Source organism: Ranitomeya variabilis, chromosome 1, assembly GCF_051348905.1.
Source record: "Ranitomeya variabilis isolate aRanVar5 chromosome 1, aRanVar5.hap1, whole genome shotgun sequence".
NCBI classification, from domain to species: domain Eukaryota; kingdom Metazoa; phylum Chordata; class Amphibia; order Anura; family Dendrobatidae; genus Ranitomeya; species Ranitomeya variabilis.
This window is the reverse complement of record NC_135232.1, coordinates 600,220,702-600,292,790: the sequence shown is the minus strand read 5'-3', so window position 1 is coordinate 600,292,790 and position 72,089 is coordinate 600,220,702. Positions and strand designations below refer to the sequence as shown.

The 72,089-nt window shown below is 47.0% G+C and overlaps 1 protein-coding gene across 2 annotated transcripts; it reads right to left on the bottom strand.

The window, feature by feature from the left end:
• Positions 1-23,531: 23,531 nt before the first annotated feature.
• ANP32E (acidic nuclear phosphoprotein 32 family member E) lies at positions 23,532-63,331 on the bottom strand. Of its 2 annotated transcripts, XM_077258950.1 has the most exons (8): positions 63,039-63,331; positions 44,399-44,548; positions 43,370-43,492; positions 42,436-42,601; positions 36,335-36,483; positions 26,706-26,775; positions 25,967-26,158; positions 24,284-25,888 (listed from the first exon to the last, which is right to left on the bottom strand). In XM_077258950.1, exons 1-8 carry the CDS (start codon positions 63,090-63,092, stop codon positions 25,815-25,817), a joined length of 978 nt encoding a protein of 325 aa, XP_077115065.1. In that variant the 5' UTR covers positions 63,093-63,331; the 3' UTR covers positions 24,284-25,814. The 2 variants fall into 2 exon arrangements, with proteins under 2 accessions (XP_077115057.1, XP_077115065.1); XM_077258942.1 differs by lacking the exon at positions 25,967-26,158 and having other exon boundaries at positions 23,532-25,888.
• Positions 63,332-72,089: the final 8,758 nt, after the last annotated feature.

The following is a 72,089-nucleotide window of genomic DNA, read 5'->3' as shown; positions in this document are numbered from 1 at the left end:
GCTTTAAGGACCAAATTTAAATCCCATTGAGGGGTAACTTTTACTGGAAGTGGTCTCGATCTACCGCTGCCCTGATGAACCCACCGATTCCCTGCAAAATCATAGTTAAATAGGGCTCCCAATGCTGCCACATGGATTTTCAGTGTACTCATGGCTAGACCGATCTCCAACCGGTTTTGTAGAAATTCTAATTTGGTTTAAGAGGGACCTCTTCCCCTATTTTAGCGTCCGATGATGAAAGGAATTTTTTCCGTATCTTCCCATACTGCTTTGTTGTAATCAGTTTCCTACTTTGTAAGAGTAGATACCAGCCCTGGAGAGAAAGCTCTGCTTTCTAGTAGCTTCCTCTCAAATGCCAGGCTGTCAAGTGTAAGCTCGTAACTTGTGGATGATGAACTGGGCCCTGGGAGAGTTGGTTTGGGAGGTCTGGAAGTACCCACGGGTCGGATATCGACATTCTCATCATCCAAGAGAACCAAGGCCTCTTCGGCCAGAACGGGGCTATTAAGATCACGTGAGTCCAGAGGCATAGCTAGGGGTTCAGCCCAGGGGAGGGCGAGACATCTGAGTGGGCCCCTAACCTTTGATTACAACTATGGTGATGCACCCTAATAGTGGACGTAGGAGAACCTCATCAGATGATCCTGCTTCAACAAAAAAAAAACATCTCCACAAGACCAATACTGATATTACCACCATATTGTGACCATATAGGGGTAGATACCAGTCCTATAAAGCATACAAGTGATTACAGCACAGTTACAGATGGTGTCTTACCACTGACGTTCTTTCTGATGGAATCGTTCACTTTTCCCGTCTTTTCCATCTGGCTTAGACCGACATGGCGACTTCTTCCACCCAGGACTCAGCTGCAGAGAATACAACAAAGACATATTTCACTTCTCATATTCCAGCCATCACTATCTATCCCCAACCTGCACAACCTCCTCATCCTGCTGATACCCCAATACTGAGCTGCTGCCGTATATGTCCCTATTATTGCTCCTGCTGTGTGATACAAATGCAATGCTCCTCATACTGCATCACATAGTAATGCCACCACTGTGCCCTTACATAGTACAATGTCTCCTTTGTGCTCTCACGGTAGCCCCAAACTCTTTACAGGCCCCCACACTGTATGATGGCCCTACACTGTATGATGGCCCCACAGCAGCCTTCAAACTGTATAGTGACCCCTGCGTTAGCTTCCACATTGTATAATGACTCCTGCCTTAGGTCCCACGCTGTGTAACGGCCCCCACATTATCTACCACACTTTATAAAGACCCCTCCATTAGCTTCCACACTGTATAATGACCCCCGCATTAGTGTCCACGCTGTATAATGACCTCCGCATTAGCTTCCACGCTGTATAATGGAACCCGCTGTAGCTCCCACTCCTTGGATTCTGGTCACTGTCTGTCCCTCTCTGTGGGCTGATACTTGCACAGCCCTGAAATATATGACAAAGACCTAAATAGAAGAAACTGCCAGTGGGTGTGTATAGAGGCCATCATATGGGTATAGCTCCCTGAATGTGTCCATGTAACCCTAAAGGAATACTCTTGTCTGGACAAGACCGCAAAGAGGGAAACGGAAATGAGGGAACCAGAAAAAAGAGGGGGAGGTAGAATATTACCAATCTAAAGAAAAAAAGTACACCCCCTGGCTCTTCTGTTCCTCTTTCCTCTTCTCCCCCTTGGGGATCATGTGGTCTAGACTGAGTATATGTAAATGGACCCGCACCCATTTACCCATACACACACTGTATACGCCGTACGCACCACACACCCACTGTATACACCGTACGCACCACGCACACTGTATACACCGTACGCACCACACACACCGTACGCACCACACCCACTGTATAAACCGTACGCACCACACATCCCACACACACTGTATACGCCGTACACAACACACATCCACACACTGTATACGCCGTACGCACCACACACACAAACACACTGTATACATCGTACACACCACACACACAGTATACGCCATACGCAACACACACACACTGTATACACCGTACGCACCACACACACAGGCACACTTTATACACCGTACACACCACACACACAGTATACGCCATACGCAACACACACTGTATACACCGTACGCACTACACACACAAACACACACAGTATACGCCATACGCAACACACACACACTGTATACACCGTACGCACCACACACAGACACTTTATACACCGTACACACCACACACACAGTATACGCCATACGCACCACACACACTGTATACGCCGTTCGCACTACACACACACTGTAAACGCCGTACACACCACACACACACACACAGTATACGCCATATGCACCACACCCACACACACTGTATACGCCGTAGGCAGCACACACACACACACTTTATACTCATCCTCTTGCGCGGTACCACCAGCGGAACACTGTTGCAAACATGCCACTGCCGGGATCAGCCGAATGACTCACTGACCGCCGCCATCTTTGTACAAGAGGAGCTCATAGCACATGGGGTAGACAGGTCAAAGAAGAGAGCACAGACGGGGGAAAGAGTGGATAGGTGGGTGAGCACATAGGGGGGAGATTCTCAACACTACAAAGCCTGCCCCCATTGTGACATTACTGCCCTCCCGAAGCGATAGCATCGGGTCTCCATATAGTAAATATATATTCATCCTCAACTTTTTTAATAAAAGGTTTTACCTTTTATTTTTCATATTTTTTATTTTTCATGTTTACCACCTTAGATTTACTGATATGAAATCCTGCAGACACTGGTCTGATGGGATCCCGACCCAGGATACAGGATAGAACATATAAATGGGTTGGGGTCTTATCAGACCAGTGTCTTTGTGTATGTGTATATACAGTATATATATATATGTGTGTGTGTGTGTGTGTGTGTGTGTGTGTGTGTGTATGTGTGTATGTATATATATATATATATATATATATATATATATATATATACACTGACAAGACTGGTCAGTAATGTGCACTCATGGACGTGAACCTAGCTGCAGGACCCCACACATGAGGATATTTGACCCTTTCCCATATATGGTATAGGAAAGAGACATACCGTATATCCTCCTCTGTGGGGTCCTGCAGCCAGGGTGAGTGCACATCACATTACTGACCAGCCCCCATAAATCTGCAGTGCCTTAAAAACTGCAGATACAGCACAGGAATCCTGCTGGGTCTTATCAGGAGAGCAGCAGAGTAGAGTAGTAGTGGGAGCTGTACTTACACCACTGTGTCCTGCTCCTCTCTCACTGGAAAAAGATGCTCCTTCTTCCTGTCTGCTCTGCAGCACTCAGCGTGCAGTGTGGGCGTGTCCTCAGTATACTGGAGGCAGGCAGCTGTCAGGTCAGGTACAGTGCTGGCACTGCATGGAGGGGCTTTGGGGAATTTGTTCCTCTCTCTTCAGCCACTGCCCGCGGTAGTGCAGGGAGATCATGTCTCCCTCTTCTCTACCACGGAGCTTACGGTAACTATATCGGCGGGCTGTGCACGCTGATATAATTAAGTGTAGCATAGCTCCGGGTGGTGGGCCCCGGTGAGTGGTGGGCGCGGGGCGACCGCACCCTCTGCCCCCCTGCTAGCTACGCTACTGCGTGAGCCCCGTCCTCCCGAATCTTCCTCAGCACTGCCGGAATCAGAGCAAATGGGGGAAACGCATAAGCCAGCTGATATAGCCATGGAATCAGGAATGCATCCAACGCCACTGGATTCCCCAGTGGCGTTATGGAGCAAAAAGAGTTTTTGTTTCAGTTGTTTGCAAAGAGGTCTATGTTGGGTACCCCCCATTTTTCTGTAATCTGGGTGAATATTGCCTGATTTATCTCCCATTCCCCCTTGCTTTAGACAGGAACGACTCAGCAAGTCCGCTCTGTAGTTGTCCACCCCCTTTATATGCAGACTTGTCAGGGATAGGTTGCTTTCGGCTATGTGAAACATTGACTCGGTTACTTCCATCAGTGTTTGAGAGCGAGTACCCCCTTGGTGATTCAGGTACGCTACTACTACCCTGTTGTCTGACATAACTGACATGGTGAGATTGAAGGGCCCCCAAGAATTCCAGCAGAGCGAACTTGACCGCTAGAAGTTCTTTCATATTGGAAGATTCTTTTGCTAGAGACGGTGACCAAATGCCTTGGGCTAATAGGTCGTTCAGATGAGCCCCCCACCCACTGGGGCTTGCGTCTGTGGTTACGATTTTTGAAATTGGAGTTACCCACGGGACTCCCTGGGAAAGATTTTTTTGCGATGTCCAACTGATTAGTGACCGAGTTGTGCGTGGAGATAACCTGAACCGACCTTCTAAATGCCCCCTTAGAGAGACTTCCTCTGACAAAATTTGCCATTGAAGGTCTCTCGAATGGAGCTGAGCCCATTGGACCGCAGGGATGCATGAAGGCATGGATCCCAAGAGGGACATAGCGTGGCGGAGAGTTATGGAGGGGAGAGCTTGTATCTCGCACACCAGCCCTGTCATTTTTTGTATTTTTCCCCCGGGAAGGCGGGCGGCATTCCTCCTTTACGGAGTCTTTAGTGTGTCCTAGATATTCCTGTACCTGGGAAGGCAGCAACCAGGACTTTTTTAAGTTTATCAGCCAGCCCAGCTTCTCTAGAGAACGTATTATTGCTTCTAGCGGTTTGTTGCAGTGTTGGGGAGAGGAGCCTATTACCAAAAGGTCGTCTAGGTATGGCACGATCAGGGTGTCCTGTTCTCTCAGATGAGCCATTACCTCTGCGATTAGCTTTGTGAATATTCTTGGAGCTATGGCTAGCCCGAAGGGTAGGGATGAAAACTGAAAGTGGTGTAACACCCCCCTGATGTGAACCGCTATCCTGAGAAACCTCTGGTGATCTCTGTGGATAGGGACATGATAGTAGGCATCCTTCAGGTCCAGGACTACCATGAAATACAGAGGAAACAGCATTTTTATAGATGTCTTTATTGTTTCCATCTTGAATGCTTGTACCTCTAGGTATTTGTTTAGGTTTTTCAAGTTTATGATAGTCCTGTATGATCCGTCCGTTTTTTTTCTTAGGAACAGAGGGGAATAGTATCCTTGCCCTCTTTCTTTTGGGGGAACTTCCAGAAGAACCCCCTTGTCCACTAATCCAATGACCTCGTTTTCCAATGCCAATTGCTCTTCCACTGAAGACCTTGGTGATGTTATCGTAAAGGAAGGGCGAGGGGTTTTGAGAAATGTCAGTTTCAGACCCGATTCCGTGGTGTCAGACCTACTCCGTGGTGTCACTTATTCGTCACGTGCCCGCTCTCACACATGACTTGGGGTTGTGCCTGCAAGGGTTAATCTTCCCACTCAGTCCAGCATTCAACCTCTGTCCTTTGCTGTAATGGGAGCATAAATCACACACTGACCCAGGCCACACACCCGCTCATGCACGCTGCCACCACTCATCGAATACACAGGCGATGAGTCCCAGAAATAATAATAATACTAATAAAAAATATGTCTATCACTCATAAGGCTCACACACCTTAGGCTATGGATTCTTTTAGAACATTCAAGGTTCAACTTGTTAAAGTTTTATACTTTAATAACAAAAGGTTCAATGCTTACAATAAGAAAAAGGTATAAAATTGATAATAAAAAGACATACAACTTATGCAAAACAGTATAAAATAACAGGAGAAAAACTTACAGAAATCATCTAACTGGTAGTTTGCTTTCTGCTCCCTGAGGAAGGGGGGGGGGGGTGAATGGAGTCTATGGAACACATCAGCTTCTCAGGCTGCCCTCACATGTGAACACAATTCTCTGTCTGCAGCCTAAATTTATAACTTTGGTCGGGAGGTCAGATTTCTAGACCGGCCCCTCAGATCAATATCATAACTGCTACCTGTTTGATTGGGCCACGGCTGCGCCCCCAATGAATACATTATTTTCTCTTACGATACTTGTGAAAAGGTTCTCAGGAATAGATGCCCTCCGGCCACAATTAGCATCTCTCCTCCAAGTCCTAGAAGGTGCCAAAGGTTCCCTTTCTTCTTGGCCCTAGCTAGACCTCCTGGCGAGATATGGAGACACAATGTCTACTAGTCCCAAGGAAGTACCTGTTAACACCTAGGTGCGACTTGCCTTCAGGACAGATGTTACATTATCACTAGGCACACATATAACCCTAGACATATGCCACTACACACATATAGATATACACTCACCGGCCACTTTATTAGGTACACCATGCTAGTAACGGGTTGGACCCCCTTTTGCCTTCAGAACTGCCTCAATTCTTCGTGGCATAGATTCAACAAGGTGCTGGAAGCATTCCTCAGAGATTTTGGTCCATATTGACATGATGGCATCACACAGTTGCCGCAGATTTGTCAGCTGCACATCCCAAAGATACTCCATACAAGGCAGGATGGATCCATGCTTTCATGTTGTTTACGCCAAATTCTGACCCTACCATCCGAATGTCGCAGCAGAAATCGAGACTCATCAGACCAAGCAACGTTTTTCCAATCTTCTACTGTCCAATTTCGATGAGCTTGTACAAATTGTAGCCTCAGTTTCCTGTTCTTAGCTGAAAGGAGTGGTACCCGGTGTGGTCTTCTGCTGCTGTAGCCCATCTGCCTCAAAGTTCGACGCACTGTGCGTTCAGAGATGCTCTTAGGCCTACCTTGGTTGTAACGGGTGGCGATTTGAGTCACTGTTGCCTTTCTATCAGCTCGAACCAGTCTGCCCATTCTCCTCTGACCTCTGGCATCAACAAGGCATTTCCGCCCACAGAACTGCCGCTCACTGGATTTTTTTTCTTTTTCGGACCATTCTCTGTAAACCCTAGAGATGGTTGTGCGTGAAAATCCCAGTAGATCAGCAGTTTCTGAAATACTCAGACCAGCCCTTCTGGCACCAACAACCATGCCACGTTCAAAGGCACTCAAATCACCTTTCTTCCCCATACTGATGCTCGGTTTGAACTGCAGGAGATTGTCTTGACCATGTCTACATGCCTAAATGCACTGAGTTGCCGCCATGTGATTGGCTGATTAGAAATTAAGTGTTAACAAGAAGTTGGACAGGTGTACCTAATAAAGTGGCCGGTGAGTGTATATACACATATTTCACCACACCTCCCTCCTTATGAACGTGTATGGGGGTTGACTTACAGGTCAGCTCCTGAGCACGTATCTGGTTCTGCCCCGTCTTGGCGAGACAGGCCATCAGCATTGCCATGATCAGCTCCCTTCTTGTGCTGAATTGTGAAATCATATTGCTGAAGTATCAAGCTCCATCTAAGCAATTTCCCATTGTCCCAAACTACTCTGTTGAGCCAACTCAATGGGTTATGATCTGTGATCATGGTGAAGTCGCGCCCATAGAGGTATGGTTGCAGCTTCTGCAGAGCCCACACAATTGCCAAACATTCCTTTTCAATGGTGGCATAAGCCACTTTTCTGGGCAGGAGTTTCCTGCTTAGGTAAAGAATTGGGTGTTCCTCCCCTTGATGGTTCACCTGGCTGAGAACTGCACCTTGCCCATAGGTGCTGGCATCTGTCTGCACTACAAACCGGCGAGTGAAATCTGGGGCCTGCAGGACGGGTGAACTAACCAATGCCGACTATAGGGCAGAAAATGATTCCTCACACTGAGGACTCCAGGAGACAATTTTAGGAAGCCTCTTCCTGGTCAGATCAGTTAACGGTTTGGCCAGAGCACTGTAGTTTGGTACAAACCTCCTATAGTAGCCAGCCGTACCCAGGAAGGACAGTACCTGCTTCTTGGTTCGTTGGGTGGCCCAGGCTGTAATGAATTCTACCTTCCCTGGCTCAGGTTTTAGCAGTCCTCCCCCCACCCGGTGTCCCAGGTATTGTACTTCCCGCATGGCTACCTGACACTTCCCTGGCTTAACAGTAAGGCCATGTTCACACGATCCTTTTTTTGATCCTTTTTTTGATCCTTTTTTTTTCAGGTTCTGATTTGGAAAACCCGCAGTGCAAAACTGCACTGCTGATTTTCCTGCAGTTTCTTCTGCAGATTCCTCTGCGGGTTTTCAACAGCACTTTCCTATTGGTGCCTGTTGAAAACAGGAGCTGAATCCGCAGAAAGAAGTGACATGGTACTTCTTTTTTTCTGCAGGCAAATCCTCGCGGATTTGCCTGAGAAAAAAAGGATAGTGGGCACAGCGGTTTTTGTTTTCCATAGAGTAACATTGGACTGTACCCTGCATGGAAAAAGGACCTGAAAAAAAAAGGATCAAAAAAAGGATCGTGTGAACATAGCCTAAGACCTGCAGTTTTAAGCTTTTGCAACACCTGCGAAAGATGTACGAGGTGTTCCTCCCAAAAATCACTAAAGATGGCTATATCATCAAGATAAGTGACGGTAAAACCATCACATCCTTCCAATAAGTGATTGACCAACCTCTGGAAGGTCACAGGGGCATTCTTCATACCAAAGGGCATCACCAAAAACTCAAACAGCCTGAATAGCGTTATAAAGGCAGACCTCTCCTGAGCTTCTCTGGTCAGGGGTATCTGCCAGTATCCCCTACTCAGGTCCATGATGGTAAGGTACGATGCTTTAGCTAGCTGCTCTAACAGCTCATCTATCCTCGGCATGGGGTAGACCTCACATGTAGTCAGTACATTTAATTTCCTGTAATCTACACAGAACAGGGTAGTACGGTCCTTTTTTGGGACAAGAACCACAGGCGAGGCCCAGGCACTCTGGGATTTTTGTATCACCTTGAGTTTCAGCATCTCCTCTACCTGTTTCCTCATGTGTGCCTTCACCTCTGCTGACACACGGTATGCAGACTGCCGTACTGGGGGATTAGTACCAGTGTCCACATGGTGAACAGCTAAGCGTGTCCTCCCAGGCTCCCCTGTGAAGACTTCGGTGAACTCGCTGAGCGCCCCCATCAGCTCAGACCTCTGACTGTGGGATAGCTCAGGGTTAAACTCTGCTGACTCCAGGGACTCCATGTACTGAGTCCTGGCCCCCACATTCAGTAACAGATCAGCCTCCCCCTCTTCAGGCAGGCTACAGACAGGTAAGACACAGTTCTCCCTGTCATGATGAGCCTTCAACATATTTGCATGAAACACTTTCTGACGCTTTGCATGCTCATCTAGTGTCACCACATGATTAACATCATTCAGTCGCTTATGTACAGTATATGGTCCCTCCCATGCGGCCTGCAATTAATTCTGTAACATAGGGACCAACACCCAAACCTTCTGCCCTTCCTCGTAGGCCCTCAGTCTGGCATTACGGTCGTACCAGACCTTCTGGTTGATTTGGGCCTTGGTCACGTTCTCATGGGCCAGGTTGCTCAGTTTTTGCATTCTCTCTCTGAGCCGCAGTACATATTCGACCACTGAGACGCCAGTAGTGCTGGGGTCATCCTCCAAACAGTCCTTAATCAAATCAAGTGGCCCCCTGACCCTCCTCCCATAAACCAGTTCAAAGGGGGAGAATCCAGTAGACGCCTGGGGTACCTCTCTGTAGGCAAAAAACAGATGGGGGAGGTACCGCTCCCAGTCTCTCCCTTCTGTCTCCACCAGCATTTTGAGCATTTGCTTTAATGTTCCATTAAAACGCTCGCAGAGTCCGTTGGTTTGGGGATGATAGGCGCTGGCCACAAAATGCTGTACTTGTATTCTGTCACAGAGGCTTTCCATCAGATCAGACATGAACTGGGTTCCCTGATCGGTCAATATTTCCCTGGGGAAACCCACACGAGAGAACACAGTCAGTAAAGCATCCGCCACTTTGTCTGCTTGGATGGAGGATAGTGCCACAGCTTCTGGGTATCGTGTAGCATAGTCCACCACTGTGAGGATGTACTTTTTGCCAGAGCTGCTAGGGATTGCAAGTGGCCGTATGGTATCCACAGCCACTCGCTGGAAAGGTTCATCGATCACAGGCTGCGGTATCAATGGAGCTTTCTGTATATTCCCAGACTTCCCAACTCTCTGACAAACTACACATGATCGGCAGTAATTGGCAATATCTGTCCCCATCTTGGGCCAATAGAAGTTGTGTCAGGCGAGCTTTAGTCTTTTGTATTCCAAGGTGTCCAGCCAAAGGAATTTCATGGGCAATTTTCAATAATTGTTCCCTAAACGGATAAGGGACGATCAGCCGCCGTTCATAGTCCCAAGATTCTGTAGTATCCGTGGGGATAGTCTCTGTATACAGTCTGCCCTCATCCCAGTATACTCTCTCTTTGTCAGAAGCAGCAGGGGGTCGGTCTGCAAGACATCTGAGCTCCTCCAGACTGACATCTGTCTGCAGGGCCTCCAGGAAGCTCTGGCGGTCAGCCTGCAGGCCCTGGCCTAGTGTGACTGCCAGGCCCTGGTCTGCAGCTGAGTTTTCAGTGTCTGTTATCAGGGACCTTGGTGGGTCTGCCATGTATGAAGGCTCTGGGATCACAGTATGGGCCTCCTGTCCTGGCAGTTCTGTCTGAGACTCATCCACTAATCTCTGGGCCTGAGTCTGAGCCGCAGCCTGACTCCGGGTCACAGCTGCCACATAATTACAGTCCTGTGCATTGGGACATTTTCCCTCCTCGCACGGGATCTCAGGTGGGTCTCTTTCTTCCACCTTCTCTGCATCATTTACTCACAAGGGAGGAACATAGTGGGACACCATCCTCCCCAGGTCCGTGCCTAGCAACACATTGGTGGGAATAGCCTCTGATACTCCCACTTCTCTCAGTCCTTTCCCTGCTCCACAGTCCAGGTACACACGGGCCATGGGCACGGCAGGGCTGACCCCTCCAATCCCGGTTATAGGCTACGTTCACATTTGCGTTGTGCGCCGCAGCGTTGGCGCCGCAACGCACAACGCAAACAAAAACGCAGCAAAACGCATGCACAACGCTGCGTTTTGCGCTGCATGCGTCCTTTTTTTCATTGATTTTTGACGCAGCAAAAATGCAACTTGCTGCGTCCTCTGCGCCCAGACGCGGGCGCCGCAGGGACGCATGCGGCGCAAAACGCAAGTGCGACGCATGTCCATGCGCCCCCATGTTAAATATAGGGGCGCATGACGCATGCGGTGACGCTGCGGCGCCCGACGCTGCGGCGCACACCGCAAATGTGAACGTAGCCATAGACAGTCTTCCTGGTATATCATCGGCAGGGGTTATCATGGCTGGACGCACCAGGGTCACCTCTGCCCCAGTGTCTCTGAGACCAATGGTGACTTTATTGCCAACAGTGACAGATTGACAGTTCTCATTAGCCCTTGCGTCAGAGCCAGCCACAAAGAGGACAGACGGTGGGGACACAGACGGCTTTGTGGTGGTAGTTGGGCGTTTCTCCCCATCAGGGCAGACAGCGCTAAGATGTCCCACTTTGTTGCAGGAGAAGCACCGGCGTGCATCACCTAGAGAATGTCTATTTCCCAGGGCCCCATAGAAGGTGGGCTTGGACAGCACTGGTGATCGGCCGGCAGAGGGTGAAGGGTCCCCGTTTGGCTTACCTCCCCTCCAGCTGAATCCCGATGGCTTCCGCACCTCAGGCATCCTGTTAGCCACCTAGCAGTCCACAATCCTTGCAGCCTGATCCGCAGTTTGTGGCTCCCGATCACACACAAATTGACGTACATCCGTGGGGCACATGTGAAGAAATTGATCCTTGACCATAAGATCCGTTAAGTCCTCAAAACTGTTAAAAGAAAGTCCCCTAATCCATTGGTGGAATGTGGTCCTCAAGGTGCTCACAACATCCGCATAGCTGTCCGTTGATCCACGTTGTAGGTTCCAGTACTTTCTACGATACACTTCAGGTGTCAGGTTGTATTTCCTGATCAGGGCCTCGTTTATGGCCTCATAGTTCGCATCTAGCTCTGGTGGGAGGCCAGCAAAAACTTCCAGGGCTTTGCCTCTCAACCCTGGGGTTAGAAACTGGGCCCACTGCTCACGGGGTAGATGGTACTGCCTGCAGGTTTTTCAAACCCCCAAATGAAAGTATCTAAGTCTGTATCCTTCGCCATCACAGGGCAGTTTTCAAGACGTGGTCTTGAATTTATGTCCTGGGAGGGGGTTATCTGAGGATTGATACCCCGCTCTATTTGAGCCATCTGAAGCTGGAACGCTCTCTCCCACCGGCGTTCTGCAGCAGCAGCCTGTCGGTACTGTAGAATCAGCTGCATGCGCAGATTGGGATCACTTGTTCCCAGCCGTTTTAAGTCCATTTGCAAAGTACAGTCCATAGGCTCCTCAGCGCTGTCATTGCTGCCATTTCCATCAGGCATCTCCGGTGCAAGAGCTGGCATTGCTGGGTCTCTCTGAGGTGGGCTCTCTCCTTGCCCAGATGTTCCAGCACTTTGCTCTATGTCCTGCTTGACCAAGGCACGTATCAGCAGCTCCCTGGATCTGTCGGCTGTCTATTCCCCTCTGCTCACAGAGGTCGGTCAGAGCTTCTTTGCTCTGCTTCTTGAACTGGGCTGCCCTATCGATGAACAGCCTTTGCCAAATATAAGATAGAAAAGAAAAACGGGGAGGGGAAACGGTTTGCAAGTATGTCTAAGTAAGCCCTGAGTTGAACCTTGAAGAACTGGTGCACTCCTCGCAAGGATACCAGTTCTTTAGTACAGGGAATAATTGCTTAACCCCTTCATGACCTTGGGATTTTCCGTTTTTCCGTGTTCGTTTTTCGCTCCCCTCCTTCCCAGAGCCATAACTTTTTTATTTTTCCATCAATTTTAGCCATATGAGGGCTTATTTTTTGCAGGACGAGTTGTACTTTTGAACAAAATCATTGGTTTTACCATGTCGTGTACTAGAAAACGGGAAAAAAAATTCCAAGTGCGGTGAAATTGCAAAAAAAGTGCAGTCCCACACTTGTTTTTTGTTTGGCTTTTTTGCTAGGTTAACTAAATGCTAAAACTGACTTACCATTATGATTTTCCAGGTCAGTACGAGTTCATAGACACCTAACATGACTAGGTTATTTTTTTATCTAAGTGGTGAAAAAAAAATCCAAACTTTGCTAAAAAAAAAAAATGCGCCATTTTCCGATACCCGTAGCGTCTCCATTTCTCATGATCTGGGGTCAGTTGAGGGCTTATTTTTTGCGTGCCGAGCTGGCATTTTTAATGATACCATTTCGGTGCAGATACGTTCTTTTGATAGCCCGTTATTGCATTTTAATGCAATGTCGCGGCGACCAAAAAAAGTAATTCTGGCGTTTCAATTGTTTTTTTCGTTACGCCGTTTAGCGATCAGGTTAATGCTTTTTTTTAATTGATAGATCGGGCAATTCTGAACGCGGCGATACCAAATATGTGTAGGTTTGATTATTTTTTTTATTGATTTATTTTGAATGGGGCGAAAGGGGGGTGATTTAAACTTTTATATTTGTTTTATTTTTCCCTCACATTTTTTTTTACTTTTTTTTTTTTACTTTTGCCATGCTTCAGTAGCCTGCATAGGAGGCTAGAAGCTGGCACAAAACGATCGGCTCTGCTACATAGCAGCGATCTGATGTTCGCTGCTATGTAGCAGAAATGCAGGTGTGCTGTGAGCGCCGACCACAGGGTGGCGCTCACAGCAGGCCGGCATCAGTAACCATAGAGGTCTCAAGGACCTCTATGGTTACTATACAGAAGCATCGCTGACCTCCGATCATGTGACAGGGGTCAGCGATGCACTCATTTCCGGCTGGAAGCGCCGGTTAAATGCCGCTGTCTGTGTTTGACATTTAACTAGTTAATAGCGGCGGGTGAATCGCGATTTCACCCGCCGCTATTGCGGGCACATGTCAGCTGTTCAAAACAGCTGGCATGTCCCGGCTTTGATGCGGGCTCACCGCGGAGCCGTGCATCAAAGCAGGGGATCTGACCTCGGACGTACTATCCCATCTGAGGTCAGAAAGGGGTTAAACCATGCACTAATGCTCTAATAGAAATAATTCTATCCCACCGCTCTGCCACCAATTGTCACGCTACCCTACTCCGTGGTGTCACTTATTCGTCACGTGCCCGCTCTCACACGTGATTTGGGGTTGTGCCTGCAAGGGTTAATCTCCCCACTCTCAGTCCAGCATTCAACCTCTGTCCTATGCTGTAATGGGAGCATAAATCACACACCCGCTCATGCACGCTGCCACCACTCATCGAATACACAGGCAATAAGTCCCAGAAATAATAATAATACTAATAAAAATATGTCTATCACTCATAAGGCTCACACACCTTAGGCTATGGATTCTTTTAGAACATTCAAGGTTCAACTTGTTAAAGTTTTATACTTTAATAACAAAAGGTTCAATGCTTACAATAAGAAAAAGGTATAAATATGATAATAAAAAGACATACAACTTATGCAAAACAGTATAAAATAACAGGAGAAAAACTTACAGAAATCATCTAACTGGTAGTTTGCTTTCTGCTCCCTGAGGGGGGGGGGGGTGAATGGAGTTGATGGAACACATCAGCTTCTCAGGCTGCCCTCACATGTGAACACAATTTTGTCTGCAGCCTAAATTTATAACTTTGGTCTAGAGGTCAGGTTTCTAGACCGGCCCCTCAGGTCAATATCATAACTGCTGCCTGTTTGATTGGGCCATGACCGCTCCCCCAATGAATACATTATTTTCTCTTATGATACTTGTGAATGAGGTTCTCAGGAATAGATGCCCTCCGGCCACAATTAGCATCTCCCCTCCAAGTCCTAGAAGGTGCCAAAGGTTCCCTTTCTTCTTGGCCCTAGCTAGACCTCCTGGCGAGATATGGAGACACAATGTCTACTAGTCCCAAGGAAGTACCTGTTAACACCTAGGTGCGACTTGCCTTCAGGACAGATGTTACATTATAACTAGGAACACGCATAACCCTAGACATATACCACTACACACACATACAGTCATGGCCAAAAGTATTCACACCCCTGCAATTCTGTCAGATAATACTCAGTTTCTTCCTGAAAATGATTGCAAACACAAATTCTTTGGTATTATTATCTTCATTTAATTTGTCTTAAATGAAAAAAAACACAAAAAGAATAGTTCTAAAGCCAAATTGGATATAATTCCACACCAAACATGAAAAAGGGGGTGGACAAAAGTATTGGCACTGTTAGAAAAGTCATGTGATGCTTCTCTAATTTGTGAAATTAACAGCACCTGTAACTTACCTGTGGCACCTTACAGGTGTTGACAATAACTAAATCACACTTGCAGCCAGTTGACATGGATTAAAGTTGACTCAACCTCTGTCCTGTGCCCTTGTGTGTACCACATTGAGCATGGAGAAAAGAAAGAAGACGTCCAAAGAACTGTCTGGGGACTTGAGAAGCCAGATTGTGAGGAAGCATGAGCAATCTCAAGGCTACAAGTCCATCTCCAAAGACCTGAATGTTCCTGTGTCTACCGTGCGCAGTGTCATCAAGAAGTTTAAAGCCCATGGCACTGTAGCTAACCTCCCTAGATGTGGATGGAAAAGAAAAATTGACAAGAGATTTCAATGCAGGATTGTGCGGATGTTGGATAAAGAACCTCGACTAACATCCAAACAAGTTCAAGCTGCCCTGCAGTCCGAGGGTACAACAGTGTCAACCCTTACTATCCGTCGGCGTCTGAATGAAAAGGGACTGTATGGTAGGAGACCCAGGAAGACCCCACTTCTTACCCCGAGACATAAAAAAGCCAGGCTGGAGTTTGCCAAAACTTACCTGAAAAAGCCTAAAACGTTTTGGAAGAATGTTCTCTGGTCAGATGAGACAAAAGTAGAGCTTTTTGGGCAAAGGCATCAACATAGAGTTTACAGGAGAAAAAAAGAGGCATTCAAAGAAAAGAACACGGTCCCTACAGTCAAACATGGCAGAGGTTCCCTGATGTTTTGGGGTTGCTTTGCTGCCTCTGGCACTGGACTGCTTGACCGTGTGCATGGCATTATGAAGTCTGAAAACAACCAACAAATTTTGCAGCATAATGTAGGGCCCAGTGTGAGAAAGCTGGGTCTCCCTCAGAGGTCATGGGTCTTCCAGCAGGACAATGACCCAAAACACACTTCAAAAAGCACTAGAAAATGGTTTGAGAGAAAGCACTGGAGACTTCTAAGGTGGCCAGCAATGAGTCCAGACCTGAATCCCATAGAACACCTGTGGAGAGATCTAAAAATGGCAGTTTGGAGAAGGCACCCTTCAAATATCAGGGACCTGGAGCTGTTTGCCAAAGAAGAATGGTCTAAAATTCCAGCAGAGCATTGTAAGAAACTCATTGATGGTTACCGGAAGCGGTTGGTCCCAGTTATTTTGGCTAAAGGTTGTGCAACCAAGTATTAGGCTGAGGGTGCCAATACTTTTGTCTGGCCCATTTTTGGAGTTTTGTGTGAAATGATCAATGTTTTGCTTTTTGCTTCATTCTCTTTTGTGTTTTTTCATTTTAGACAAATTAAATGAAGATAATACCAAAGAATTTGTGTTTGCAATCATTTTCAGGAAGAAACTGAGTATTATCTGACAGAATTGCAGGGGTGCAGGGCCGGCGTCAGCACCCGGCGTACCCGGGCAAGTGCCGGGGCCCTGGCGAGATGGGGGGGCCCATTTACGGTGCGCAGCTGCAGCAGGAATACTCACCTCCGGGAGTCGGGACCGTCACTATGGATACGCAGAGTAAGTCACTTCCGGGCCGGGCCTGGGACTGAGTTTCACGCAGCTGCAATACTCACCAGTCACCGCCGGCGCCGCCATCACCATGGATACGAGTCACTTCCGGGCCGGCGGTGGCTCTGTCCTGTCACTTCCGGTGAGAGCCGCTCGTTGTCCTAAGCTCAGAGAAGAGATCCGTCTGCAGGCGCAGGCAGCGCCAAGCAGAAGAAAGAGGAGCAGGAGGCAGGAGCAGCAGTGAGGTGCACGGACGGTGCACCCGGTCCCAGGCAGCAGGCTGTGTCCACAACGGAACAGAAGCAACGGCGAAGTGAAGCAGTGAGTGAAGAGTGAGTCTTCCTCCAAGTTCCTGGTCACAAAGCATTGCAGGGGTGGGTAGGGCCCGGCCGGGGGGTCGGACTCGGATGCAGCCTGCTGTGAGCCTGGTTGTAGTCCTAGCCTAGACTGTCTGTAAATGGCTAGCTGAGTTATATACTACGTACGTGCGTGGGCTGTGTTATATATACTAGGTCACGGCCTGGGCCTATGCTATATACTACGTGGGTGGGTGGCGTGGCTGCGTGCTATATACTACATGGGCTGTCTGTGCTATATGCTGCATGGGCTATGGGCTGTGCTATATACTGCGTCTGCGTGGGCTGTGTTATATACTGCGTGGGCTGTGCTATATACTGTATGGGCTGTTATATACTACGTGGGCTGTGCTATTTACTATATGGGCTGTTATATGCTATGTGGGCTGTCCTTTATACTACATGGCTGTGCTATATACTACATGGTTGTGCTATATACTACATGGTTGTGTTATATACTACGTGCGCTTTGCTATATATTATATGGGCTGTTATATGCTATGTGGGCTGTGCTGTATACTACTTGTCTGTGCTATATACTACATGGCTGTGTTATATACTATGTGGGCTTTGCTATATACTACATGGCTGTTCTGTATACTACATGGGCCGGGTTATATACTATGTGGCTGTGCTATATGCGCTGTAATATGTTACGTGGGCTGAGCTATATACTACATAGCTGTTCTAAATACTACGTGGGCCGTGTTATATACTACATGGGTTGTTATATGCTACGTGGGCTGTGCTGTATACTACATGGCTGTGCTATATACTACGTGGGCTGTGTTATATACTACGTAGACTGTTATATGCTACATGGGCTGTGCTATATACTACGTGGCTGTGTTATATACTACGTGGACTGTTTTATATACTACATGGCTGTGTTATATGCGATCATGAATCATGGTATGTGTTAAAGGGGGGGCCCACTGAGACTCTTTCGCCCGGGGCCCTCAAAAACCTGGAACCGGCCCTGCAGGGGTGTGAATACTTTTGGCCATGACTGTAGATATATATATATATACACACATATTTCACCACAGTGACAATCTTCCCCCCACCCGGGGCAAACCTTCATTGGGAAGGTTTCTTGTTGTCGCTGGGGCTTTTATTAAACAAGAATCCTTTATTTTTGTTTCTCCTATCCTCCCATTTTTCCTGGTTTTTCCCCGGCTTTTTACGGAAAAACCGCTTGCTCCGAAAGGGCCTTCTATAGGAGGGGAAACCCAGGGAGGGAAAAGATTTATTTTTATCCCCCGCTTTCTCTAGGATGTCATCTAAGGTGGGACCAAACAGGAATTCCCCCTCACAGGGAATGGTACACAATTTTGATTTTGTCTGCAAGTCCCCTGGCCAGCACTTAAGCCAGAGGGCGTGCCTAGCCGCGTTAGAGAAAACTGTTGATCTAGCAGCTAATCTAATTGCATCTGCCGCCCCCTTCATTACCGGCAAGGTGTTTAGTATGGAGTCCCGGGATGATTTCCCTTTTAGTTGGCCTTCCAGCTGGTCTAACCATATCATTAATGAACGGGAGGTACATGCGGCGGCGACTGCCAGCTTTAGACCTCCCCCAGCTGCTTCCCAGGAACTTTTTAGAAAGGCGTCCGCCTTTTTGTCCATAGGATCTTTCAAGACCCCCATGTTCTCAAATGGGAGGGCAAATTTCTTTGATGCCTTAGCTATGGCGACATCAAGTTTAGGGGCTTTTTTCCAAAAAGAGCAAGATTCATCCTCAAAAGGGCATTTCCTTTTAGGCGTCAGTAACGCCTTTCTTATAGGTTTTTTCCACTCTTTTTTGATTAGTGCGGATATTGTATCATTAAGGGGAAATGCCCTCTTATTTTGTTCAAGACCCCCGAACATAATGTCCTGTACCGATCTTTTTGGGTGAGGGTCTAGCAACCCCATAGTGCTTCTAACCGCCTTAACGAGGCCATCTGTGTCCTCTAAAGCAAAACAACTATGACCCCCAGAGGAAGAAGAGGATGATGATGAAGAAGAGGAGTTAGACGTATCTGAGTCCACATTATCACTGTCCGTAATATTAGACCCAGGAGACGGAGACCTGTGCCTAGTCTTACTCCGCTTTTAAGGGATCTAAAGGTGTCTTGCACCTGATATTTTATCAGGGTTTTGAGGTCGGCTGCGAACCCGGGAAGCCCTTCGGATACTGTCTGCTGTATACACGTTACAAAGTCTTTTCTCCCAGGTAGTTGGAAGGTCTTCTCTACAAAGAGCACAAATCCTATGCTTGGATTTGCCTAAGCTTTTCATACCCTAAAGTAAGAGACAAATATGCCCTTACTATCACTGACATTCACGAAGATCAGTTACCACCTCACAGACCCAAGAATACCGGTTGGGGATGCTCTGCATCTGTCTTTTTGCCGGACGCCGTACTGGACTCCTTGCTGTGCAGGGACCTTTGGCGTTCTTTACCAGTAGTATCTTGGTGTCCTTTCTGCTGTCGCTGCGGTGACGCTGGTGGCGATTTTGGTAAGGGTGATGCCCCCAGGTTGCTCATGGTGCCTCTGCTGCAGCTGTTGCCCTGCTTGGTGCCTCTGCTTGCTGCTGCCGCAGTTACCCACAGAAGCATTCAAGCTGGGCACCTTTCCCTTTTTATGTGGCGGTAATTCCCGCCACCAATTCAGGCCTGCGCAATAGCGCTCCGCTTGCCGGCGCATGCATAATGGCCTGTATCGCGGAATTCGCGGCCAAATCCCGCATACGCGCAGTCAAACCAAAATGGCGCCGCACATAGCATGCGGGGGATGCTGCATACCGGAGGCCCCGGCTTATTGCAGCTTGCATAGCGGCGCTCCAGAGGGAGGCACTGCTCTCCTTGCAGCCACAGAAGGACCCCCCTGGATGATTATCGCTGCTGCGGCATCTTACCCGAGGAGGTGGCCGTGACTCCATGCCACCTCCCCCGCACACCCTAGAGGCCCACTAGCCCCAGCGGTGGCGCTTCGGGTCACCACACCAGCCGAGGCAGGGGTACCCCCGCTGCCTGGGTCGGACTGATTGGCCCCGGATCCAACGACGTCTTCTGTCGGTAAGCTGTAGGTCTCCCATCAAGGACAGGAAACCAACTGATGCGGGAGAGTGGTACCGCCTTTTTATCTGTAGGTTTCCTGTCCTTGGTGGGTGGATCCCCTCTCTCCGTGATGCCTTCAGAGAAAATACAACACAGCGTTTCCGCAGGGTATTTTCCGCACCATAGGCACAGCGGATTTGGTTTTCCTTAGGTTTACATGGTACTGTAAACGTGATGGAAAACTGCTACGAATCCGCAGTGGCCAATCCACTGTGGATCCGCAGCCAAATCCACACCGTGTGCACATGGGGTTAGAATTAGGCCAACGCAACCCTAACCCCAATTCTAACCCTAATTGCAACCCTAGTGGAAAAATAAAAATATTTTCTTTATTTCCCCCACCTATGAGGGTGATAACGGGGGGAATTTACTATTTTTTATTTTGATCACTGTGATAGGTTCTATCACAGTGATCGAAATGTACCGGGAATGAATCTGCCGGCCTGCAGATGCGCACTACGCCCTCCATTTTGGAAGATGGCGGTGCCCATGGAGAAGACGGACACCAGGACTCGGTAGGTACGGGGGGTCGGGGGTGAGATCGGAGCGCAGGGGGAGCAGAGGACAGGATGGAGGGGAAGAAAGACTGATGGCGGCAGGAGATCGCCGTCGTCAGTCGGTGGCGGGGCCAGATCGGGGTCTCCAGCCGTGGCAAATATTGCAGCATCGGCCATGGTTGTATTGTAATATTTCACCAATTTTCATTAGTGAAATATTAAGATTGCTCTGATTGGCTGTTGAAAGTGACAGTCAGAGGCAAAGCCACCGCCCCGGGCTCAAGTACAACTCCACCTGTACCTGCAGGGCGGGTGGAATTTCAATTAACCCTTTCACCCGACCTGCAGGAGCGTGATCTGACCATGACGCATATGCTGCGTCACAGGTCGGATTGGCACAGGTTTTCATGACGCATACGTTGCGTCACAGGTCGGGAAGAGGTTAAAGAACCTCGACATGTTCGGTGTCTATGAACTTGTAATGACCTGAACAATCATGATGGCAGGTTAGTTTTAGCACAGTGTTTCTCAACTCCAGTCCTCAAGACCCACCAACAGGTGATGTTTTCAGGCTTTTAGTATTGCGTAGGTGATGGAATTAATGCTTGGGCAGGTGATGAAATCACCTATGCAATACTAAGGATATCCTGAAAACTTGACCAGTTGGTGGGTCTCGAGGACTGGAGTTGAGAAACACTGTTTTAGCATTTAGTGAACAAAGCAAAAACAAAACTGTGGGATTGCACTCTTTTTTGCAATTTCACCGAACTTAGAATTTATTCCCGTTTTCTAGTACACGATATGTTAATCAATGGTGTCGTTCAAAAATACAACTAATCACGTAAAAAATAAGCCCTCAAATGGCCACTGACCAAAAAAAAAAAAAAAGTTATGGCTCTAGGAAGAAGGGGAGCAAAAAAAAACTAAGTCGCAAAAAACCCACCTCTGGTCGTTAAGGCGTTAAAGGCCTGGATCGGGTTCCCCCTTGGTGGCCTACATCAAGCACTGTCACCTGCCTTGATTTCTCTGGCCTGGGCTCAACAATCCCCACAGTACTCCTAACTAGAGATGAGCGAATTTGTTCGGGTCCCTCCTTATTCGGCAAGCTATAGCACTTAGCAAAGAGGCTGCAGCAGGAATACGGATACCTGGAATGCTCCTGATAATCAGGTGTCTGGCGCTGCAGCTGCATGCGTCGCGGCTGTTTCACTGTCAACATAGGCATGGAGAGCCTGGGATCTCCATACATGTGCTGTGACTGTCACCCAGCCACGACAAGCAGCTGCAGAGCCAAACAGCTGATCAGCCGTAGAGATCCAGGAAGCCAGGTTCCCTCTGCAGCTTATTCGGTTATAGCCTTTACCAGTTTATCTGCCCGGTCAATAGGGAAGCAGGAACGGCTTGAACCAGCATCTAAAGAGGATGAAAGACATCCCTCCTCACCCGAGTTACTATAACTGACTTCGGGGATTTAGCCATCCTTATTTTCACCTTATGGGCACTTTCCTTTGAAAGGGATCTCCGTTTCCTTAACCTCTGCCCCAACGATCTCACTCAAGATAGTAGCGATGTCAAGCGTTTCTTCTGCTGTCTGACGAATGCACGACTGGCAGTCTTCTTCAGATAAGAGTCCAGCAATAAGGCCCTGCAAAGCACATACTCCTTATGCTTGGATTTAGAAGTACACTTTCCCTGGCAGAAATTGGAGACAAGGAGAAGACTTCATCACGGAGTGAACATTCACAAAGATCACTTACTAGTGTGGAGTAATTGAATGGTACAGGATTATGCAGGGGACACATTTCAGCCGAAGGAACTTCCCTGGAAGCTGAAGACTCATCCAGTCTGCTGGAACTCCTCTGACTGGATCTCCTGTCACAGACAACCTCCTGTGCTGCAATGCGGTTCTCGTCAGGACACTTGCAAGTGGGGCTTCTCAGTGAGCTGTTGCTTTGCAGGCGATTGTCGATGCTGCACCTGCTGCTATGGTGACTCCATCAAACCTTGTGGGAATTATGGGTCTGGAAGCACCCAGTCTTGTTTTGTTCTGCTTTTACCCTTTAGATCACTCAAATCCAGTACCCCTGAAATTCTGGGCCAGAAGGTCCTCCACATGGTCTGACTCCCAGGTGCCTCCTCTCCTGGGGTCTACTGTATGTGCACCACGCCTCTGACTGCATTCCCCCAGCCATACCCATCAGTAACACTGCTCCCATTCCTTCCACGCAGGCCCAAATGCCATATTCCCCCCTCCCACCAGGAACACGCCCGCCCACAGCCCTGAGGATCACGTCCCAGCCACACCACAGAGGGCGTGCTACCACGTCACAGGGGGTGCATCCCAGCCGTGCTACATCACCCAGGCCCACCCCAGCAGCAGGAAGCATGCCAGCCGAGCGTGGCAGGACCGCAGCCACTAAAGTCAGACATCGCCATCATCTCCAGCATATACTTACCTGCACACCACAGCCGAGCCAGTAATCCTACTCGGATACCGCTCTCCTGCTCCGCTCACCAACATGCAGTCCCCCTGGACCCACTGAGGCACTTCAAGGAACCCCACACCAGGCAAGGCAGGTGACCCCCTGCTGCCTGAACCGACCAGCCGGGCCTGGGAAGGACTCCTTCTACAGGTATGTCAGTTTCATCCGTCAAGGACAGGAAACCAAATCCCCTCTCTCATGGTGCCGTCATGGGAGATCCAATAAATGTTAATACGTCAATGGTTTGCATTTTTCTGCTTCAAAAAATGTACAAAGTGCTTGTATTTATAAGCCAAATCAAACAATATCCGATTGGAAAATGGTAATAAAACGCTTTCAGTGATGACAAGCAGTGGTGGTCTCCTGGTGTGCTCAGTTGCTGTTTGTGAGGGTTGACTGAAAATTTTGTTAACAGCGATTTGTCTCCCATGTTACTTTTAGCAGTTCAGATTTTCAAAGCAACTAGAGAAATGAGTACAACACCAGATAACACTGTTATGGCTTTATTCAAAAACAAAGTTGCACATTTAAGAGAATCCAAAAAGTAACTGATCACACTATATACATACTGCCATAAAAGTATCTCAAGTAGGACAAAGCCTAAATATAAAACCCACCCTTATATATCTGCACAAAAATAAAAGAAAACTTATCTGAAAGGCTGATGTCAGGACTCTGGAAAGCGTCGTCACCACCATGCAATAAAGTGGTCGACATGTTACCACAAGTTACAGGGGGTGAGATTTGGTATATGTAAGGATTGATACATGATTATATGGGGTGAAAGCAGGCGGCAGTCAGGCATCTGAGTCTTAAGGGGGTGCATTAAAGTGGTTGTCTGCCTGAGCAACACGGCTGCAGATTTACCATTCAAGTAATTCACTAGGGAACGTGATTTTACTAGTGAGCCTTTTACATGGCAAGTGTGGTTTTCCATCAAATTTCTGGCTTTTTTTCACAAAAGTAGTGGCAGGCAGGTTACCCAAATAGGGGTTTGACTGCAGGATTAGGCTACACTGTTTGTTGTCTGTTACCATTGAGATGAATAGTCTGAAAAGGAGCTGTAGATACAAAACTGCCCGATATGGTCTAATCTTTTCCCAAAATGGTTTAAATTTAAAAAAAAAATAAATAAAATAAAACTTTTAACGGCATTTACCTTTTTACCCACTAATCTGAACTTAATGGACGCGATAAAAAAAAAAAAACAACCATACATTGGAATTGGGAAAAGCCAGATTTAAAGTGTAAGTCATTTTATTTTTTACCCATAAATCATATGTGAAAATGTGAAATTTTGTGACATCTTAGGGCAGGTTTCACATTTGCGGTTGTGTCCGCAGCATTTGACGCATACATCAGCATGCGTCTTGATTTTTCCATTCTACTGCTCATAGCATTCTATGGAAGGGAGGGGCTAGAGAACATTATACTGCTCATAGCATTCTATGGAGGCGGAGGAGCTAGACACTGAACATTCTAATGCAAATAGCATTCTATGGAGGCGGAGGAGCTAGACACTGAACATTCTAATTCAAATAGCATTCTATGGAGGCGGAGGAGCTAGACACTGAACATTCTAATTCAAATAGCATTCTATAGAAGGGGAGGAACTAGAGACACTGAACATTCTATGGAATGACAGTTACATTTTAATCTAATTTTTCCTTACTTTACACTGCATATTTTTAATCCCTCAGGGGGACTTACACACGTTCGATTTCTTGTACTATAAATTTTAATACTGCAGTCACAAGCTGAGCTTCATAGATGCACCAAGATGGCAACCAATCTAATCCTGGTAATATGTTGCCGGAGGAGGTGAAATGATTGACAGCTGCAATTAAATGGTACGATTGCCCATCGCAGGGATTTAAAAGCAGTGATCAGTTCTGCCATTAGTGGCTGTGCCAGGTGTACAACAGAGCTGGCACCTGCGCAGTACATGCTCAGTACCAGCCATACCTACTGGCATGTCATGTCATGGAAGGGGGTTAATAAAGCACTCGTTACCTTGCCTCATTTTCTAATGTATATGCATTACAAGTTATTTGCATAAAGGTGGACATAACCTTCAATTTAGTGGATCCTGCTCTCATAGAGCAATGGTAAAGAAGCTCGAACAAGTGTCCCATCAAAATGCTTGTCTAAAGCCACCATTATTGCCTGCAGAATAGCTTCACAAAAATGGTTGGTGGTAAAGAAGGTAGCCTGGGAAGTGGTCAGTTTTCCTCATTTTTATGCACCCATAAAACATTGTTTTGCTCCCTTCCCACTAGTAATGGTCAATCCCTTTAAGTCTCCAGCAACTTGTAAAACGGCTGTCAGGGCATGCGGAGAGTTGTAGTTTTGCAACAGCTGGAGCATGCTGCTCTGGAGTAAGAGGCCAGGTGTCTATGTATAGAATACAAGACATCTGCAGCTTTGAAGGGCAATCACTTCACACCGATTGATAACCCGCTGATTGCGGAGAAGCTCTCTGGGGTGGGGTGGTCACACAATGAATAAAAGGAAGGGAAGTTTCTAGATAATATTACTATTAAAAAGGATCCTCATGTATTTGGAATGATAAAAAGGGCACAAAAAAAAAAAAAAAAATCATAAAACCACACCTTTTCTATAAAAAAAAAAAAAGTTACAAGTTAAATTCTGCCGGGACATCTATTGTACATGTAGAGACGTACAGATTTGCATTTTACACTCTATAAATCAGCAATCCTGGGGCTCAGAGAAAAAGAGACTGGTCCTTAGCCTCCTGAAAAACACGGCCTCAATCTTCGTCTTCGTCCCCTTCATCTTCTGTGGCCCGTTTTCTTTTCTCTCCCCGTTCAACAGCTTCCTCTTCTGCAAAGAAAAATATAAAGTTAAAATATGCATAAAAAATTATATATGTAAATACAGAAGCTGTAACTACACACACACCGATCAGCGGCTGCCGGCTCGCCAGTTGTACTTCCTCGGACCAGTTTTGATAGGTACTAACCACCGCACACCGGGAACACCCCACCAGACCCGCCGTTTTGGAGATGCTCTCACCCAGTCGCATAGCCATCACAATTTGGCCCTTGTCAAAGTTGCTCAAGTCGCTCAGCTCCTTACGCTTGCTTATTTTTCCTGCTTTTAAAACAGCAACTTTAGGAACTGACTGCCTGAAACATATCCCCTTCCCCATGCATCACGAATTCACATTATCGGTCAGTGGACTTTAATAGCTGATCGGTGTGTGCATATATACATACCTAGAGCTCGGATTCCTGCTCCCGATCACATAACCATCCAGGGCCACTCAAACAGTTTGCATGTCATTATGGCTAGGTTACATTATGCGCTCTCCTACGCTACAGAGGTTAACTTTGCCAAGGCAGAAGGCAACGCTACCTATTTGCAAGGACAGTCCCCCCTCGTAGTCTCTAGCAGTAACCAAAAGCGTCTACATACACACTGTGCCAATCACAATACTACTGGCATCATAGGTCCCACTGCTGTGTGGTGATGCTAATTACACCGCACGTGTCTGCCAGGGTGCTGGCTGGTGTAAACAAAAAGCAGGGTTTTTTTTTTGTTTTTAGGACCAATATTTGACTCCTGCTCTGCTTACTTTGGGTACCTTAGGACCCAGTAGTAAGTCAATGACTGAAAATACTGTGGCCTCATAACATACCTTCCTCTTCTTCCTCCTCCTCCTCTCCATCACCACCATCTTCAACGTAATCATCGTCGTCCTCTTCATCCTGGACAGAAAAAGAAAAACATTGTTAAATATGTATTTTTTTTTTTTTAGACAGCTCTCCAATATTAAAGGGGGAGGCACAGATTGAGAAATGGACTCCTTTGAGTCAGACTTCCTTTCTAACCTTACTGATGAAAAATTCAACAAGAACTAGGGGGGGGGGAAAATCAGCCGGATTAAGAGACAGTTCATGTAACTTATACCCCTTCATACAAAGCTGCTTGTACATTTCAGGGCTGACCAAAAATAAAAAGTTTTTAAACTTTCAAATTTATATAGTGTCTTTCCATTTGCTGAGCCTTTAGCCAAAATCTCCCCTGCAAAATCCACACTTCTGGCTCAGGGAATATACACTGCTGAAAAAAATAAAAACACTAAAATACCATATCCTAGCTATGGCAATGAAATATTCCAGTAGCAAATCTTTAGTCATTACATAGTGGAATGCGTTGAGAACAATAAAACAAAAATGATCAACGTAAATCACAACTAATATCCCACGGAGGTCTGGATTTGGAATGATGCTCAAAATCAAAGTGGAAAATGAAGTTACAGGCTGATCCAACTTCAGTGGAAATGCCTCAAGACAAGGAAATGATGCTCAGTAGTGTGTGGCCTCCAAGTGCCTGTATGACCTCCCTACAACACCTGGGCATGCTCCTGATGAGCGGCGGATGGTCTGAGGGATCTCCTCCCGAACCTTGATTAAAGCATTAGTCAACTCCTAGACAGTGTGGTGCAACGCATTGTTGGTGGATGGAACAAGACAATGTCTCAAATGTGCTCGATTTGATTCAGGTCTGGGGAACGGGCAAGGCCAGTCCAAAGCATCAATGCCCGTTATCATGCAGGAACTGCTGACACTCCAGCCACATGAGGCGATGCATTGCCCTGCATCAGAAGGAACCAAGGCCCAGTGCACCAGCATATGGTCTCAAGATGTCTGAGGATCTCATCTAGGTACCTAATGGCAGTCAGGCTACCTCTAGCGAGCACATGGATGGCTGTGCGGCCCTCCAAAGAAATGCCACCCCACACCATTACTGACCCACTGCCAAATCGGTCATGCTAGAGGATGTTGCAGGCAGCAGAACGTTCTCCACAACGTCTCCAGACTATCACGTCTGTCTCGTGTGCTCAGTGTGAACCTGCCCTCATCAGTGAAAAGCAAAGGGCACCAATGTCAAATCTGCCAATCTTTGTGTTCTCTGCACAGTGTTGGACTGTAAGCGCAACACCCATTTGTGGATATCGGGCCCTCACGGAGTCTATTTGACAGTTTTAGCAGACATATGGATGTTAGTGGCCTACTGGAGGTCATTTTGCAGAGCTCTGGCACTGCTCCTCCTGTTCATCCTTGCACAAAAAGGAGATTTTTGTGTACTCACCGTAAAATCTTTTTCTCCGAGCCAATCATTGGGGGACACAGGACCATGGGTGTTATGCTGCTTGCCACTAGGAGGACACTAAGTAAACAAAGTTAACTCCTCTGCAGTATACACCCCTTGACTGGCCAGTAACGACTCAGTTCGGTAGTAAAGCAGTAGGAGTAAAACCAAGACAAGTAAACTATGTCCAAAACTGAGGAACAAAATACAACAACAAACAGTCGATAGGCTAACAGGGTGGGTGCTGTGTCCCCCAATGATTGGCTCGGAGAAAAAGATTTTACGGTGAGTACACAAAAATCTCCTTTTCTCCTACGCCTCATTGGGGGGACACAGGACCATGGGACGACCTAAAGCAGTCCCTGGGTGGGGAGCAATTGCACTGCTACAACCCCATGTACCACTGGCTTACTGAGGTACCGCTGCCTGCAGAATGACCCTGCCAAGGGTAGCGTCTGCCGAAGCCTGAGTATGAACGTGATTAGTGCTTCGTAAAAGTATGCAGACTGGACCAAGTCGCAGCTTTACAAAGCTGTTGTGCTGAAGCCTGGTGCCGAATGGCCCAAGAAGCACCGACCGACTCGAATGCGCCTTAATCCCTGCTGGGACAGGTGTTCCTGACGCGGTAGGATTCCTGAATAGTGGAGCAAATCCACTTGGCTAGAGTGGCCCTTGAGGCAGGTAGGCCTTTCCTGTGTCCTTCTGGAAGCACGAACAGGACATCTGACGTACGGAAGGGAGCCGTGCGAGACATTTACCGCCGAAGAGCTCTAACCACATCCAGAGTATGGAGAGCTTTCTCGATAAAATGGGTTGGTGCCAGACAGAATGACGGCAAGACAATGTCCTCGTTTAGATGAAAAGAGGAGACGACTTTAGGTAGGAAGGAGGGAGAGGTTCTCAAGACCACCTTGTCTGGGTGAAAAAACAGAAAAGGGGGTCGGCAAGAAAGGGACGCCAACTCAGAAACTCTTCTGATTGACGTAATCGCCACGAGAAAGACCACCTTCCAAGGAGGGTGAGATGTCCTGCAATGGTTCGAAAGGGGCCTCCTGAAGAGCTCCGAGAACCAAGTTAAGATCCCATGAAGCCAGGGGCATTCTATAGGGAGGGACCACCCGGGAGACTCCTTGGATGAACGTCTTAACCGGCAGTCTGGAAGCGATCTTTCGTTGGAATAGAACAGATAATTATTATTATTATTTATTTATATAGCACCATTAATTCCATGGTGCTGTACATGAGAAAGGGGTTACATACAGGGTTATAAATATCATTTACAGTAAACAAGTTTACAGTGACAGACTGGTATAAAGGGGAGAGGACCCTGTCCTTGCGGACTTACATTCTATGCGGACACTTGTCCTTTAAGCGAGCTTAGAGCAAGGCCTGACTCTAAACCTGATTGGAGAAACTCCAGAATGGAAAACACCAGAGGAGAACGTCCATGGGCATTGCAACATTAGAAGAAAATGCGCCAGGTGCGATAAATGCGCATGGATACGGGTTTCCTCACGTGAATCATGGTAGAAAAAACCCTTGGAGAGAATCCGGCTTGGGCAAAAATCCAGGATTCAACGGCCACGTCGTCAAAGACAGGGCCCCATTTGCCACCAGAACTCCGGGGCCCTGTAAGAGAAGATCCGTGCGATCTGGAAGCCGCCACGGGACATCTGCGACCATTTGGACGAGTTCCGCTTACCATGCTCGGCACGACGAGGATCACCAGTCTCGCCTCTGCCCTGATCTTTTTGATGACTCTTGGGAGCAGAGGAAGAGGCGGAAATATGGCAGCTGGAACCGATGCCACGACAGGACCAGAGCATCTGCCCCGATGGCGCAAGGATCGCAGGATCAAGCAATGAACTGGGGAACCTGGTTGTTGAGCCTCAAGGCCATGAGATCCACATCCGGCGTCCCCCAGCGAAGACAAATCTGCTGGAAGACTTCCGGATGGAGGGACCACTCGCCCAAGGCAAGACCTTGGCGACTGAGGAAGTCCGCTTCCCAATTCTCCACACCCGGTATGTGGATCGCCGGATGAGCGAGTGATTGGTCTCGGCCCAGCGCAGGATGTGGGAGACTTCTAGCATGGCTGCCCTGCTGCGGGTTCCCCCTTGTCGGTTGATATACGCCACTGCCGTGGCGTTGTCGGATTGGATTCTGATGGGATGGCCTGCGAGGAGATGGTGAAAGTTGTGTAAGGCAAGCTTGATCGCTCGAATCTCCAAGATATTGATTGGAAGACGCGACTCTTGTGGACCAACGACTTTGTGCCGTGTGGTGATTGAAAACTGCGCCCTAGCCCAAAAGGCTGGCATCGGTTGTCACCACTAACCAGCGTACTGGGAGAAAAGACTTCCCTTGGTTCAGGGAGGACTGTAGCGTCCACCATCTGAGGGTCTGCCTGACCTGTGGGGAGAGGCGAAAACGATGGTCGAGGGAAAAAGGACTCCTGTCCCAGACTGAGAGCAGCGCCTGTTGCAGGGGATGGAGATGGAACTGCGCAAACGGAACGGCTTCCATCGCAGCAACCATTTTCCCGAGTATGCGCATAGCAAAGCAAATGGAGGGACTGGACGGGAGAGCTTGCGCGCTCCCTGTTGTAAGGGCAAGACCTTCTCTGGAGGGAGAATGACTAACCCGCAGGAAGAGTCCAAGATCATGCCCAGGAAGCAGATTTGCTGAGCCGGCACTGGAGATGATTTCTCAAATTTGATTTTCCAACCCAGGCGAGAAAGAGAATCCACGGTGATACTTAGACTCTTCGCAGGCAGAATGAGACAGACCCTTGATTAAAAGGTCGTCCAGATACGGAAGGACTACCACTCCACAAGTGTGAAGAATGGCCATGACAGCCGCCATGACCTTCGTGAAGATTGGGGGCAGTGGCGAGTCCGAAGGGCAAGGCCACAAACTGGAAGTGTTCTTCTTGGACTGCGAAGCGCAGGAACTGCCGATGAGAGGGGAAAATTGGAACATGTAGATAAGCATCCTTGATGTCTATGGATGCAAGGAACTCTCCTTTTTCCAGGGACGTGACAACAGAACGGAGCGAGTCCATCCTGAAGTGTTGGACCCGTACAAACTTGTTTAGCAGTTTGAGGTCCAGTATTGGCCGTAAGGCCCCGTCCTTGTTTGGGACCACAAAAAGGTCGGAGTAAAACCCCTTGAACCTTTGGTCCCGGAACGATGACACCGTCCCTTTGAAGGGCCTGTACGGCTTGAAGAAGACGTGATGCCCTTGCTTTGGGGGGAGAAGACTGGAAGAAGCGCGGAGGGGGGGGGGGGGGGGGGGGGGAGGAATGGAAGAAAACTATTTTGTATCCGGAAGACACGAGCTGTCTGACCCACTTGTCGTGAACGACCGAGAGCCAATTTTGACGGAAGGAAAGAAGGCGTCCGCCTACTTTGTCGGTGTCCGCCGGACACGACAACGAGTCATTGTGTAGAAGGTTTAAGGGATGCGGATTGCTTAGGGCCCAAAGGTCTCGGTCTGCGTTTCCAAGAATGGTTTGGTCTGTATGAGACCTGAGGATTTCTGTTTTCCCGCCGTCCTGAACCAGGGGAAGGGGAGGACCAACTTGAGTTCCGAAAGGACCGGAATAGAAATGGCTGTTGATTCCGAAAAGGCCGGGCAGGTTTTTGCTGGTGAAGAAATTTACTCTTCCCTCCGGTAGAGTCAGAAATGATTTGATCTAGTTTCTCCCCAAATAAACGACCCGCTTGGTAAGAAAGAAGTCAGCGACTTTTTAGAAGCAGAATCTGCTCGCCAATCACGGAGCCATAAGGCCCTCCTGATGAAGATTGCGTTTGCAGCCGCTTGCGCTGCGCAATTAGCCGCATCTATGGAAGCGTTAACTACGAAATCTCCGGCCTGAGCTATCTGATTAGCTAGTCTAGCCGCCTCTGGGGGAAGATTACTGCCGTGGACGGTAGAGGTTAACACCTCTGGCCAGGCAACCATTGTCTTAGGGTACCGTCACACATTGAAATTTCCATCGCTACGACGTTATGATTCGTGACGTTCTAGCGATATCGTTACGATATCGCAGTGTCTGACACGCAGCAGCGATCAGGGATCCTGCTGAGAATCGTACGTCGTAGCAGATCGTTTGGAACTTTCTTTCGTCGCTTGATCACCCGCTGACATCGCTGGATCGTTGTGTGTGACAGCGATCCAGCGATGTCTTCGCTTGTAACCAGGGTAAACATCGGGTAACTAAGCGCAGGGCCGCGCTTAGTAACCCGATGTTTACCCTGGTTACAAGCGTAAACGTAAAAAAACAAACCGTACATACTCACCCGTCGGTGTCCTTCAGGTCCCTTGCAGTCTGCTTCCTGCTCTGAGTGCCGGCCGGAAAGTGAGAGCAGAGCGCAGCGGTGCTGCGCTCTGCTCTCACTGTACGGCTGCACTCAGAGCAGGAAGCAGACGGCAAAGGGACCTGAAGGACACCGACGGGTGAGTATGTACTGTTTGTTTTTTTACGTTTACGCTGGTAACCAGGGTAAACATCGGGTTACTAAGCGCGGCCCTGCGCTTAGTTACCCGATGTTTACCCTGGTTACCCGGGGACTTCGGCATCGCTCCAGCGCCGTGATTGCAACGTGTGACCGCAGTCTACGACGCTGGAGCGATGATTATACGACGCTGCGACGTCACGAATCGTGCCGTCGCAGCGATGAAAATTTCAATGTGTGACGGTACCCTTAGCCACCCAGGTAGCAGCAAAAGATGGAAGGAGAGCTGCTCCTGAGACCTCAAAGACAGAGCGAGCCAGGTAGTCAATTTGACGGTCAGAAGGATTTTTGACTGATGAACCGTCGGACAGAGATAAAACAGTTTTGGATGCGAGTCACGACACGGCAGGATCCACAGAGGGAGAGAGAAGCAACTCCTTCCTCAGATCCTTGGAGAAAGGATATTAAGCTTCCGTGGCTTTTTGAGCTGCAAATCGCTTCTCCGGGTGTTCCCTGTGCTTTTGGACAATGTCCTGAAACTCAGGGTGATTAGCAAATGTCCTTTGAACAGGTTTAGACTTTTTAAAAGACGACGTGTTCCTGAGTGGATACCGATTCCTCGTCCACCATTAGTGTTTTGTTGACTGCCTCAATAAGGGAGGAGTCAAGAGTCTCCTGACCGATAGAGGAGTCTTGGGTTAAAGATTCCTCCGACTCGCATTGTCATGTACGCTGTGACCCCCAGGGAAGTGAGAAGATGAGCTGACAAATACTGAAGCTCGAGCCTGGACGGGAGATGAGGGAAGGGTCCTTTTTCGGGCACCCCAAGATTCCCGTAGTACGGTACGCCCCCTGTGGTCGGACAGCCCCGCGCCGGCGCCAGATTCCGTCGCAGCCCACGGAGGTGAGTTCTGGCTTAAGGAGGACCCTCGGAAAGAGTCCAATGCCTTGACCAAGGAATCCATAGAGCGTGACAAGGACGTGGCCCACTCAGGAGGGTTAGGCTCGGCGGGGTCGGTGGAGACATTGGGGGTGGCGGCAGGAGGCGGCTGCGCACAGACCAGGTCACAGTTCTAGCACAATGGGGTATTGTGGGCACGTGGCAACGCAGAATTGCAAGTGGCACATGAAGTAAAAAACACTGCTTTTTATTGCCCCGTTTTGCCTCCTTAGATTGAGACATAGTGAATGTCTATTCTCCGATAAACGGCAATAGCAGAGCTATGGGTGCAGAGAAGGGGTTAAGCTTTTCCCTATGCAGTGGAGCAGCTTACCCACGGTCCTGAGCTGGTGTCCCCAGGGAGGAAGAGAGGGAAGTAGCGTTTTCGGCTGTATTTCCATGCAGCAGTGGAGTCCCAAAATGGCGCCCAAGTTTGGCAGGGCTCTTCTCGTTCAGAGCGAGAAGCGCCTGAGCAGTGGGCGGGGCTCCAGCGGTGAGTGGGATTTTTGAACTGCGGCCTAGTCCGGCTGGAGTAGCCGGGGACTAAATTAGTAGAGCCGGCCGGCGAAGCGCGCCGGCGGCCGAGACGCCGCGCCTAACGATCGCCGCTGGCATCTAGCCAGTGGTACCTCTCCCCAGGGATCTGGACCGCATCTTCCCACGCCGGCAGCGTGAGGAATAGTACTCACCGAGGAGGAACCACCTCCAGCTCAATCGATCCTCCCTGTGTCGGGGATGGAGAGCATCCTGAAGTGTGCTTGCCTTCTTAGGGGACTTACAGCTGTGCCTGCCGCAGGGGACTTATGGATGTGCCTGCCGCAGGGGGCTTACGGCTACTGTGGGGACTACGAGACGCCAAAGGTGAGGGCTTGAGTGCGGTGGAGCCCGGGAGATGCACGTGAGAGGTATACTCTCAGTGCTCGCCATCTTATAGGGGGGAGATCGGGACCGTATAGGAACCGTCGCCCTAGTGTAGATTAGGCGTGCCCCAAACGTCGCAGGAGAGGTACGGGGAGGTATACTCGCCGTGCTCGCCTGTTGATGGTTCGGGGGAGAGCGGACCCTGAAAGGATCCGTCGCCCCCTTCACTTTGTTAATTAAAAAATAAAAATTTACAGAAAATTAAAAATAAAATAAACTTTGGGGTCCGAGAACAGACCCAACTGCCTCCTACAGACACTAAGCAAGAACTGAGTTGTTACTGGCCAGTCAAGGGGTGTATACTGCAGATGAGGAGTTAACTGTTTACTTAGTGTCCTAGTGGCAAGCAGCATAACACCCATGGTCCTGTGTCCCCCAATGAGGCGTAGGAGAAAGATCGCGGTCATGCTGGTTGGTTGCTGCTCTTCACGTCTCCTCGCATCTGCTCCGTGCTTTGGACACTGTGCTGACATGACAGTTACCCTTCTTGCCACAGCTCACAATAATGTGCCATCTTGGATGAGCTGCACTACTTGAGCAACTTCTGTGGGTTGTAGACACTTTCATGCTACTGTACCTTTAGGGGTGAGAGCAATGACAAAATGCAAAGTGACCAAAACAGCCAATAAGGATGAGAATCGAGAATTGGTTTGGTCACCCCTTGCAGAACCACTCCTTTATAGGGGTTGCCTTGCTAATTGCTTGTTATTTCGGCCTGTTGTCTGTTCCATTTGCACAACAGCAGGAGAAATTGATTCACCATCAGTGTTGCTTCATAACTGGACAGGTTGATTTCACAGAAGTGTGACTGACTTGTAGTTGCGTAGTGTTTACTGTATTTTTCGGACTATAAGATGCACTTTCCCAAAAAAAAAATTTGAGGGGAAAATGGCAGGGAGCAGACTGCATCACCGGTTTCCCTGCGTCCATCTTCCTGAAGCCGTGGGAAGCTGATTGAAATCTCAGCTTCAGGAAAATGGCCACCGAGATCTCAATCTGCGCATTTGCCAGGGAAACTGGTGATGTAGTCTGCTCACCGTGGACACTGGGCAGTGGTGCCACCACATTTTTGCCACCGGCAACCTTAAGGGCCCCTGCTCAGGTGCACTCTGCACCGCCCACCACCGCAGCATTGCCTCACTTCTTCCACAACCGACATCCTGAGGATGGGACCCTGCTCCAGCTCTGCCTCACCACCGTCACCGGACCCGCAGAATCACACCTGGGACTGCAGCACTGCCCCACTTCTGCCACAGCCGACTTCGTGAGGAAGGAAGCCTGCCTTCTGTGACCCCACTGTACCACCGCCAGCTCTCAGGTAAGACACCTTAAATTTGGACAATAATATCACCCCCCCCCCCCCCTCATCTTATAAAAATCCTTTTTTTGCTTTCATCCCCACCTCAAAATTTGGAGTGCATCTTAAAGTCTGAAAAACACGGTAAGTTATTTATTTTTTTTTTTTGAGCAGTGTATTTGCATCTGCATCAGAGTACTCATTCCAAAAAAAGTGGGTAAAATAATGCAGAAATAACTGGAAAATAAGGCAAACAGTCATTGGAGCCAAGTAGAAATATGTAAAAAAAAAATTCAGATGTGAATGGAGTTCAACATGTCTCAGATATGATTGAGAGAGAATATATATATATATATGTATATATGTATGTGTGTATGTGTGTATATACATATACACACACACTCTATATATACACACACACACACACTATATATACACACATACATACACTATATATATATATATACATACACTATATATACACATACATACACTATATATATATACACATACACACATACTGTATCTGCTTTTAGTCAGATGCACAGCTTACGTGTATTTCTTCCTTCATCAGGTAGGAGAGGCCAACTTCTTCCTCATCCTCTCCTAGATCAGACTCGCCCTCTTCCTCCTCCTCTTCGTACTCTCCAGGAGGACCGGGTTCATCATCTTCATCCTCTGGATACTCACATTCCTCACACTCTGCAAAACATAAAAGGAAAATGAAGTGAATGCAAGATATCCTCGATCGGTGCTGAAAAGAAATAGATAAATATATATATATCTATGCAGTGCCTTTTGAATACATTAAATACTTCTGCAATATGTGGGGGAACAAACTAATTCAGAACCGAGACAAAAGAAAAAAAAAATACTCAAGCTACTTACCAGGTAGCGGTGTTTTTCAGGAGTCCATGACAGCACTAACGAGAGAGGGGATCCGCCCTTCAGGGACAGGAAACCTACAGAGATAAAAGGGCGGCACCTCTCTCCCGCATCAGTTGGATTACAGAGCATGAGAGGACCTCCATTGATTAGTAACACATAAATATCTTAACACATTTCACCTTGTGACTAAATTTTGTAGAAAATTAACCTACATGAGAATATACTTATCGTGAAGAAAACCATACCAGTAGAAAGGGAGGGAATATAGGAGTGCTGTCATGGACTCCTGAAAAACACCGCTACCTGGTAAGTAGCTTGAGTATTTATTCAGTCGTCATGACAGCACTAACGAGAGAATTACAGAGAAAAGAGTATTAGGGTGGGATTACTGCTTCCAGCACCCTTCTACCAAATGTGAGATCATTGGAGCTACCAAGATCTAATCTATAATGATTCAAGAAAGTAGACGGAGATGACCATGTGGCCGCCTTACATATGTCCTCAATTGACACCTCCGATCTCTCTGCCCAGGAAGATGCCATGGCACGAGTGGAATGAGCCTTTACGCCTTCCGGGACTTCTAGGCCACCTGCTGAATAAGCCAGAGAAATTGCCTCCCTAATCCATCTACTCAAGGTGTTTTTGGACACTCTAAACCCTTTTTTGACTCCCTGATAGGATATAAACAGGGAATTGTCTTTTTTCCAGGGATCTGTTAAAGAAATATATTTAAGAAGGCATCTTTTGACATCTAATGTATGGAGTTTGAGTTCCTTTGGGTTTTTAGGATTAGGACAAAAGGTAGGGAGATTTATCTCCTGGAGTCTGTGGAACCTAGATGCTACTTTTGGGAGATAGAGGGGATCCGTTCTTAATACTACTCTATCTTCTCTAATCTGCATATATGGAGTTAGTCTAGAGAGGGCCTGCAAATCACTAACTCTCCTAGCAGACGTAAGAGCAATCAAAAGAGCAGTTTTTAAGGACAGGATCTTTATAGATGTAGATTCTAAAGGCTCAAAGGGGGGTTCCGTTAACGCTGAGAGGACTAAGTTTAAGTCCCACGGGGCTAATTTATTCTTAACGATGGGTCTTGATCTAGCGGCCGCTTTAATAAACCGAGCAATCCAATAATTTTTAGCTAACCCACAATTATACAGTGCCCCCAAGGCTGAAACTTGGACTCTGAGGGTGCTTGTAGCTAGCCCCATTTCGAGACCTTTCTGCAGGAACTCCAAGATCTTTGGAATACTAGCTTTCTGACTGATAACCGATCCTGAGACTGAAAGGAATTTTCTCCAGATTCTTACATAAATATTTGTAGTGGAGTTTTTTCTGCTTTTTAATAGGGTATTAATAAGTCCCTCAGAAAATCCCTTTTTTCTTAATAATGACCCTTCAAATCCCACGCCGTCAGATGTAAACTGGCCACTCGTGGATGGAAGATCGGACCCTGTGAGAGGAGGTCTGGGAGTTCTGGGAGAATCCATGGTTGAGAAATGGACATTTTCCTCAACCAAGGAAACCACGGCCTCTTGGGCCAGAATGGCGCTATCAGAATCACATGAGCTCTGTCCTCCCGAATCTTTCTGAGGACTATCGGGATCAAGTTCAACGGGGGAAAGGCATAGGCTGTTTCGAAGTGCCAAGGAATCAGGAGAGCGTCCACCGCCACCGGATTGTCTCTGGGATTTAGGGAACAAAATCGACGACATTTTTTGTTTTCTTTGTTGGCGAAGAGGTCTATTTGTGGGTATCCCCAACGATGGGTGATCTGATCGAAGATGGTCTGATTGAGCACCCACTCTCCTTGCCCGAGCTTTCTGCGACTTAGAAAGTCGGCTACAACGTTGTGCTTCCCCTTTATGTGCAGTGATGTTAGTGACCGTAGATGATTCTCGGCTATCTGTAAGATACGACCCGATACCTCCATTAAGGACCTGGATCGGGTTCCCCCTTGGTGGTTAACGTAAGCTACCGTTACCTGATTGTCTGAGAATATTCTGACGTGATGGTCCTGTAAGGATATAAGGAAATATCTCAGAGCTCGTTCTACGGCCAACAACTCTTTGAGGTTAGATGACAAACTCTGTTCGGAGGGTGACCAAACCCCCTGGACCCACATCTCGCCCATATGCGCCCCCCATCCCGTGGGGCTAGCGTCTGTGGTTAATACTCGTGATATGTGGTTTATCCAGGGTACCCCCTTACGAAGGTTTGGAGCGTGTAACCACCAACGTAAGGACTGAATAGTGGCAATTGACAAGGAAAGAAAACTGTCCAAGTGACCTTCTAACCGACGAGTGTTGTACAGAACCTCCCACTGTAGGACCCTGGTGTGGTACTGGGCCCATCGTACTGCCGGGATGCACGACGTGAGTGAGCCTAACAGTGACATTGCTCCCCTCAATGTTATAACTGGATTAGCAATCACTCCAAGAATCTGTCGTTGGATCTTTTCCAACTTAACGTCAGGTAGACGGCATTCTTGTAACCTTGAGTCCAATATGAGACCCAAGAATTCTTGAATCTCTAGAGGCTGCAACCGTGACTTTTTAAAATTGATTATCCACCCCAACCTTTGCAAGGCTGCGATTACTTTGTGTAGTTGGGACGTGCAGTGTGATTCGGAGTTTCCTATTATTAATAGGTCATCGAGATATGGAACTATGAGAATATCCTGCTCATGAAGATGCGCCATAACCTCCACCATTATTTTAGTGAATACCCGAGGGGCCACCGCAACACCAAAGGGGAGTGCCCTGTATTGGAAGTGTCTTATTGATTCTCCTAAGAGGACTGCAACTCTTAGATAACACTGGTGATCTACGTGTATGGGGACGTGATAATACGCGTCTTTCAGATCCAAGACGACCATAAAGCACCCGCCAAACAATAACTTTATTGCAGACTTGACCGATTCCATTTTAAATGACGGGATCCACAAAAAACTATTTAGGCCTTTCAGGTTTATAATTGTGCGAAAAGTGTTATCTGGCTTCTTAATCAAGAAGAGGGGAGAATAGAATCCTTTACCCCTCTGTATTTCAGGAACCTCCACCAAAACGCCTTTCTGTTGGAGTTCCTGGACCTCACTCTCTAACGCCAGCTGTTCTGTGGAGGAGGAACGCAATGGTGTTACCAGAAACCTGTCGTCAGGAGTGAATCGAAAGTCAAACTTTAAACCAGACTCCACAATGTTCAAGACCCACGGGCTATTGGATATAGTACGCCATGCCGGATAGAAGGCTAGAAGCCTGCCTCCTACCCGGTCCGCCAGTCATTGTGGCTTCCTGTTGTCTCTAAAGGAGCTAAACATGTAGCCTCTACCTTTCTTTTTGTTGGCATCATATCTGGATCTTTCTCTATTTGGTCTTGTTCGATCAAACCACCTCCTATTAGTGCCTCTTCTGTAAGAAGACCTACCGAGGTAGGGAAACCGTTTCTTACTGTCTCCCGCTTTTTCTAATAATTCGTCCAGAACCGGACCGAATAGGTGTTCTCCCACACACGGGATGTTGCACAATTTGGATCTGGCCTGCATGTCTCCTTGCCAACATTTCAGCCAGATTGCTCTACGGGCTGAATTAGAGAGCGCGGCCGACCTAGCCGCCAATTTAACTGAGTCCGCTGAAGCGTCAGCAAGGTAAGCCGCAGCGCCCTGAATCATAGAGAGGGAGGATAATATTTCATCTCTCGGCGTTTTGTCCTTCAGCTGACTCTCCAGGCTATCCAACCACACCATCATAGACCGTGCCGTGCAGGTGGCAGCGATTGATGGTCTGAGAGCCCCTGCTGAAGTTTCCCAGGCTCCTTTGAGAAACACATCTGCCCTCCTGTCCAGTGGATCCTTTAAAGTACCAAGATCCTCAAACGGTAGAGAGGACTTTTTTGAAGCCTTGGCAACAGCCGCATCAAGCTTCGGGGCTTTATCCCACGTGGCCGAAGCAGACTCCTCGAACGGATACTTCCGTTTGAAGGATGGAGGAAGAGAACCTTTTCTTTCCGGTTTTTTCCATTCTCTGGAAATTAGGGCGCTAACTTTCTCCACTACCGGAAAGCATCGGCGGGATTTACGGTCCAGACCTCGGAACATGACATCCTGCATGGATCTCTCTGGTGTCGTCTGCTCAATCCCAATTGTATTATTTACCGCTTTAACTAGGCGGTCTATGCGGTCAAAAGAAAAACAAGAATGTTCGTATTCAGAACCTGAGGAGGATACTGACGAGAGAGAGACTTCCGACTTCAGATCTCCTAAGTCACTATCCTCATGTGAACTTGGGGATCCAGGGTCTGTTATTTTAGACCCCCTATGAGATTGAGATCTTGTAGAGCTTCTAATCTCCTGTCTAACAATCTGTCTTAGACTAGAAGCGAAATCTGGTGTTTCTTCCGCTATTAGACGCTGGATACACGGACCACATAGTCTCTTAACGTATTCGTCAGGGAGAGGAATACCACATTCTGCACATTCCTTGTGCTTGGATTTAGAGGACCGCTTTTTTCCCTGATGTAAAAAGAGGGAATAAGGAGGGACACCAATCACTAAGTGAACTTTCACGATGATCACTTACCCCTACAGTGTCCAAATGGTACCGAAGATTGCGGGGGGACCCTCTCCACCGAAGCAATATCCATCCGGCTCGAGGACTTTCCGGCTTTATCAGATTGATCAGCTTTACCTCCAGGACGACTACTGCCACTAGAACGTCGCTGGGTGTTCGCTGCATGGGGCTTCTCCAGGGTTAAACACTGCTGCGCAGAAGGCAACTGGTCCTGCTCCTGAGACTCCATTGTAACAATGGACATGAAGCATGAAGCAGCCATCATTGAATCCTTAAATAGCCGGCCCCCTAAAGGTACCTCCCCCTGATGGGGGACAGCCGGCCAATTCCGGTGAACTGCCTGGTACAATCTGGTGTGTGGGAGGCCCCTCCCCTTCCAAGACCCCCGCCAATGGCACCACGATCCTCGTCCGGAAGCAGCGCCGCCCGAAATATCCAAAAAATCCCCGCACGCCGACTATACAAAAGAGACCGACGAGCGCCGCCATGTTTTCCCCAGCGCGACGCACTGCGCATGCGCCGAGCGTCATTGCCTGCTGCCGAATTAAGCCCCGCCCCCCTATGCGCGTCACCTCCGGTGCGACGCTTCCTGGACGCTGGAAGCAGCGCTCGTGCTGCTTAGGATGCCGGTGAAGAGGGAACGCTCCAGCGCAGTGCCGGCAGTAAGAGTACCGCTGCCGCGCTGTGTGTGTTGTTTAGACGCCGATGAGAGGGGACGCTCCAGTGTAGTGCCGGCCGTAAGAGTACCGCTGCTGCGATGTCGGTGAGAGGGGACGCCAGGGAATGGAGGGCCTCCCACAGTATACTCACGCGTACCTGGCGATGGGACACCCCTGGAGACAGCACTCCCCCTGAAGGCTGCTCCTGCCGTGCTGTTGCCTACCCCCACAGCCCTCTGTGGTGCGGCACTTCCAGCGTCGCGATCAACACCGGGGAAGGGGCCATCCCGCCTCCAGGATCGGTGAGTCGGACCTGGGTCAAAATTTCTTCGCCTTTCTTCCAAAGGCCTCTGCAGGGTCCCCTGTCAGGGACAGGAAACCAACTGATGCGGGAGAGAGGTGCCGCCCTTTTATCTCTGTAGGTTTCCTGTCCCTGAAGGGCGGATCCCCTCTCTCGTTAGTGCTGTCATGACGACTGAATAAAAAGTAAAATATTGGTGAATGCTAGGAGAACAGGGGCATAGGATTTCACTACCAACCCTCAGCATCCTCTTCTTCAGAGTCAGGTGCTTCGTTGTCCTCTTGATCAAAGCCATCCAGGTACGTGATCTGAGGAAGTTTACGGAAAATCTTGTCTCTGTAGTCTTCCAGGTTGGTAAGCTCGCAGTTGAAGAGGTCCAAGCTCTTCAGGCTTTTAAGGTTTGTCTGAAAAGAACAAGACTTCATTATAAACTGCAAAACATTGAGACCCTCGTGCCTTTATCTGCTGATCAAGAACCTATCTAGAACCTGGTTTATAAATTGGCACTTTGCTGCACTGCTTTAAAGCGATATACTACCTGAAAGTGATCCATCTCCCAGACCTGAAGCTTTTTCACCCTCCTGTACACTGGAGCTGACTGCAATAGCACATTTTTTGTGCCAGCGCTACAGTAATTTGACCAAGGATCAGTAACTACAACTCCCAATATGCCCCATCTGCATGAAAGCCACTAGTTGTCAGGAAATGCTGAGAGTTCTGATTTTCCAACAGCACAATTGTTAACATCTAAAAGGCATGAATAGCGTCTAGTGAAGAATTACTGTATTTTTAAGATAACATACTAATTTTCTCCCCCTAATCTGGAAGGAAAATGGGGGTGCATCTTATAATCCGAATGTAGCTGTGGGTGGGCAGCTGTGGTTGGATGTGTGGGGTGGTGTCACAGGAGGAGGCATTGTCACTACTGCAGGAAGCTGGCAGTGTTGGCACGGGTGGGGCTATGCTGGAGGCCCCAGGCAGGGAAGAGGACCCACCAACTACTTCAACATTTCAATGGCCGAACGTTTAGCTCTATGGGAAATAAGTAGTCTTGGACTAGCTTGCTCAGAACACAGGAGTGCTCATTATTCGAATGCTCCCGTGTATGGGCAAGATTGCTGAGCCGACAGCCATCTAATGTGCATTGGGGGAGATCTAGGCTGTAAACTTACCAGGGCTTCCACCATGCTCAGATCCTTAATCTTGTTACCACTCAGGTTCAGGTAGGTGAGATTAGGACACCTCTCCGCTAATACGTCAAGCTCTCCAGAAATGCTGTTATCGCTGAGCTCCAACTAAGAAAAATAAGGAACATTAATGAAAATGAAATTATATTAATACAATCTCATAGTATTTAATATGATTATTTTTATGCAATTTTCCTTGTACTATAGTATTGTTTATGATTTTATTATTTCATTTTCATATATTTGAAAAGTGTCCATATTATACCTAAATTTTTTTTTTTAAAACACAACATTTCTAATCCAACATCAATAGTTCTATTGTTTGATTTTTTTATATCATTTTTTTATCATGATTTCTATTATATCACCTGTATTATTTAGTCATTGTTCCACATCGGATGCCTTCGAACATAGTATCTAACTGTGCCACTAAAGCTGCTGACAAAAGTCCAGGTCAGGATACGATTGAAGCTCTTGTATTTTGACAGGCCCACTTTTTATGACAAGTGAAATGCTGACATTGACACCAAGAATAAAAGGGATTTTGGATAAACAGTAGCTGCAGCCAATGGGACTGATATGATCAGGATTGGAGCAGCACCTGGAACCCCCCCCCTTTAGGGGCTGATACACAGGGTACAGTAATTTACCAAACAAAAGGCCAGGTAATCATGGCTTGTCCATAAATATAGTATTAGAAACCAAACATGGTCCACAGAGTATATATTGAAAGTCTTAAATTTTTATTTGAAACAAACAAAAAAAAATTACATTTAAATTGTATTAAAAAGACCGCAGTACATAGACGTATAAACAAGCAGGGTACAGTAAGCAGAATGGAGGAGTAATATATAACCAGATGGGTGGGGGGGCCAAACACCCCTAAAAGTTATATCGACGTAAAGGACACAGCCCTGCGCCGCCGCCATAGATGAGATGATACATGCATTTTGCCTCCCACCAAGGATGGACGCCATAATATTACACAACAGATTCCCAGGAGTCATTACTTACTTTTCGGAGTTTTGTCATATAGGGGAGTTTTGCCAAAGAGGAGAGCTCTACGTTTGCCATACTGAGGAACTCCAGCTCTTTGAAACTATCGCTTAAGCCCTCGATCTCACCATTGCTTGACCGGCAATTGTCTAGAACCAGCTCTGCCACCTAGTAAGAAAGCAAAAATAAATGAAAATTATAACTTGTATATTTATGCAAAATGTCTCCAACAGCAACAGTGCTTAGATCTCAAAGCGCTGGACACCAAATACTTTTTTCTTTCAGAAACCATGCCACCCATGACTGGCATTAACCCCTTAGTGACGGAGCCAATTTACAGCTTAATGACCAGGTCAATTTTTACAATTCTGACCACTCACTTTATGAGGTTATAACTCTGGAACGCTGTAACAGTTCCTGCTGATTCTGAGACTTTGTGACATACTGTACTTCATTTTAGTGGTAAAATTTATTCGATATTATTTGCGTTTATTTATTATAAAAAAAGGAAATATGGCAAAAATTAAAAATGTTGCCATTTTCAAACTTTGAATTTTTATGCCCCTAAATCAGAGCGTTATGTCACACAAAATAGTTAAACCACATTTCCCACATGTCTACTTTACATCTTTGTTAGGAAGTTATAAGGGTTAAAAGTTGACCAGCGATTTTCCATTTTTAAAACCGTTTACAAAACCATTTTTTTTTTTTAGGGACCACCTCACATTTAAAGTCACTTTGAGGGGTGTACATGACAGAACATACCCAAAAGTGACACCATTCTAAGGGTAAGATCACACAGGGCGTTTTTGCTGCTTTTTTTCTGCAGCAAAACCTGATCTTTGTAGGAAAGAAGCTGCGTCAAAAATGCAGGTTTAGGGTGCTTTATTTGCGTATTTGGTACTGTTTTTGTCTTTGTCCATGCTAATGTCCTTGAATTTTCAGCAAAATGATACCTGCGTTTTTGCTGCCTTTTTTCAACACCCATTCAAGTCAATGGGTGAACAACGCCGAAAAAAATGCAACAAAAACGCTGAAAGTAGTGACATGCTCTATGTCCAAAGAACGCAGCAAAGCACAAAATACTGATCACACAAAAAAACCAATGTGTGTGCATGAGACTTCTGAAATCTCAGGCTTTGCTGGTACTGTAAAAAGCAACTGAAAATTAGCATAAAAGAGCAAAAAAAATGCAGCAAAAACGCCGTGTGTACTTACTCTAAAAACTGCACCCCTCAAGGTGCTCAAAACCACATTCAATAAGTTTATTAAAGGGAATCTGTCACCCCGTTTTTTCCGTATGAGATAAAAATACTGTTAAATAGGGCCTGAGATGCGAACTCTATCTCCATCTGCGCACGCGCGGCATCCCGCGGCCATTTTCCTGAAGCCCCGGGCAGCAGAGCGCTCAATCTGCGCACGCGCGGCCACAGGAAGATGGCCGCCCCCACCGATCACCAGGGGAATAGCGCAGATCGCGCTCTTTTCCCTCCCTTGTGCAGTGGATTCTGGACTTGGGCATGCGCAAACCACTACGCCACCAACGGAAAACTAAGCAAGATCTGGGGGAAGACACCACGCCCATCTGACCAGACCAGCCTGATTGACAGGCGAAAACGGCTACTTTGGTAATGTATTTCGGCAGCATAGGTGGGGAATCGGGGTCCACAAAATACACTATTGTAATGCACAGCTCAGGCCCTATTTAACAGTATTTTTATCTCATACGGAAAAATGAGGTGACAGGTGCCCTTTAAGTGCTTCACAGGAACTGAAGCAGTGTGTAAGGAAAAAATGAACATTTAACTTTTTTTTTCAAACATTTTACTTCAGAACCAGTTTTTTTTTTATTTTCACAAGTGTAAAAAGAAAATGAATCCCAAAATTTGTTGGGCTATTTCTCCTGAATACGCCGATACCCTATATGTGGGGGTAAACCCTTGTTTGGGCGCACAGGAGAGCTCAAAAGGGAAGGAGCGCCGTTTGACTTTTTCAATGCAGAATTGGCTGGAATTGAGATCGGAACCCATGTCGCATATGGAGAGCCCCAGATGTGCCTAAACAGTGGAAACCCCCCAAACACACCCCAACCTACTTTTAACCCCAATTTTAGCCCAACTCACTTTAGCCCAACTGTAACCCTAATGGTAAAATTGAAATAAATGTGACCAAAATAAAAAATCTTCCTATTGTTGCCGGCTGATCTCTGTGGGCGCACTGTGCATGTGCCCACAATTTTCTTACCGGAAGAAGACGCCAGCGGCCGTGGGGAGAAGCAGGAGAACCCAGGCTACCCCCGGCAGCCGAGACCCCAGAAAAAACCTGAGACTGGGGGCACTATAAACTTTTTCCACAGCACTGTTAATTAACGGTGCTGTGGTTTAAGTACCCTTAACTACCGCCGTTAAAAGGCGTATCGGAGGTCTTTAAGGGGTTAAGAAAGGCATCACTGCCGATGCTTCCGGTGATCTTGTGTGATCACTACAGATCTCTGCAGTCAAAATGTAGCTGCTGGGACCCTGCAGATCTGGCTCAGCTCTGCAAGTGATGCCTGGCAGAGTTGGTGGGGGGGGGGGGGGTATGGGCGTTCGTTCTAGTTACAGTGAAAAATAAAAAATATTCGAGAGATCTTTATTATGTCTTGGTGGACATTTTATGTAAAACATTTATAATTTTATAAAACATCTGCACTAAAACAGTAAAATAAAGATAAAATAAAACTCAAAAGTAATAAAAAAATAAAACGACAACTGAACATTAGTGATGAGCGAGTGTACTCGTTGCTCGGGTGACCTCTGAGTATTTATGACTGCTCAGATTTAGTTTTCATCACGGCAGCTGAATGATTTACAGCTACTAGCCAGGCTGAGTACATGTGGGAGTTGCCAGGTTGCTAGGGAATGCCCACATGTAATCAAGCTGGCTATTACCTGTAAATCATTCAGCTGCGGCGCTGAAAACTAAATCTCCAGAGAAGTCAAATACTCGGAGGTCACCCGAGTGTGCTCAGGAAAACCCGAGCAACGAGTATACTCGCTCATCACTACTAAACATACATGTGTGCACGGTCATGGTAGCCATTATGCTGCTGGTTGGTCAGTTGACTTCCAACACTAGTGCCGACCCTGCAGAGTGGCATTACTAAAGCGCAGCACGTGAAGCAGATTTATCTGATTGTAATGTTGCACTCGGTAGATTTGTGGCCATGAGATCGCAGAAGCTGTAGCCGCCTCCTCTTCATCCTGCAGATGAAGGCGTTGCAGCATGGAGAGGGGGGTTTGAGTATTTGAGTAGAGTGACCTACATCCAAAAACATCTGCTAGCAACAAGTCACTTGTGCTGGTGGCCGACAGCCGGTGAGCGAGTGGGGGCTGCAAGATGATCACTTACAACAGCAGCTGCCTGGCAAACGGGGGCATTATCACAAGATTACTGTACCTGAAGCAATAGCAGATCCGAGTTGAAGAAAACCCATCACACCAGGACAGCAGCACCAGAGACGTAGGAAATAACCGCTGATAAATGGGGAGAGGTGCAGAAAGCCTGGGGAAGTGTTGCATCCATGCACTTCTCATTTTATTTTTTATTCCAAGAGCAGTAAATTAAAGGGGTTGTCCACTACTTTTACAATGATGACCTATCATTAGGCAATGTAAAAGTATTGTACAACCTATACAATACACTGCAGTACTTGCACAGTGAAACGTAAAATTACTGGTCTACTATGTAGCTCAGCATCCATTGCAGGTCGCATGCTGCCATGTTGGACACCTTCAATGGTACCAGTTGCTCCATAGTCAATGATTAGCTGCCAAACATGCATGGCAGCCATCACAAAGGGGTTAAAGGGATTTTTTTTTTTCTTTTTTAATACTGACCCAGTGGTATGGCCACATAGGAACTTGTCCCCCATTAAAAACAATACCCTTTTTGTAGAGGTCCAACATGCCAATTAGAATTTGAGTGCAGAATCCATATGCAAAGCAGGCAGGAAGTGCATTGATGCGCCCCTATTGCATTAACTGATTCATCTCCGTGCACTTTGCTTCCCCTGAATTGTCGTGGAGCTACAACCCTCAGCATTGTCACCCCTCAGCTTGTTGCAGTGCAGCAGCTGCCAGGAGAGCACAAGTTTAATTCTGTCTCGTCACACCAAACAACCTGACACCGAGCCAATAGGGGAGTAGTGTGAAGGAAGCTGGGGAGGTCAGATCAGATAGAGCCACAGCGATGGGGCGTTCACTTCTAGCTGTGTCTGTATATGAACAAGAGCTGCAAGCAGACGTCTTATCCGTCCCTGGCCATTAGCTGGGCCCAGCAGAACAGCCATGATCTCCGCACATCAGACGGACACATCCAGGAGGAGAAAATGACTGCTAGGCCCTTAGTAATGGTTGTACATTCTAACCTTCATACAATGACTCAACCGCTGTCAAAACTTTGCCCAAAACTAGATACAAAGTATCACAGAAAGAAAAGTAAACTGTTCAACTCAGGACGACATCTGTAGGAAATGTCAACCTGCAATTCTCAGTATAATTTCGATATCATAAGGCTATGTGCACACGTTCAGAATTTGTTGCAGAATTTTCCTGAGCAAAACCGGACATTTTCTGCAAGAAATCCGCATGCGTTTTTTCTCCATGTTTTGTGCGTTTGATGCGTTTTTTCCCGGAGCTTCCCAATGCATTAAATAGTGGAAAAAACATGAAAAATCTGCAAAATTAATGAACATGTTGCATTTTACAGCGATGCGTTTTTTTCGTGGAAAAAAATGCATTATGTGCACAAAAATTGCAGAATGCATTCTAAATGATGGGATGCATAATGTATGCATTTTTATAGCGTAAAAAACACGGAAAATCTGCAACGTGTGCACACAACCCAATAGCAGACCTGAAAAGCAGGAAAACAAGGTTCTCTGGAGCAGGTTAACAAAAACTATAGCCTTCAGATAAAAATTGTGTGTACATTATATTGCAAAAGACGACAAAGCTGCCAAGGAAGATGCTTCAGGAAAAAGACGGCCGGCGGCTAAAAGGCATGGTGAGCATGTACCCCAATCACCCGATGTAAAGATGATGCAGATGTGCAACTGATAACATGACTAAACGATCAAATCTACAAATGTTCTTCTCCAGTTCATCAGCACATGTTAACAGGGCTGTGGAGTCGGTAAGCCACAGTTGCAACTACGACTCCTGGATTTTATCAGGTTCCGACTCAGACTCCTTCATAAATGGCCAATTAGTAACAATAAATTTACTGTTATAAAATATTAACATCGTGCTTATTCAGTTTCTCACCATTATATAGGTAATCAGACCACTTAGAGCAAAAACTATATTTATTAGAATACAATTAGAATATAGCAAATAACTTATAAACTTTTCTAAACTCTTGTAAGTAAAAATGCAATAAACACTGTTATGCAGTTAAGAAGAACAAATCTATAAATTTGTCCTCAGAAAAAGTATTGCCTCTGTCAGATCCTCCTTCATGGATTCCCTCAAATCTGATCTAATTATTTTGAGAGCAGAGAACAACCTCTCTACACTAACTTGGGTTGGTGGCAAAGCAGTAACCACTCGGGCAACATCTCTGACAATGTCAGGATACAGAGGAATCGCTTGTTGCGCTGTTATTTTTGATGAACGGTCAAATTTCTCAATTTCTTTTAGTGCACATGAAAAATTCTGCTGCAATGTACTGGCTGTGTTCTTTGATGGGGATGACTGTTCTATGCGGGAACGCTTTGCATGGTCCTTGTGATCCAAATATTTTTCTAAATTAAATTCTTCATCAGTTGATGAGGGTGAAGATGTGGCAGGACGACCAAATTCTTCTTGTTCCTCCTGACTGTTCTGCAACCCTTTCATCCTTACTGCTATTTCAAACAGAGCTTCTTTTCCTTTAGTTAGCTGTTGATCATCTAGAAGAATCCGATGCATTGAGTCTACATAAACAGCTGCCAAAAGAATGTTATTTTGTAATAGTAGCTCCTCTCTCCGTTTCATTGATGTAGCAATGCCACTTGCAATTAACCCTCCTCTTTGGGACAGGCGAAACATCAGGTTCTTCCACTCCTTTAAGAAAATACCTGGAGTTAAGTCCTCTGCTTGTAATTTTTTAGTCACTGTAAATGGGTGCTCTAGCAATTTTTCCAGCTCAGTCACCTGATTCCACTGACTTTCATTTAGGCTGTGCGCACACGTAGCAGATTTTTTGCGTTTTCGCTATAAAACCGCGAAAAAAACACTCACATTAAGCATCCTATTTAATAGAATGCAATCCGCATTTTTTGTGCACATGCTGCATTTTTTTTCCTGAGTGGAATCGCATTCCAGAAAAAAAGCAGCATGTTCATTAAATTTGCGGAATCGCGGGGATTCCACACACCTAGGAATGCATTGACCTGCTTACTTCCCGCATGGGGCTATGCCCACCATGCGGGAAGTAAGCAGATCATATGCGGTTGGTACCCAGGGTGGAGGAGAGGAGACTCTCCTTCACGGACTGGGCACCATATAATTGTTAAAAAAAATTAATAAAAAAAAAAAATTGTGATATACTCACCCTCTGATGGCCCCGGAGTCTTCCCGCCTCTCAGCACTGCGCGTGGCCGCTTCCGTTCCTATAGATGGTGCGTGTGAAGGACCTGCGATGACGTCGCGGTCACATGACCGCGATGACGTCATCGAAGGTCCTGCACACACCATCTATAGGAACGGAAGCCGCTGAGGAGATCGGCTGTTTGCGGAAGGTGAGTATAACCATTTTTAATTATTTTTAACATTCTATCTTTTACTATTGATGCGGCATAGGCTGCATCAATAGTAAAAAGTTGGTCACACTTGTCAAACACTATGTTTGACCAACCTGTCAATCAGTTTTCCAAGCGATGCTACAGATCGCTTGGAAAATGCTAGCATTCTGCAAGCTAATTATGCTTTCAAAATGCTAGTTTTCTGCGGGAATATACATGCCAATTCCGCATCCGATATACCCGCGGCAGGAGTTGCAGAAATGCCGCGGGTATATCAATAATTGCCCCTTTTCCAGCACGTCTCTTCAAAATTGAGTCAACTTAAGGGGTTCTGGCAACAGTAGCCAATTTTCTCACATTTGCCAATCAGTGCAGCAGCATGTCCTTCTTGCAGTCTTATAGCTAGCTGTAGCGTATGCACAACACAGCGCATGTAATGAATGAAAGAATGTATTGACAGTTTCAACAAGATTTAAACTATCATGTTGCTATTCATCTGAAGCAACTTCAGTTTGCTCCTCAGTTACAATACTGCGTTCCTCTATTTCAAACATTTCTGTGTCTGTGGACCCAGAATGTTCTTCTAGCTGCTGGTCACCATCATTACTCATTCATTAGCTTAATAGTACTTATCATATTTGAAGCATTGTCAGTTACGACAGAAAGAACTTGCTTTTTTAAGTTCATAGTCTTGCAGAACCTTTTCCCACCAAGACCTGGAGAAACTCACTGGTGTGATGAGCTTTGGTGTCTTACTGCCAATGTCTTGGTAACCATTTCATTTTTGTCACAAACAAATCAGACATTGATGGCAAAATAGTTCACTCTGACGTGTGCAGGCATCCATTTTAAGAAACAGAAAGCGTCCCTTGAGAGTTTAAGTTCTTCCTTTTGTTTAAAAGCATCTTCGATTACTAATTTTCTAATACTCTCTCTCTCCAGAGAAACACCAAGCTTGCGGGCCATTTCTCCATTCAGACACAAAAGCTGGTCGTGAAAATAATGAAATAGGCACACTATCCTTTACAACAAGCTCTATGATCTGTTTTTTAAATGTATCTACTGTCATTGTCACAGTAACTTTGTCACTGACAAAATATCTTGCAACTGATGGCAGCAAAGTTCTCTGCTCCTTTGTTTGGCTGGAAGAGCTGGGCACTGGTTCATTGGTTTGGATGCAGTCTCTCTCATCCACTGCTTTCAGTACTTCTGGATGAAAGCGCTGTAAATGTCTCTTTAGATTAGAAGCTCTAGTAGGAGCATTTTTATCTTTGCCCGAATATGCACTGATCTTGGCTTCACAGCATTTGTTTTCGTTTGGATTCATTTGTCATACACTGACAGACCATGTTTTCTATCTTGAGTGATGGTGAAATGATCAAATACAGCTGATTTAATGTGACGCTTCTTTGACATTCTCAGGTTTTTAATTCTGCATTCACAATTCAAATGACAATTGTTTTTCCTAAAAACAATTGTACAAAATTATTGCCAGGTCGTACAACTGATATAGTGGTCAGTAATACTGTTATTCCTCATGTACTCACAGTTAACTGATGCAAAGTTTGTTGAAAGGATAATACGTCTTAAGGTACCTTCACATTAAGCGACGCTGCAGCGATAGCGACAACGATGCCGATCGCTGCAGCGTCGCTGTTTGATCGCTGGAGAGCTGTCACACAGACCGCTCTCCAGCGATCAACGATGCCGAGGTCCCCGGGTAACCAGGGTAAACATCGGGTTACTAAGCGCAGTGCCGCGCTTAGTAACCCGATGTTTACCCTGGTTACCAGCGTAAAATGTAAAAAAAACAAACAGTACATACTTACATTCGCGTCCCCCGGCGTCCGCTTCCTGCACTGACTGAGCGCCGGCCCTAACAGCAGAGCGGTGACGTCACCGCTGTGCTGTACTTTCACTTTACGGCAGTCAGTGTGGGAAGCGGACGCCGGGGGACGCGAAGGTGAGTATGTACTGTTTGGTTTTTTTACATTTTACGCTGGTAACCAGGGTAAACATCGGGTTACTAAGCGCAGCCCTGCGCTTAGTAACCCGATGTTTACCCTGGTTACCAGTGTAAAACATCGCTGGTATCGTTGCTTTTGGTGTCAAACACGACGATACACGCCGGTCTGACGACCAAATAACGTTCTGAACTTTGTTCAACGACCAGCGATATCACAGCAGGAACCTGATCGCTGCTGCGTGTCAAACTAAACGATAGCGCTATCCAGGACGCTGCAACGTCACAGATCGCTAGCGATATCGTTTAGTGTGAAGGTACCTTTACAGTCTTCCTCTTCTGAGTATCAGCTGTGAGATGCTTGGAAGACGCACACCTAGTAAACATCTAGTCTAGAGGATGAGCTTTACTACTAAGAATTTGCAACACACTTCACTTTCATACATTGTAAGTAGGGGGGTTGGGGCAGCATGAGGTTAACCAAGTATAAGATTAGATAAGGGCAGTGGAGAACAGTGACACACAAGTAGTAAGAAATGTCTCTATCTCCAGCAGAACTGCTTATCACTGTTCATAGTTTGATAGAACATATATATTTGAGTAACATTTATAAAATTCATATGAAAGTTAAATTATGAAATATTAATACATTTTTTTTAAAGCTGGAGTCGGAGTCGGTACATTTCTACCGACTCAAACCAAAACTAACTGACTCCACAGCCCTGGTTAACAAGTCAGTAAATGAAGACAATTCACTTTCAGCCCTTATTAACTGGCTGAAATTGAGCTTTCAAAGCTGCAACTTTGACTTATCAAGAAGTTTAAGAATCTGACCCATGTTCCTTACTGAGTGCACAGCTCCTCTGTCTCCCAGTGTGAAGATCGCCAGGCCAAATTCAGACGTCCAGATATTACGGTCAATCTTTTCTGACCCCAAATCAACCACATATATACAGGTAAGGCTGCTGACTATGGCAGGAGACACGCGGCCAGTACTGACAGCTGAATTCAGCCTTCAAGGCCACAGCATGGTTGACATTGGTGTTAACAGTGCGCTCTCCTACAGCATGAATTGAACACTGGAGTAGTAAATCCTTCAGAGCTCGCCGAGACCGGCCACCCATTTACTTTATTATGGGACTACGTGTTGTACAAATAATCAGTCATCTAGGCTCATTCATCTCTTTAAAAACTGCAGCAATTAGGTCTGTGGAGTCTGAAAGCCAAACGTCCGACTCCACAGCACTGCCTCACTTCTGAGCATGTACATAAAAGTGAAGCACATTCATCTCAACTAAGCTGAGATCCTTAGATCAGGAACAGAGCTGACATTTATGGGACATTTCATAACTTTCCCAAATTCTTATGAAAACATTCACAGCTCATCCTCCACTAAACCAAATTTATTTTAGGAGCCCGAATAGGTCCATTTTATACAGACTCCACAGCCCTGGCACAAATAAAATCGCATATTTAATAGGACCTGAAAAGTTTTAGGCAACTTTGACATACTAAACATTTCATGGCAACATATTGGGGGGAATAATTACAGTGGATCAACAACCTGCAGCTTCCCAGCTGCGGAGGTACAACCACCCCCAGACTGGAGGTACAGCTTGAGCACCACCTATTCTGCTTTATGAAGAACAATATGGCACTTAAACCTTAGGTCAGACTATTAATCTAACAGTGAGATCAATATCACAGCAAGTGTTCCGGCTGCATAAATCAGAGGGCAAGAGTCTTGGGAACTCCAGTAGTTGATAACACTACAACTAACATCATGCCCTGCACCAGCTCAAGGTTGCTGACCCCTGCCCTATACAATTTTAAGAACTGAACACAAGGGGGAAAGAAAAAAAAAAATCTATACAAGCCGATAGTCTGCGTGTGTGACCACCTATCCTATAAACAGTGACTGGTGCGGTAGTGAGTGTGTGTGACCACCTCTCCTATAGGCAGTGACTGGAGCAGTAGTGTGTGACCACCTCTCCTATAGACGGTGACTGGAGCAGTAGTGAGTGTGTGTGACCACCTCTCCTATAGACAGTGACTGGAGCAGTAGTGTGTGACCACCTCTCCTATAGACGGTGACTGGAGCAGTAGTGAGTGTGTGACCACCTCTCCTATAGACAGTGACTGGGGCGGTAGTGAGTGTGTGACCACCTCTCCTATAGACGGTGAATGGGGCGGTAGTGTGTGTGTGATCATCTCTCCTATAGACGATGACTGGAGCAGTAGTGTGTGTGACTGGAGCGGTAGTGAGTGTGTGTGACCATCTCTCCTATAGACGGTGACTGGAGCAGTAGTGAGTGTGTGACCACCTCTCCTATAGAGTGACTGGAGCAGTAGTGTGTGACCACCTCTCCTATAGACGGTGACTGGAGCAGTAGTGAGTGTGTGACCACTAGTGTTGAGCATTCCGATACCGCAAGTATCGGGTATCGGCCGATACTTGCGGGTATCGGAATTCCGATACCGAGATCCGATACTTTTGTGGTATCGGGTATCGGTATCGAAACAACATTAATGTAAAAATGTGTAAAAGAGAGAATTAAAATAAAAAATATTGCTATACTCACCTCTCCGACGCAGCCTGCACCTTACCGAGGGAAGCGGCAGCGTTCTTTGTTTAAAATTCGCGCTTTTCTTTCCTTTACGTGAAGTCCCGGCTTGTGATTGGTTGCGTCGCAGTCACATGGGCGACGCAACCAATCACAGCAAGCCGTGACGTAATTTCAGGTCCTTAAGGATTTTAAAATTACGTCCCGGCTTTGTGATTGGTTGCGTCGCAGTCACATGGGCGACGCAACCAATCACAGCAAGCCGTGACGTAATTTCAGGCCCTTAAGGATTTTAAAATTACGTCCCGGCTTTGTGATTGGTTGCGTCGCAGTCACATGGGCGACGCAACCAATCACAAGCCGTGACGTCACGGGAGGCTGGACACGCGCGCATTTTAAAATGCGCGCTTGTCCAGCCTCCCGTGACGTCCCGGCTTGTGATTGGTTGGTTGACCGCGATGCAACCAATCACAAGCCGGGACGTCACGGGAGGCTGGACAAGCGCGCATTTTAAAATGCGCGCGTGTCCAGCCTCCCGGCTTGTGATTGGTTGACCGCGATGCAACCAATCACAAGCCGGGACGTCACGGGAGGCTGGACAAGCGCGCATTTTAAAATGCGCGCGTGTCCAGCCTCCCGGCTTGTGATTGGTTGACCGCGATGCAACCAATCACAAGCCGGGACGTCACGGGAGGCTGGACAAGCGCGCATTTTAAAATGCGCGCGTGTCCAGCCTCCCGGCTTGTGATTGGTTGACCGCGATGCAACCAATCACAAGCCGGGACGTCACGGGAGGCTGGACAAGCGCGCATTTTAAAATGCGCGCGTGTCCAGCCTCCCGTGACATCACGGCTTGTGATTGGTTGCGTCGCCCATGTGACTGCGACGCAACCAATCACAAAGCCGGGACGTAATTTTAAAATCCTTAAGGGCCTGAAATTACGTCACGGCTTGCTGTGATTGGTTGCGTCGCCCATGTGACTGCGACGCAACCAATCACAAAGCCGGGACTTCACGTAAGGAAAGAAAAGCGCGAATTTTAAGCAAACAACGCTGCCGGTTCCCTCGGAGAGGTGAGTATAGCAATATTTTTTATTTTAATTCTTTCTTTTACACATTAATATGGTTCCCAGGGCCTGAAGGAGAGTTTCCTCTCCTTCAGACCCTGGGAACCATCAGGAATACCGTCCGATACTTGAGTCCCATTGACTTGTATTGGTATCGGGTATCGGTATCGGATTGGATCCGATACTTTGCCGGTATCGGCCGATACTTTCAAGTATCGGACGGTATCGCTCAACACTAGTGACCACCTCTCCTATAGACGGTGAATGGGGCAGTAGTGAGTGTGACTACCTCTCCTATAGACGGTGACTGGGGCGGTAGTGAGTGTGTGACCATCTCTCCTATAGAAGTGACTGGAGCAGTAGTGAGTGTGTGATCACATCTCCTATAGACGGTGACTGGTGCGGTAGTGAGTGTGTGTGATCATCTCTCCTATAGACGATGACTGGAGCAGTAGTGTGTGACTGGAGCGGTAGTGAGTGTGTGTGACCATCTCTCCTATAGACGGTGACTGGAGCAGTAGTGAGTGTGTGTGATCATCTCTCCTATAGACAGTGACTCGTGTGGTAGTGAGTGTGTGACCACCTCTCCTATAGACGGTGACTGGAACAGTAGTGAGCGTGTGTGATCATCTCTCCTATAGACGGTGACTGGAGCAGTAGAGAGTGTGTGACTGGAGCGGTAGTGAGTGTGTGTGATCACATCTCCTATAGACAGTGACTGGAGCAGTAGTGAGTGTGACCACCTCTCCTACAGACGGTGACTGGAGCAGTAGTGAGTGTGTGACCACCTCTCCTATAGACGGTGACTGGGGCAGTAGTGAGTGTGTGACCACCTCTCCTATAGACGGTGACTGGGGCAGTAGTGAGTGTGTGACCACCTCTCCTATAGACGGTGACTGGGGCAGTAGTGAGTATGTGTGTGACCACCTCTCCTATACACGGTGACTGGAGCAGTAGTGAGCGTGTGTGACAACCTCTCCTATAGACAGTGACTGGAGCTGTAGTGTGTGTGACCACATCTCCTATAGACAGTGACTGGAGCACTAGTGCGTGTGTTTGACCACCTCTCCTTTAGACTGTGACTGGAGCGGTAGCGAGTGGGTGTGACCACCTCTCCTATAGACGGTGACTGGAGCGGTAGCGAGTGGGTGTGACCACCTCTCCTATAGACGGTGACTGGCATGGTAGCGAGTGAAGATTTATAAAGTTAATTAATAAAGGATCATTTTTGGAGTCCTGACATTTCTACCACCTTCCCCCCCCCCCCACATTGCTGTATACACGAGTCCATGCAGGCAGCTGCGGGGGAGGGTTCCTGGCTTCAGAAGGAAAAGCCAAACTAAAATATATTTAAATATCCTAGAAAAAAAAAAGAAGGAAAAACAGTCTTTTATTTGCGATCACAATACAACGTGGGGCGAGCAATGGACTACAATAGCTTCTAGGAGACCCCACTATGTTATAGGGGTCAAGACATGTGCACGTATCCCCATTAGCACAGTGGACATGCAGCACAGGGATAATGGCAGGTAAGACGGGATTTACATCGCTCTTGTCCTGCAGTTTCTGACCTGACTGCTGCCCGCCCTAGGGTCTGGCAAATGAACTCATCTTTGCTGCTAGCAGGATTGTGCACAGTAAGGCTACTTTCACACTTGCGTCGTGCACTGCACGTCGCTATGCGTTGTTTGGTTGAAAAAACGCATCCTGCAAAAGTGCTTGCAGGATGCGTTTTTTCACCATTGATTTGCTATGGTATGATTTTTTTTTTTAGTCGAAGCAATAGCATATGGGGCAATGTGTCTATGAAGCATCTTATGGGGCCATAATCAGCATTAGTGCAGCATTGTATGGGGCAAATATCTATGGAGCATCTTATGGGGCCATAATCAACATTTGTGCAGCATTGTATGGGGCAAATATCTGTATGGGACTTTTCTATCTTGTAAAGAAATAAAAAAACGTCTGCAGACAGGTGCCAGCGTGATCATGCAGCAGCGTGATCACTTATGTAATAAATTATATACACATTTTTTATGTAATCCTGAAGTTCCTTAAAGAAAGTTTGAAAATGGTGCCTGCGCAGTAGCAGATATCGGATCACTGGTAGCTGTTATTGCGCAGGCGCCATTTTCAATTTCTTTTTTTAAGGAACTTCAGGATTACATCAAATGTCTATAATTTATTACATGTGCAATCAAGATTTATATATTCATTATGTAAAACAGGTAGGGGGCAGGTCAGAAGCCATACAGATGAATATGTAATCTGAACACCACATTTTCTTTTTTAAATAATGAATTTATGGTTACCAAAGAAAAAAATTAAATATGCCAGCACCTGCCTGCAGAAGGGGATTTTATTCCCCCAATATATAATATTCAGTATGTAAAATACGGGACAGGTCACTGAGGGATCAGTGACTTGGTGAACACCTAATCAGAGCACCAATTGAAGACCCCCCCCACCGAAGCACATGCATTTAATTGACTCAAAACTGAAAATAAAGACTAAACAACCGTGAGACTAATTTCATCACCAGGTATCATTGTAATCAGTATAACTGCTCCGACCTGACACTGTAGGTTACTGAGCACAATCCGGCTGACAGGTTCCCTTTAACGAACTTGGGTAGCACATACCACAGGTGCTTATGTGCGTGAGAGAATCCACACACACACACACACACATACAGACCAAACGTTTGGACACCTCATTTAACGATTTTTCTGTATTTTCATGACTATGAAAATTGATTCACACTGAAGGCATCAAAACTATGAACACATGTGGAATTATATACTTAAAAAAGTGTGAAATAACAAATTATGTCTTTCTATATTCTAGGTTCTTCAAAGTAGCGACCTTTTGCTTTGATGACTGCTTTGCACACTCTTGCAAGACAATAGTGTGGAAAACAACAAGGTCACCATTTTTCACCCAATTAGGGTATATATAGGGTACAGTATAATAGGACCAAACTGAGGACCATAATGGACAAACTGCAGGAATATACAACCAACCAACCGAGAAAAAAGCAGTCAAAAGTCCAAATATATATAATAATTATAAAAAAAGCCTTTATTAACAATAAATCCAGGTTAAAACATGACAGAAAAAAAGAGAAATCCCCATGCTGCCCATAGCATACACCAAAAAGGGATGGGGGCAGGTGCATCTAATACAAGTAAATCCACTCATCAACCATTAGAAAAACTATTAGCATGTGAAATTGTGAGAGAGTATCCACTTAATAAGAACACTCAGGTCTACATATATCAGAGAAATCCACTCAAATATATAATGAGTACATACCGGTAGATGCAGGGATACACCTAGTGGAGATGAATACCTCACCCCCGTCCACCCCGACGCGCGTTTCGGCTGCTGCCTTTCTCTGTCACGTCCCCCGGCGTCCACAGGGTTACGCGCTGCTGCTCAGAGCTTCCTGCACTAAATGTGTCAGGGCCGGCAGTAAAGCAGCGCACAGCGGTGACATCACCGCTGTGCTCTGCTTTACTGCCGGCCCTGACACAGTCAGTGCAGGAAGTTCTCGGCAGCAGCGCGTAACCCTGTGGACGCCGGGGGACGTGACAGACATCAGAAGGTGAGTATGTACTGTGTTTTTTTTTTACTTTTACAATGGTAACCAGGGTAAATATCGGGTTACTAAGCGCGGCCCTGCGCTTAGTAACCCGATGTTTACCCTGGTTACAAGTGAACACATCGCTGTATCGGCGTCACACACGCCGATACAGCAATGACAGCGGGTGATCAAGCGACGAAATAAAGTTCTGGACTCCTAGCTCCGACCAGCGATATCACAGCGGGATCCAGATCGCTGCTGCGTGCCAAACACAACGAGATCGCTATCCAGGACGCTGCAATGTCACGGATCGTCGTCGTTCTCGCTGCAAAGTCGCTTAGTGTGAAGGTACCTTAAGGCCGGAGTCACACTAAAGCGAGATACGGCCGAGTCTCGCAGGTTGAAAGCAAGCACTGGCACTCACTCCCTTTCTATGCGGCCGCACACTCCGCTCTGGAGTGCCAATGCCAGAGCTTGGTTTTAACCTGCGAGTCTTGCCCATTTCTCGCTGTGTGATCCCGGCCTTAGTATTTGTATTATGGCAAGAAAAAAAAGCAGCTAAGTAAAGAAAAACAAGTGGCCATCATTACTTTAAGAAATTAAGGTCAGCACGAAAAATTGGGAACACTTTGAAAGAGTCCCCAAGTGCAGTTGCAAAAACCATCAAGCGCTACAAAGAAACTGGCTCACATGAGGACCGCCCCAGGAAAGGAAGACCAAGAGTCACCTCTGCTTCTGAGGATAAGTTTATCCGAGTCACCAGACTCAGAAATCGCAGGTTAACAGCAGCTCAGATTAGAGACCAGGTCAATGCCACACAGTTCTAGCAGCAGACATCTCTACAACTTTTAAGAGGAGACTTTGTGCAGCAGGCCTTCATGGTAAAATAGCTGCTAGGAAACTACTGCTATGGACAGGCAACAAGCAGAAGAGACTTGTTTGGGCTAAAGAACACAAGGAATGGACATTAGACCAGTGGAAATCTGTGCTTTGGTCTGATGAGTCCAAATTTGAGATCTTTGGTTCCAACCACCGTGTCTTTGTGCGACGCAGAAAAGGTGAACGGATGGACTCTACATGCCTGGTTCCCACTGTGAAGCATGGAGGAGGAGGTGTGATGGTGTGGGGGTGCTTTGCTGGTGACACTGTTGGGGATTTATTCAAAATTGGAGGCATACTGAACCAGCATGGCTACCACAGCATCTTGCAACGGCATGCTATTCCATCCGGTTTGCGTTTAGTTGGACCATCATTTAATTGTTCAACAGGACAATGACCCTGTGTGCAAAGCAGTCAAAGCAAAAGGTGGCTACTTTGAAGAACCTAGAATTTAAGACAGTTTCACACTTTTTTGTTAAGTATATAATTCCACATGTGTTAATACATAGGTTTGATGCCTTCAGTGTGAACGTACAATTTTCATAGTCATGAAAAATATTTAAATGAGAAGGTGCGTCCAAACTTTTGGTCTGTACTGTATATACACACACGTACTGTATATACACACACACACACATCTACTATATAATTGTCTAAGGGTCACTTCCGTCTTTCTGTCTGTCACGGATATTCATTGGTTGCGGCCTCTGTGTCATGGAAATCCAAGTCGCTGAATGGTCTTGGCTGTTTTGCCGCGACCAATCAGCGACGGGCACAGTCCGGCAGCAAAATGGCCGCTCCTTCCTCCCCGCAGTCAGTGCCCACTCCACACTCCCCTCCAGTCAGCGCTCACACAGGGTTAATGGCAGCGCTAACGGACCACGTTATGCCGCGGTGTAACGCACTCCGTTAACGCTGCTATTAACCCTGTGACCAACTTTTTACTATTGATGCTGCCTATGCAGCATCAATAGTAAAAAGATCTAATGTTAAAAATAATAAAAAATCGTTATATACACAGTCCGTCGGCCCCTCGGATCCAGAGCAGGCCTTCCCCGCTCCTCACGACGCTCCAGTGACCGCTCCATGCATTGCGATCTCGCGAAATGATGACGTAGCGGTCCTGCGTGGCCTGGGCAATATCCTGCGTGGCCTGTTACACACTCCGTGGGCTGTGCTATTTACTACGTGGGGTGTTATATACTACGTGGCCGGCCGCGAACAATCAGTGACAGGGGCAGTGTGGTCACGAATTGGCACGGGATTTGAACCACGCTTCACTAATTGGTCGCGGCCGGCCGAATCCTGTGTATTCAATGTGTTATTCTAAAATCTTCATAAATAAACTACATACATATTCTAGAATACCCGATGCATTAGAATTGGGCTAATATATATATATATATATATATATATATATATATATATATATATATATATATATATATATATACACACACATATACATACATACACATACATACACATACATACACACCTGTCACTTCAGACTGTTTACAATGATGCCCCGGTGCCCCGTCCCTCAGCCCCGTCCTCCTCCCTCAGCCCCGGTGCCCCGTCCTCCTCCCCCAGCCCCGGTGCCCCGTCCTCCAGGCAGCCATGATCCGGTGCCGCCGCCTCCCTCCATGTGGAAACTTTGGCGGCAGTAGCAGCAGGCGGCAGAGCGCGGAGCAGCTCCACAGCGGGAGCCGTGATACGCTGGGAGGGAAACCCCTCTCCGGGAGACATCACCCAGCACGGAGCGCTCCACTATCCCCCCAGGAGAGGGAGGTCTCGCTGTGTGTGGGGGAGTGACCCCTCCGGTGCTCTTACCTCAGCGGGTGATCTGTTCCTCAACTCCAGGGTGATGCGCTTCTTCATCTCCATTTTCCCGACCAACCTTCAGCGGGGGTCACGTCAGAGAAATAAAAAAACAAACTTTAGAAGCGGGAAAGTAACTCACGACACACGTAAAGCGCAAAACGTGAAAGAAGCGAACGGTAAAGAGGCACGCGGCACTCCGGTACAGGGCCCCCTGACCCCTCTCAGCAGGGCTCCCTTCTCTGTCAATGGCCGCTCACCAACTGAGACTCCATTACACGGTACAGGCATCCCCACACATTAGCAACGCCCCTCCTCACATGCCATTGGTCAGCGGAGGCAATGTCTGGCACGCTATTGGTCGCAGAGCGTGTCATTTCAAAAGTCAGGGAGGGTTCTCGCCCATCGCCTGCAGTTATTGGTTAGAAGTGTGATCGCAGTTAATTCCGATTTGCTGCTGTGAACGTCAGTCAAAGTGGATCAAGCTCGGCTGTTTGACCCAGGCGTCGCGTCTTTGTGTTTCCGACGCTTTCGCGCCCAATTTTAGGTCAGACTCAGGAACCATAGTGTAAGGCAGGCGGCACTTGTACACGGTTCAGTAAGGTGAAATTCAAGTGTGAGGAGATTCAAGTTCCTCATGGTCGCTGCTTCTTTTATACAACGCACTTGTTAAAGTTTTTCTTTTGAATTTCTTTTACAATTTTTGTCTACCGTTTTCCTAATTTTTTGCAAAGAAATTCATATTTTTTGCTTGTTAGCTTTCACTCTTTCCCACCACAGCCATTTTTAGCTATAGTTGTAGCTCCAAAACCAATAACGTTCGATTTTTCTGTCTGACTCGCCCATATGAGGCCTCGTGTACATTTTCTGCTTCATTCTTGCCTTTTTTGTGATTTTGTTTTTAACCTTTTTTTTTAATTTGTGCTTTTTTTGCAGTTTATATTATATTTTTGTAACTTTTGAAAATTATTTGCCATTGTAGGCAGGATTTGAGATTTTCCAGACATTTTTTGGTTGCTGTTTTTTCAGAAAGTTGCAAAATGTTTGTGCAAATGTCCTCTTTTAGGTGCTTTACGTAAATCTGATATTTTTTTTTGCCAAATTCTGACACTTTTTAATAATGTGTGACTTTTTTTGCTTTAAAAAGTCACTTAAAAAAAGGTTAAAGACAAAAATATATATTTTTAAAAAAAGCTAAATTCATTTGTTATAGAAAAAATAATCAAAAACCACAAATTCATACTTTGGCGCAACCAATAATTTTGAATAGGCGAGTCTCCTTAGTAAACCTCAGCAATTAGTTACGTAATGACTGATGATGTTGGATCGCCCCATCAGGGCAGCGGGGTACTCGGTACCGGGTCCTGCGGTTCACAGGGGGATGTCACGGTAGCTGACCCGGTCCGTGGCCCTGGGACGTCCGTGTAAAAAGGGAAAGGTCTTTAAAGGGGAAATGTTTGTGGCACCACCTGTGGTATTCGGTCAGGGTGACTGACGCTGCTTTAAGGGGTCGGTCCACTGGGGTGATGTTATGGCAGCTAGATGGTATACCTTCCCACAGGTGAAGTATATCCCCAGGGCTTCCCATTGTGTAGATAGTGGATGGTGAGAGGTGCAGTGAAGAATGTGGACACAAGGTTTCAGTCTCTTTACCTTTACTGAAGACTTCAGCATCCCCAGTCCAGGGCACCAGATCACAGGGCTGGCAGAGTCCGGCCGGTTTGGAGGCAAGTCCAGAGTTCCCTTGTCCAGGTGGAAATCAGTAGCCTTCCTCTAGCGCTGCAGTGTTGTAGTCCCTTACTGCTAAAGCTTCTCATAAAGTCCTCACAGATGTTATGTCTCTCTGTCCCCTGGATAGGATAGGACAAACCCATATGACCGGTGGCTTGAGGCAGTTTATAGGGACTCTGTCATGCCCCAGCCTCTAAGGGGTGCCACCTTGCCTCCTGGGTGTAGGGCAGACAGGTAACATGAAATTAGCTGTCCTGCCGGTCTCTGTATCAAGGCATAAAGGGTCGTTGCTCCCTCGGTGTTCCGGCTACCGGGATCTTGCGCCTCAGAAGGAGGCAGCCTGTGTAGGACTGGTCCCCTTCTGGTGTCCACTCCTTTGCTACGACTTCTTTTCACCCTCTCTGCAATAAAGTTCTTCATTGTCTCTTTCTGGGAGCTGCAGCTCTCAGGGCATGCACAGCTCCGTGTCCTTCTTCCTCGATCTCTGACAGGATCCCACCCCTGCCAGGGAACTACCTGAGCGAAGCTCAGCCAGCAACTAACTCACTTTCCCTACAGGTCACCAGTTTTACCAAAGTGTGGGGAGTGACCTAATAGGAGCAGAGCTCCCCCTGGTGGCCTGGAGTGTGAAAAGTGTTGCATGTTTGTGATACCTGGATGCAGTTGTCCTTCTTTGCCTCCAAACGTAACATCATTCTCCCCTAGAGGAAAGCGACATTACTGCAATGACCAGGACCCTGGGGCGCTGCAATGTCACCTCTGATCACTAGTGGCGTAGCTTGAAGCTTATCGTCCCCAATGTAAAAACTAACAGGGCCCCCAATTATTGCAAGTCTTTAGTGATGAGCGAGTGTACTCGTTGCTCAGGTGGTCTCCGAGTATTTATGACTGCTCGGAGATTACGTTTTCATCACCTCAGCAGCATGATTTGCAGCTATTAGCCAGCTTGATTACATGTGGGGATTACTTAGCAACCAGGCAACCCCCACATGTACTCAGGCTGGCTAATAGCTGTAAATCATTCAGCTGCCTTGATGAACACTAAATATCTGAATACTAACAAATACTCGGAGGTCACCCGAGCGTGCTCGGGAAATCCCGAGCAACGAGTACATTCGCTCATCACTACAAGTATTTAATAGCATTGGTCTTTTCATATAAGCTAAAAGTACTTTTTGTCTGTGTGCACATCCTGATCCTCTCCGCTATGGTTTCTCTCTCCTTAAACTACCTTGTGTTCCATGCTGTTGTTTGGCGAGTGTATTTTGTATGGTTGGTATTTTCCTTTATCTCTATAGGATTAGACCATCCTCACAGAAAAGACTCACACATGGGCGTACACCACCCATATATTTGAAATTACAATGATAGAAAAAGAGAAGCTAGTGTGTGACTAAAATTTAACCTTTATTTTATAAATTATAAGAAATCAAACAAAAAAATGTTAAAAAATATTTTCGTACATCACTAGATGTATATTGGGTCAATTGTGCCATACGTGACCCACTAGCTTCAATAAGCAAAATATAGAAGTTTTACTTAAATATAGAGGGGTTCAGACCATTGTCCCCATAAATTATTGGTCAGATAATTCCCCTGAGTAAGTTGACTATGGCAGAAAGTCATATGCCATTAATAATCAGCAATAGTTAGCTTGAAAAAGTCCCAATTTATAATCAGGGCCGGTTTTAGGCAAAGTGGGGCCCTAGGCAAAGTTTAAAATGGGGCCCCAAATGCTAACATTTTGCACATCACACAGAAGCATTTCGGTTGTATTTATATGCGCTGATCTCAGACCGCTAAACGAGTGTGATCGACAATATTGAAGTCGTTGGACGCTCGTTTCCCGGCCTCTTTCCACTGTCTGAGAAAGAATGATGGGGACAGAACAATCACTAATAGATTACTAACAGATCACCAAACAGTATCATGTTATCAGCAGCACATCTACAGTTTACACCGGCGATGTCCTGCTGAGAACAATGATTTTTATTCCGGCATAAACAATCCAATCGCCCAATGAATATGCAGCATTTTGCTTGCTTCGTATAATGCACCCCATACTCCTCCATATATTATAATGTGCACCACAGTCCTCCATATTGTAAAATGCACACCCCATAGTCCTCCATATAATATAATGTGCCCCATAGTCCTCCATATAGTATTATACACTTCCCATAGTCCTCCATATAGCATAATACACTCCTCATAGTCCTCCATATATTAAAATATACTCCTCAGTCCTCCATATAGCATAATACACTCCTCACAGTGCTCCATATAGCATAACGCAGCGCCATAGTCATTCATGTAGTACAATTCACTTCCCATAGTATAATGCACCCCATAGTTCTTCATATAGTATAATGTATTCCCCATAGTCCTCGATACAGTATAAGTCAGCCCACATATAATGCAGCCACCACCCCACAGAGTATAATGCAGCCACCCCACAGAGTATAATGCAGCCACCCCATAGAGTATAATGTAGCCCCGAACAGGATATAATACAGCCCACCTCCCCATAGAAGATAATGTAGCCCCATCAAAGAGTATGATGCAATCATCCCTCATAAAATCTAATAAAGCCCCCACAGAATATAATGCAGGCCCCATAGTATATAACACAGCCTCCTCCATAGAATATAATGTACCCCCCAAATATATAACACAGCTACATAGTATATAACACAGCCTCCCCCATACAATATAATATGCCCCCATAGTATATAGCACAGCCCACATAGTAGTATACAGCATATCTCACACAGTAGTATACAGAACAGCCCACACAGTAGTATACAGAACAGCCCACATAGTAGTATACAGCACTGCCCACACAGTAGTATACAGCACAGCCCACACAGTAGTGTACAGCACTGCCCACACAGTAGTATACAGCACTGCCCACACAGTAGTATACAGCACAGCCCACACAGTAGTATACAGCACAGTTTACACAGTAGTACACAGCACTGCCCACACAGTAGTATACAGAACTGCCCACACAGTAGTATACAGCAGGGGTGTCAAACTGCATTCCTCAAGGGCTGCAAACAGGTCATGTTTTCAGGATTTCCTTGTATTGCACAGGTGATCATTTAATCACCTGCACAGAATGATTCCAGCACCTTGTGCAATGAGAAGGAAATCTTGAAAACACGCATGGTTTGAGGCCCTCGAGGAATGCAGTTTGGCACCCCTGGTATACAGCACTGCCCACACAGTAGTATACAGCACTGCCCAAAAAGTAGTATAAAGCACAGCCCACACAGTAGTATACAGCACTGCCCACACAGTAGTATACAGCACTGCCCACACAGTAGTACAGCACTGCCCACACAGTAGTATACAGCACTGCCCACACAGTAGTATACAGCACAGCCCACACAGTAGTATACAGCACTGCCCACGCAGTAGTATACAGAACTGCCCACGCAGTAGTATACAGAACTGCCCACGCAGTAGTATACAGAACTGCCCACGCAGTAGTATACAGCACTGCCCACGCAGTAGTATGCAGCACTGCCCACGCAGTAGTATACAGCACTGCCCACACAGTAGTATACCGCACTGCCCACACAGTAGTATACAGCACAGCCCACACAGTAGTATACAGCACAGCCCACACAGTAGTATACAGAACAGCCCACACAGTAGTATACAGCACTGCCCACACAGTAGTATACAGCACTGCCTACACAGTAGTATACAGCACTGCCCAAAAAGTATAAAGCACAGCCCACACAGTAGTATACAGCACTGCCCACACAGTAGTACAGCACTGCCCACACAGTAGTATACAGCACTGCCCACACAGTATACAGCACAGCCCACACAGTAGTATACAGCACTGCCCACACAGTAGTATACAGCACTGCCCACACAGTAGTATACAGCACTGCCCAAAAAGTAGTATAAAGCACAGCCCACACAGTAGTATACAGCACTGCCCACACAGTAGTACAGCACTGCCCACACAGTAGTATACAGCACTGCCCACACAGTAGTACAGCACTGCCCACACAGTAGTATACAGCACTGCCCACACAGTAGTATACAGCACAGCCCACACAGTAGTATACAGCACTGCCCACGCAGTAGTATACAGAACTGCCCACGCAGTAGTATACAGAACTGCCCACGCAGTAGTATACAGCACTGCCCACGCTGTAGTATGCAGCACTGCCCACGCAGTAGTATACAGCACTGCCCACACAGTAGTATACCGCACTGCCCACACAGTAGTATACAGCACAGCCCACACAGTAGTATACAGCACAGCCCACACAGTAGTATACAGAACAGCCCACACAGTAGTATACAGCACTGCCCACACAGTAGTATACAGCACTGCCCACACAGTAGTATACAGCACTGCCCAAAAAGTAGTATAAAGCACAGCCCACACAGTAGTATACAGCACTGCCCACACAGTAGTACAGCACTGCCCACACAGTAGTATACAGCACTGCCCACACAGTATACAGCACAGCCCACACAGTAGTATACAGCACTGCCCACACAGTAGTATACAGCACTGCCCAAAAAGTAGTATAAAGCACAGCCCACACAGTAGTATACAGCACTGCCCACACAGTAGTACAGCACTGCCCACACAGTAGTATACAGCACTGCCCACACAGTATACAGCACAGCCCACACAGTAGTATACAGCACTGCCCACACAGTAGTATACAGCACTGCCCACACAGTAGTATACAGCACTGCCCACACAGTAGTATACAGCACTGCCCACAGTAGTATACAGCACTGCCCACACAGTAGTATACAGCACAGCCCACACAGTAGTATACAGCACTGCCCACACAGTAGTATACAGCACTGCCCACACAGTAGTATACAGCACAGCCCACACAGTAGTATACAGCACTGCCCACACAGTAGTATACAGCACTGCCCACACAGTAGTATACAGCACTGCCCACACAGTAGTATACAGCACTGCCCACACAGTAGTATACAGCACTGCCCACAGTAGTATACAGCACTGCCCACACAGTAGTATACAGCACAGCCCACACAGTAGTATACAGCACTGCCCACACAGTAGTATACAGCACTGCCCACACAGTAGTATGCAGCTCTGCCCACACAGTAGTATACAGCACAGCCCACACAGTAGTATACAGCACTGCCCACACAGTAGTATACAGCACTCCCCACACAGTAGTATACAGCACAGCCCACATCCCCCTTCCCTCCCCTCCTCTCCCCTCCTGAGAATGGCCCCACAGTCCAGTAAAACAAAAACAAAAAAACACAAGCTCCTCACCTCTCCTTGTGCCCGCGCTGCTCCCTGCTCCTGTGTCAGCGGCTGCCGCCGCACTGCCTGGCACACAGTGAGTGCGTGATGATGCGCACCTGCAGTGTCAGAGGCAGAGCGGGGAATGATGGGAGAGGGAGCGTCAGGTGACGCTCTCTCCTCCATCATTGCTTTGAACTGTAGCGGCAGACGCCGGTATTGTTCAATGCGGTGGGGGAGTCGGCGCTGGCGGCAGGCGGGCCTCCCTGCCTCACAGGGGCCCCATAGCGGCTGCGTGACTTGCCGCTAGCTGGGGGCCCCTGGGGGAGCCTGCCCCTAACGCCGACCCTGTTTATAATTACTATTGGGGAATAGAAGTAGTGTTTATATAGCACCATACAAAAGAAACTTCACTGCTGAAGCATGGTCATTATCGGCATGTTTTCTTGCCAGTTATATCAAATGTATACCGCTATCCTAACGTGCAGTAAGTGTCTCATATATGTTCGCACATCATCTGCAGTGCTTGATTTATTTGAACATGTGGTGCGGTATTCACCCCACGCAGCACTATTGGCGTGTCCACTGTCATCAGCACGGCGGCTTAGAAAAAGCCGGGATACCGGCTAAACACGCGTCAGGGACACATGCCCGATAGGTAGAAATTTGTCAGGCAGTCAACAATGCTATTAATCAGCAAGTATAGTCCGTAGTCCAGAGCGGGTCATAGTTACTGTGCATGGTTGCATATTGCCGTACTGAATTTCCAAGTAGATCCAGCTCAGTATATTGGAGCCGCACACCGTCTCACTGACCTCCACACACAGATCTAGCATGTAGTTGAACAATCTATCATCGAGTGGTGTGCGCACTAGACACGGCTGCATCGGCGACCGCACAAAAATTCATCTCTATCCATCTTCCCTTGTTTGTCTGGTTAGTGTGTTCCTATACACCAGCTTCCCAGTACTGTGGTTGGGGGAGGGGACAGATAGGTGTAGATGTAGAAGCACAGCAAGGCATTGTGGTTCTGGTGCCCCATCTGCGTTGTCCTTGTAACAGGGATCCAGCAGGGTGGTCGTTGCACAGCAGCATATATTGGCTCCTGTGCCAGGCTACGCAGAGTCAACGACAAGCTGTCCTCAGTGGGAGGTGAATAATCTGGATCCTCTGCATCCCTGCATCCACGCTGATCATGCACCTGAGCTGCTTTGAGCTCCACCCTGCTGTGAACAAAGTTCCTCATCCTCCAAAACTGTCCCCTGGCTGTTGATACAGGAACCCGCCCTTTGAGCCATGTGTGGATGACTGGCCTGATAATGGAGTGAAAGGTCCTTGTTCCACCTCCTGTGGCGCCACCTCATCCTTCAACTGCCGAAGCTTATTTTCTAGGAAACATAGAAGTGGGATAGTAATGCTGATGATGGCATCATCAGCTCTTGCCATGTTAGTGTTGTACTTGAAACAGCGCAGCACGGTAGCGCAGCCAATCAACCTGCTTTTATGCTATAGACACTTCTGGAGCAATCACAGCCATGCCAAGTATTAGCATGGCTGTGATTGACCTGCGCAGCAGGTCACCCGGCTTGTATAAATGAGGAATCACGAGCACCATCCCCATTCTGCTCTGATTAGTGCAGGGCAGTGTTCCCCTACTCCAGTCCTCAAGAGCCACCAACAGGTCATGTTTTCAGGATTTCCTTAGTATTGCTCAGGTGATCATTGCATTACCTGGAAAGGCAAGAATTCCATCACCTGTGCAATAATAAGGAAATCCACAATACATGACCTGTTTGTGTCTCTTGAGGACCGGAGTTGGGGAGCACTGGTGTAGGGAGAGGATGTAGCTGGAGTGAGGGACAGTGTTAGGTAGCGCATCTGCAAAAAAAAGCTGCTGAGTGTACTCTGCAACCCCCCTGTGGGAGTACTGTGCAACCTCCGTCTGTGGGAGTACAGTGCCAAATGCCGCTGTGTATACTCTGCATCCATGTCTGTGGGAGTACTGTGTCAAAAGCCGCTTTGTGTACTCTGCAACTCCACCTGTGAGACTACAGTGGCAAAAG

Coding starts and splice junctions, on each gene's coding strand:
- ANP32E (XM_077258950.1), bottom strand. CDS start 63,092: ATGGAGATGAAGAAGCGCATCACCCTGGAGTTGAGGAACAGATCACCC. Junction 42,602..43,369: donor TGAGCATGGTGGAAGCCCTG/GTAAGTTTACAG, acceptor TGTTCTTTTCAG/ACAAACCTTAAAAGCCTGAA. Junction 25,889..25,966: donor GAGCCGGCAGCCGCTGATCG/GTGTGTGTGTAG, acceptor TTTTCTTTGCAG/AAGAGGAAGCTGTTGAACGG.